The following is a 72,089-nucleotide window of genomic DNA, read 5'->3' as shown; positions in this document are numbered from 1 at the left end:
GAAATGCACAGAGACCTTATTAAAAACTCTAAAATAAGCTAAGGGGACCAGAGATCTTCAAACAAGGAGCAGTCCTTTCTGCCTGGTGTCCCATGGGAAGACAACGTCCTACATGCTTTGTTCCAAAGAGACATCAGCTGCCTTTTACACTGCCCCTTGCTAAACAAGCATTCTTGAAAAGATAACACACGGGACAAATGCAATCAGTGCACTGCTGCCAAAGATGTAGATGCACTAGGGACCCGAAGAGAATTGTCTCCCAAAGGCCTTTGATGTACTTGCCACTTCCAGCACAGCTGGTCTGATCTCTTTGGGAACACTCTGAAGGTATCATTACCATATATATTTCCCAAGGTATCTGAGTGTTATTCTCAGCAGAGACCCAGTTTCTGTTAATGGATTAGAGAAGGAAAAATTGAGTGAAAACAGGAGTTTTGGTAAAGAAGTCAAGATTTTTATGGAGGCGTGTGTTTCTGCTCCCTACTTCATACACTTCATTCTGTCTGCACATATCAAATATTATTGCTAGTGTGCACATCCTGTTATTAGGAGTGTGCACCGTGATTTTGCTGCATATCATATTTACCCATCCATCTTATGACTGCTCAATACTGAAACTCATGGTGTAGAGTTCTGGTGAACTGGACAGAAATGACTGTTACCCGAGTCCATGCTATATAGGCAGATGGCTCTTCTCCAGTCCCTTTCAGCACGTGGTCTTAAACATCCTTTCCTGGATTCTTATTCCTTTTCTATACATTAATAAAAGAAACTGCAAGTCCTCTATCATTTGTCATGGAAACTTCATTCATATCTCCACTCGACATCACAATGACCTATGCTGCTGTGTTGGGTAGTTGTTTTAGCAGCACAGTCGATTCTATGTGTTGGAAGAGCATCCCAGCATCAGAAGGCCTCACTTACCCAACTTTATATTACATCCCTTAGGATCATTGCTTTCAGCATCTGTGTTGTATGACTCCCTTGATGACTGCTTGGATGAGGAGCTAGGTTCTGCATGGCTCTACAAGGTAAGATTTTTTTCTCTCCTGGCAGTGCCCATATTCTCTTGATGGGGAAGCTTATGATTTAATCATTGATGTTTTGTTGTTTGTTCAGGAAATGCAGTAAAATTAAGACCTGATGTCCTTTAAGGCAGAAGCTGGGCATCATATCCAAGCATAGGGCAAGAACTAGGCTTTCACACAGAGGAAGAAATGAATTCCGTAGTAAGAACTGTCAGAGAAAGCTGCTCATGTAAGTTGGAGGATATCATTGCATATACCTCCATTCCCCTTTCATGGGTAACTCCTTTCATTAGTTACTTTCTGAAACAGGGAAATAAACCTTTCTATGCTTGTGATTGTTACCTATAGTCCTCATCCTTTTTCCTTTCCTAATGTCAATGGAAGCTACAAGGGAATTAAACTTATCCTTTGATTGGTGGTGAATCTCTTTCAGATTTTTGTGTCTGTCTCCAAGATACAAATGACCCAAGAATAAGCCATTTTTTAAATAGCCTTCATGATGAACATGCTTTTACTGCTTTTATAATGCTAGCTCATTCTTTTTGCTTAGTCCCAGTTCGAAATCTTTGATAGTTGGGGACATTTGTTTTCTCTATCACTCATAAATTCTCTTTGTATCTGCTTAGTAGGCCCCTTATCTTCTTACAGAAACACATTCTTTAACAGATCACCTTACACACAAATGATTTTCTTAGATGTCTGCATAATCTGACTAAAACAATGACCCAAAGACTGTATCATTTTATTTTAACTTAAGAGACGTGCATCTGTGTGTGTTTGTGAGTGATTTTTTTATCTGTTATTCTATCAGCTGTTTTACCTAATACCTGAGTTACATTCTTTTACAATATGCTTAGGCCATCAAAATGAATGCTCCGTGAAGGGCTTTCAGTTATCAGTAAAAAAAATATTCTAGAGCTATTTGCAATGTAACAAAACAAACACAAGCATTCTATGGCATACAGTGGTCTGAATAAAGTGTTCCCACAGACATTGGCGTTTGAGCACTTGGTCTGTGGTAGGTACCACTGTATGGGAGACCTGAGAAGCGTGCCCTGCAGGAGGCAGCACATCCTTGAAGAAGAGATTGAAGGCTCCTAAGCCAGGCAACATTCTCAACATTCTCAGCTCTCCCTTTCTCTGCTTTGTGTTTATGGCAAAGGATAGGAGCTTTCAGCATCCTGCTCCAGCTACCAGGCCTGCTTGTTGTCACCATGACAGACTCTCTATGTCTGGAATGTCAAGCCCAAATATACTGTCCTCTCTGTTTTCCTGGTTATAGTGTCTTATTGCAGCAACAGAAAAGTGACTAACACATTTTCCAAAGACCACTTGCCATAATTACGATTTTGATACATTTCAAGTCTCATGATACTTAGGCATAAAACCGATTATTTTAGCCCTGTGTATATCAAACTTAATTACAAAGCACTTGCCTTTGAAAGCATGAAAGAAAAAGGAAGGAAGGAAGAAAGAAGCAGAAAACCAAAACAAACAAGCAGATGCTGGTCCTCAGCAGGATCTACTGATATGAAAACATCACATTGACATAAATGTCACATTGAGTAAATGCTTCCAGCAGGCATCATAGTTATTCCCTTTATATGGGGATAAGTAAGTTTAGTTCAAATGTAGAATTTGCATGATTTTACCTTACTAGAATCTTCACAGATTATTTTCCTAATCTTCATAAAAAGTCAATAGCCTTTTCTTTGTGTCCATCATAAGTACACTGTCAGAAAGGCATGTATCAGGTGGCCTCAAACACATTGTTTTTAAAGAAATCTAATTATTAGGGCAGCCAATGCTCCTGCACTGTCCAATATGAATAGATCAATCACTCATCAGTTTTTCCAATTCAGTCTTGATTCTGGCACCTTCTTGGGTGGCCATTGATGTAAAAAGAATCAATTGAATTATGAATCTTTATAAAGGCTAGTTAATTTAGGAAAGAAAAGGTCACTGCAGTCTAGTTGCTAAGTTTAGCAATTGGTTCTACTACAAAAAAACAATATCTGAACTGATAAGAAACCAGTACAAGTGTGAATATGTGTGTTCTTTAAATATTGTTATTGAGACAAACATATGCAAGTTCTGAGAATATAAACCTGCAGTGATGGGCAAATGACATCAGCTTTTATTGAGAGGCAAATAGAAGAAAGGCAGGGAGGATCTGCCAGAACTCCTTAGGCTTGATCATTTTCTAAACATTGCATGCTAAAAATGTTATCACAAAAGTTGAGGTTTACTGCAGTGAGCAGGCATGCAGGAAAATTGATGGTAGGGACACACAAGACCACAACCCATGGGAACCAAGAGCAGGCTCCTACCGTGGTTGAGATGTGCTGCACCAGAGAACATAAGACCCTGTAGAAACCAAGCACTTATACTGGGCTCCAGTTCCACTAACCTGCAGCTCCCAATGGACTGATCCGAGATACTCATATAGGCTTCCCCTAAGCCGGCAAATCAAACGCTGACAAACCCAAACCAAAGAAATCAAACAAACAACAACAACAGACCAAAAAGCATCATCAGAATAAATGTTCACAGCAGACTCTTCTATAGTACCAAGGCTTTGGGTACTTAAAATCATTTATCAGGCATAAAATAATCTACCACTCAGAAACTATCACCCAAGAGCACACCAAAGGCCACATCTCTTCGTGGAATTTCCAGTGTTGGAGCAACCCAGACTTTCTAAATTTATTGTTTCCTGCCCTAGCAACCTGGGGAAAGAATACTTGAAAAAGGATGATTTAAGTGAAAATACAGATTAAAGAATTTAGTTGAACCTGTATGTTACTATATCTTCTAATATTAAGGGCAGGTCTCCTGTCCAGAATTATTGTGTTTTTGTGTGTACATATATGTGTGTCTGTACATGTGTGTATTCATGCACATACATATATATGCATTGCATATATTTATGATTATTCAGATATCAGGGACTTTTAATTTGTATATATATACATATTTACATATGTATATATATATGAATGCATAATATTACAGTAAAATAAAATCTGAAAATAAATACTTCTATTTATCAACTCAGGTAGATGTTTTCTTTGTTCACAAATAGTCCCTGCTGGGTAGAAGAGGAAGTCTGAAGGAAATAACAGGATTTAAAAGATTCAGGAGCCCTCTTCCCCCAAGGATACATAACACTAAAGAATCCTGAATTAGCAGGTAAAGTCATATGCGAGTCTGAAGGAAGTTCCTATATGTTGCCTGCAGGCTGGCTTTGAATCTTACATGCTCTAGCTGAACAACCCTGATAGACTTTTTGTTGACCCAAATAAATGTTTGTTCATGTTCCTCCAGGAAGAGGATGGCAATAGTAGAGAGGTTGGAAACCCAGCTGAGGCATTCCTTGTTTACATGTAATAAAACTTTAGAGAAGTATACACTGCCACATTTCCTCACTTCCACCGTCTCTCCTCCATGCTATCATATCTTGTCTTCAGTCCTTAGAGCTTTGGGAAGGACAGAGTATCTGTCCTTAGAAAGCTGGCACACTTCACCTAATATGAGCTTTAGGACCTGTGCTGGAAGCCAGCTTGATTGACTTCCTCATTTGGCCTTCTCAGCTAAACATTTCCAAAGCCAGAAGATTGTCAGAAATGTAGGATACAAAAAAAAATGTTACATCACAGAGAAAAACTATTTTTTCTTAATGGAAAAAATGGTATCCTTATTGGCAGTAAGGGATGTATCCGTGTCATTAAATTTCAAATTAACACCATATGCTGATGAAAATGACAATTGGTAGATCTGTAAACTGGAGACCCTTCTAGAATAGAGATGCAGTCTTTCTTCAAGTCACATGGCTTGCTAATGAGCAATGAGGGAACAGAAATCCTACATCCTTCCTCTTTGAGGAACAGACACGCGACTTTAAACTGTGTTCCCAGACCACAAGTTCCCTTCTTCACAAGCTCAGAGAAAGTGGAACCAGAGAACTCTGGGAACAGTCACAGACACTGACCTGATCATAAAGTCAGTGGATACAGACAAGCTCAGGCAGAGGCTGCAGGGTCTTGGCGGAAACCTACCTGCCTGGGGTAGCTTAGAGATTATTCAACTGCACGGGGAAATTGCAGTTCTTCCATGGCTCCCAGAAACCGCTGCTGAGATATACGATCTTCTAGCACATCTGGACAAATGTGTGTGAGATGAGGGTATTATCCAGAGTGCGGCGGGCCCGGCATGTCACACATATTGCTGCCTGAATCCTACCTGGAAATTCAACCCTTTGGGAAAGATGGGCGGAAAGAAGGTTTGAGACTGGCTCTTCTGGAATGAAAAAGTTTGAATTCCCGAGACATAACCATCTGTTCATCTACAAGCCAGGGCAACTTCAAAGAACTCTCTGGGCACCTACACCAGGGTTCATATGCCCATTTCAGCAAGGAATACTTTTTTTCTTTTTGATGGAAATTTCAGTATTTGGTTTTATGTTATTCTCTTTAACCTATTCATTATTTTTAATCTTCAACTTTTCATTGTTTGTTTGATTTTGTTTTTATTATGACTTAGTCTTGCTTGGTTAGGTTTATGACCCCATTTCAGAATCAATTTTACTGTCCTCATTTTCATTTATCTTCAATCCACTTATATGCCTTTGACTTCTTCTCTTCCTGTTTCCTCATTTCTTCTCCTTTTTACTTCCCAATTAAATTTTTCTTTACCGAAAAATGTTTAAATTACATTTTCCCAATACTATCCAAACTGCTATTAAAAGAAAATTCTTATTGATCACTTAAATAAAGCATGCAACCATTTCACTCTGTTTGCTAGCCACTCAAGTTGGCATATGATTGCTCCTATTTCCACTGAATGTTGCTCCCTCCAAACCAGTAGCCAAGATCAGAGAGAAATCAAAGTTAAGATTTCTGACTAAAATGACTCACAAAATAAATACCTGAAAATAGTCAAAAAAGGAAATAAAATTAACAGAGGTCCTTTCCAACATTTGCAAATTGCAACATGAAAAACAAAGAGGAAAGGCATGTGATGCATATGAATCCTGCTCTTCTTAAAAATTCAAACCAAAGATAAATAAGTGAAATGTTAGAGAAAATGATTCAATATCTTACATCAAAGATATTAAATTATGCCTAAAATATCTTCCAATCTTAAAGACAATTTAAATATTGAATAAAAGTTTTGATAGCTTAATAGACAAGAAACTGACCAGCAGAGAGGAAACATTTCAACATGGAAATGGATATTCTCAAAAAGCACTGAATGAAAATGTGAGAAATCAGTCTGTCAATTAAATAGAATAAGAAAACATTGTTATAGGGGAATCAAACAAAGAGAACATTGCAGGTGGAATGGGAGGTATAGGATATCACATTTTGGGAATAATAAAGGAAGTAATTATCAAGACCATAACCTCTAAGAATTTGAGACCATGAAACAGAGATGAAACCAAAGAATTCACATGACTGAAAAAGGTGCTGTGATGAAAATAAAGGCATATGAAAATAAACAGATAATTCTCCCATCCTGGGGAAAGATATGAACTCACAAGTTCAGGATTAGAATTTTAATAAGATTGTATCTAGAATTGTCGATTGATTTATTACTCCAGGTAGATATGATCTAAAATACGTCTCCAAGATTCATCTCCATTAAAGTGTTAAAGCTACAGAACAAAGAAACATTGTGAAAGCAGAAATGAAACATCTAATTAATCTTCAGAAATAAATCTGTCAGAATTACATCAGACCTTTCAGCTATAATCCTGAAGGGTGCAAAAAGCATGGGATGTCATGTTTCAACACACCAAGCTCAATAATAGCCAGTCAAATTTCTTCTACCATTTGTGCTTGATGGAGAAAAAATTCTTAATATTAGCACAATATAAAGCAATTAATGGCCACTAACTTAGTATTTAAGAGAATACTTAAAGGAATACTACACAAGGAGAAAGAAGATAGGTAGGCCCAACATACTGAGAAAGAAAATGAGTGAACCAGGGGATACAGTCTAATGTGTGAGAATTAACACTAAGACATGCCAAAATCAAGAAATGAACAAACATGTAAGGTGAAGAAAAACATAGGGGACAATGTATCATATGGCCATCAATCTCACAGTTGAGTGAAATCCAAAGGAAAGGATATTATAAACTAAGCAAGTAGAAGCACAGAAAAGGCATTCTATAAATAAAAATGACAACTTAAGCCAAAATTTGTCAAAAAAGGTCTACATATTAATAAAGAATGTAGTCAATCAAGAAGATGCAAATATGTGTATGTGTTTGTGTGTGAATTTACTGTATATAACTTCGCAAAACAATAATACTGAACATGAAGAGAAAGATACTTTCCAGATATAAAATATGTGGATCTCTTTACTCTCAACAATTAGTTTTATGGTCCAGAAAAAAATCTACAGCAAAATTTTAAAGTTAAACCGAGTCGTTGATCTAGTGGACATAATGGACCTTTAAAGATTATCTGCTCTGTAATTTCTGAGTCCTTATTAGGTTGTATGAAGACATCACTGACAAGCAGAGTATAGACATAACACAATTCATAGAAGTTAAACAAGTCACTCTTGTCTAGTTTATGATGGGTGTTTAAAGAAATCAAGGCATAAATGAGAAAATTCTCAGGTTAAATTGTAAAGAAAACACACTTTCCAGATTCTTGGGCATACATGAAGGAAGGAAAATCCTTAGATGTAATTCTATCTATAGAAGATGTGTGAAAAATCTCAAGTGTACAAAGCCAAGAATCCCCTGAGATACAATAAGTAGACCCAAATAAGTAGATGAAATAAATAGTTAAGATCAAATCAGAAATTAATGAAATAAAAACTAAAATAACAAGAAAAAAATGAAACTATCCGTTTATTTTGTGAAATGGTAAATTAGATTGACAAATACTGAAATAACCAAGAGAATGCTAGAGAAGATTGATGCTGATAACAGTAGGAAAAATCAGGATGTCATAACCAGCTATCAAGGAAACAAATATATATTAAAGGAAATATTAAGATGAAAACTTAACATGTCCATTTTAAGGTTTTATTATGCAATTTTGTTTAAAATTAACTAGCAAAATAGATATAAGTCTTTGACTGCAAGGCTGGCAGACACAGAAGAAATAAGGTAAATACTATTTGGTGTGGAAACATATATTTTGAAATATTGGAAACTGGAAACCGATATTTATCTTTGTTAGTTGTGCTACAACCTGCTATGGTATTCTTAGGTAGAAGAGACGGTGTGTGTGGGGGGGGGTGGGCTTAAACCTGGCAAAATCAGAGAACATTGTCAAAAGTGAAGGCTCTTTATGTATGAAAGTAATCACTAAGACATTTCACCTAGTCACAAAAGCAACCTTGAATTGTATCTGAATTGTTTCATCATGCCAGAGAAACTCAAAGAGTTTAAACAAATGAAAGTGAGCATTGATTAATTAATCCATCTGGCCATCTCCTCTCTGAGGCTCTAAACATTGAGCAGCAGTTTCCTCATTACAGACATTTCTAATTGCATTTATTACTCTAATTAAGCCTCCTTTGTGTTTTAATTAAGTGCACAAAGGTTGGGGCGCAGCCACCATCTCCCCCAAATAGGAAATGTGTACCTCTAAACTGAAAACAACTAGAGAAACATAATAGCTCTTTGAACATGATAGAATGAGTAAAGTTCGAAAGCAAGACTCAAGGAAGAGCTTTTAAGAAATAAATTTCACACCCACACAAGTAATGAAAGCATCTAAATATAAACATCAATCCAGAAATATTTACCAAAGTTTATTATGTACAAAGAGCTAAAATGAAGAAAGTTAGGATAATGTAGATGCCTAGTCCAGCCTGAAGCTCAACATTTCGAGGAAGGAATGTTAATTTTGTTATCATATTTATGTCCTGAAATGCATTCCAGAAACATATGAGGCAACTTATAAGCTAATGTGATCAAACAAAACAAATGAAGATACGAGGATCTCTGGGGGCACACTGAGCTAATTTACAAATATTTAAGCCCGCTAGAGCCAAAAGAGAGTGTATACAAAAAGCATGAAAGAGCTGGAGTCAACCATTTCCTGTATACATGTTTTATGAGTGATTAATTGAATTGTCTCCTTATGGTCATACAGAGCACATTTATCAGGATTTCAGAAGTTACTGGTGTCTGTGAATTGAGCAAGTTATAATATGGGAAAAGAAGAAACTTTTTTTTTTAGATATTTTATTTTCCAGTTTAAATTTAGATAAGAAACGAGGTTGCTTCACAAGTCAGTTCCAGGTCCCTCTCCCATTCCCGCCCCTCCTCCCGTGCCCTCCCCCCCAACTCCCCCCCCCCCGTTATCCCCTCATTCCCCCAGGGAGGGTGAGGCCCTCCATGGGGGTGTCCATAGTCTGTCATTTCATATAGGGCAGGGCCTAGACCCTTCCCCGAGAGTTCAGGGTGAGAGTGCACCTCACATTGTTCTATGGGAGTCCAAAGTCCGTGTGTATACTTGGGATGGGTACTGATCTGCTGCCCAAGGCTCAATAGATTCCCTAGGCCTCCTCACTGACACCCAGATTCAGGGGGTCTTGATCAGTCCCATGCTGGATTCCCAGGCTGATGCCTGGGATTCAAGAGTTAATCTTTGTCTGGTCAGCTGTTTCTGGGGGTTAAACCAGCCCAGTCTTAATCCCTTTGATCATCAGTCCTCCCTCTCTGTTACTGGCTTTCTTGAGTTCAGCTCAGTACTTAACTAAGGGAGTCTGCCTGTTCTTCGATCAGCCACTAAATGAAGTTTCTGTTTCCCAGACTCTCTGGCCATAGGATTGTAGGCTGGCACTCCCCAGATCTATGTCTAAAATCCATATATGAGAGAGTACATGCCATGTTTCTCTTTTTGTGACTGGGTTACCTCACTCAGGATGGTTTCTTCTAGTGTCATCCATTTGCCTGCAAATCTCATGATTCCGTTATTTTTTTTTCTGCTGAATAGTACTCCATTGTGTAGATGTACCACATTTTCTCTATCCACTCTTCGGGTGAGGGACATCTAGGTTGCTTCCAAGTTCTGGCTATTACAAATAAAGCTGCTATGAACATAGTGGAACAGACATCTTTGTTGTATGAAAGGGCATCTTTTGGATATACGCCTAAGAGTGGAGTTGCTGGGTCTTGTGGTAGGTTTATTCTCATTTTTCTGAGGAATCTCCATACTGATTTCCAAAGTGGCTGAACCAGTTGGCACTCCCACCAGCAATGGAGGAGTGTCCCCCTTTCACCACATCCTCTCCAGCATAAATTGTCATTGGTGTTTTTGATTTTAGCCATTCTGACAGGAGTGAGATGGTATCTCAGAGTTGTTTTGATTTGCATCCCGGCTAAGGATGTTGAGCACTTTCTCAAGTGCCTCTCAGCCATTTTAGACTCCTCTATTGAAAACTCTCTATTTAGTTATGCAGCCCACTTTTTAATAGGGTCCTTTGGTGTTTTGGAGACTTGCTTCTTGATTTCTTTGTAAATTTTGAAGATCAACCCTCTGTCAGATGTGGGATTAGTGAATATTTTTCCCATTCTGTGGGCTGCCTTTTTGTCTTGCTGACTGTGTCCTTTGCCTTACAGAAGCTTCTCAGTTTCAGTAGGTCCCATTTATTAATTGTTGATCTCACTGTCTGTGCTACTGGTGCTATGTTCAGGAAGCTGTCTCCTGTACCAATGCGTTCAAGGGTACCACCCACTTTCTCTTCTAAGAGGTTCAGTGTGGCTAGATTTATGTTGAGGTCTTTGATCCATTTGGACTTAAGTTTTGTGCATGGCGATAAACATGGATCGATCCGCATTCTTCTACATGCCAGTCTCCAATTATGCCAGCACCATTTGTTGAAGATGCTTTCTTTATTCCATTGTATATTTTTAACTTCTTTGTCAAAGACCAGATGTTCGTACGTGTGTGGGTTAATACCCGGGTTTTCAATTCGATTCCATTGGTCTACCTGTCTATTTTTGTGCCAATACCAAGCTGTTTTCAGGACTATAGCTCTGTAATAGAGCTTGAGGTCAGGGATGGTGATGCCTCCGGACGTTGCCTTGTTGAACAGGGTTGTTTTGGCTATCCTGGGTCTTTTGTTTTTCCATACAAAATTGATTATTGCTCTTTCAAGGTCTGTGAAAAATTGTGCTGGGATTTTAATGGGGATTCTATTGAATCTGTAGATTGCTTTTGGCAGGATTGCCATTTTTACTACATTGATCCTACCTATCCAAGAGCATGGGAGATCTTTCCATTTTCTGAGGGCTTCTTTAATTTCTTTCTTTAAAGATTCAAAGTTCTTACGATACAGGACTTTCACTTGTTTGGTTAGCGTTACCCCAAGGTATTTTATGTTGTTTGTGGCAATTGTAAAGGGTGATATTTCTCTGATTTCTCTTTCAGCCCTTTTATCATCTGTATATAGTACGGCTACTGATTTTCTTGAGTTGATCTTGTAGCCTGCCACTTTGCTGAAGGTGTTAATCAGCTGTAAGAGTTCCCTGGTAGAGTTCTTTGGGTCATTGATGTAAACTATCATATCGTCTGCAAACAGTGAAAGTTTGACCTCTTCCTTCCCAATTTGTATCCCCTTGATCCCCCTTTGCTGTCGTATGGCAATAGCTAGAACTTCAAGCACCATGTTGAAAAGGTATGGAGAGAGTGGACAGCCTTGTTTTGTTCCTGATTTTAGAGGAATTGCGTTGAGTTTCTGTCCATTTAGTTTGATGTTGGCTGTTGGTTTACTGTATATAGCCTTTATTATGTTTAAGTATGTCCCTGTTATCCCAGATCTCTCCAAGACCTTTATCATGAAGGGGTGTTGGATTTTGTCAAAGACTTTTTCAGCATCTAGTGAGATGATCATGTGATTTTTGTTTTTCAGCTTGTTTATATGGTGGATTACGTTGATGGATTTTCGTATGTTGAACCATCCCTGCATTCCTGGGATGAAACCTACTTGATAGTGTTGAATGATTGTTTTGATGTGTTCTTGGATCCGATTTGCCAGTATTTTATTGAGTATTTTTGCATCAGTGTTCATGAGGGATATTGGTCTGAAGTTCTCTTTCTTAGTTGTATCTTTGTGTGGCTTGGGGATCAAGGTTATTGAGGCCTCATAGAAAGAGTTTGGCAAAGACCCTTCTGCTTCTATTGTGTGGGACACTTTGAGAAGAATTGGTATAAGCTGTTCTTTGAATTTCTGGTAGAATTCTGCACTGAGGCCATCTGGACCTGGACTTTTTTTTTGGTTGGGAGACTTTTGATGACAGCTTCTATTTCCATAGGGGTTATAGGTCTATTTAAATTGCTTATTTGTTCTTGATTTAGTTTTGGCAAATGATAGCTGTCCAGGAAGTCATCCATTTCTTTTAAATTTTCGAATTTTGTGGAGTACAGGTTTTCAAAGTATGACCTAATGATTCTCTGGATTTCCTCAGAGTCTGTTGTTATGTCCCCCTTTTCATTTCTGATTTTGTTAATTTGCATGTTCACTCTCTGCTGTTTGGTAAGTTTGGACAAAGGTTTGTCTATCTTGTTGATTTTCTCAAAGAACCAACTCTTCGTTGCATTGATTCTTTGTATTGTTTTCCTGGTTTCTACTTTATTGATTTCAGCCCTCTATTTGATTATTTCCTTGCGTCTACTCCTCCTGGGGGAGTTTGCTTCTTTGTGTTCTAGAGCTTTCAGCTGTGATGTTAATTCTCTGGTATAACTGTTCTCCTGTTTCTTCATGTGAGCACTTAGTGCTATGAACTTCCCCCTGTAGCACTGCTTTCAAAGTGTCCCGTAGGTTTGGGTATGTTGTGTCTTCATTCTCATTGAATTCGAGCAAGTCTTTAATTTCTTTTTTTATTTCCTCTTTGACCCAGGGATGGTGCAGTTGAGCATTATTCAATTTCCATGAGTTGTAGGTTTTCTGCAATTTGTGTTGTTGTTGAATTCTAATTTTAAAGTATGGTGGTCTGATAAGATGCATGGAGTTATTCCAATTTTTTTTGTAGCTGCTGAGGTTTGATATATTGCCAAGTATGTGGTCTTCTGGAAATTGGAGACAGAGAGCATCCAGCTGAACTAAGACATGATTACACAGAATCACAGATGCCACTTTGGTTCCTCAGATTTTCACAACAATCCTCTTAAATTATCTATGAAATAGGAATGAGGTAACCTTCCTCCTAGAAACGCAAATGCTAGCATACACCCAGCTACAAACACAAACTCAGTGTCTTAATTTTAGCAAACTACCACACGAGTGATGCATTTGTGATTGTAGGTGAGCTGAAGGGAGGTTTTGAGGATGTAGGACAATTTGAAAGTGTTTGGTTACAAGCCTCTGGGCTCCTCTTATTCCTCTTTCTAGAGAACAGATTCCTTTTTTATTGTATTTTATCATGATATCTACTCCTTGAGGTTAACTCCTGCTTAGGAAGTCCACAATAGATCAGCTGTGTCTTGAATACACAGTACATGAATTGCCCCAAAAAGGTGTTGCAGGAAACCACTTGTGTCATACATTGAAGTCAAATTTCCTTATCATCTTTACCAAATAAAGTAGATAATTGTATTCTGACTCTATATCTGATGTCTGTAAACGGTTTTAGAGTGCATTGAGTTGTGGATCATTCCACTTCTTTAATTACTTGTATTTGGGGCAGTTTTGAGCTGTTGCAAATTTCTTCTGGGTTTTCGGAGAGGCCTGCACTTCCCTCACTGCCTGAGTCCTCCAAGGACTGTCTAGTTCCTGAATCTCTGGTGCTTTGAAGATCATCATTACATATATGAATTCTAAAAGTTTTATGTATTTATTCCGACTTTAGGTAGCTAACTTAAGGCATCAATATTGAATCAATTTCTACAAATACCTGGCAAGAATTCTCCTATACTTCTTTCCAAATCTTGTAGTATATAACATACAGACATTAGGACATACAGGATGCTAAGCGTTTTGTATAATCTTCTTTTTAAACATTTCTTTCATTTTTGATATTATAATTACATCATTTCTTCCCTATTCCTCCCTCCAAACCCTACTCTATATCCCTGCCCACTCGTTTTCAATTTCATATTCTTTCTTTTCAGTAATTGTTGGTATATGCACATACGTATATGCACATGCGTATACATTTCTAAACATAACCTGCTCAGGTTGTATAATGTTACCTGTATGTATTTTATTCAGAGACGGTCACTTGGTATTGGACAGTCAGTTGGTATGCTGTTCACTTGGGGAGACTATTTTTCCTACTTTCAGCATTCTTAGTTACCTGTCATTCTTTGTTTAGGGTTGAGGCCTCCAGGGATTTCCCTGTCTGTATTCACATGGCTATGTTCTTGGCCAGCTCATATTTGTACAGGCGTGCTGTTTAGACTTTATGGGAGTGGCTTTTGACATTCCCAAGAAACACATCTCACACAGTTTTTCACATTTCTCTGGATCTTATCATTTTCTATGCCATCGTCCACAACGAATTCTGACCATTAAGTGTCTGAGTTGTTTTTCAGACAGATCCATTGGCAGTAGGTCCCATAATTCTGCACTTTGATTGGCTGTGCTTTTCTGTAATGGTCTCCATCAGTTGAAAAGAGCCATTTCTTCACATATGGTTATCATTTCAGTAATAGTACAATTGGAGCATAGATCCGTGTTGGGAATAGTGTTAGTAAAACTGATCTTTGGTAGATGCTTGAAAGGAAGTATTGAGGTTAGGATCAATTCTTAGTTCTGAATTTGTGGGTATCAGTACTTATGTACCTTGTGTTATTCCTCTCAAAATAATATTCATAATTATTAGTTCCTCAACCTCACAGCCAACAGGAGTTTTCTATAATTATAATATTCTCTTGGGGTAACTGTGCAAGAACAGACTATTTTTGTGAATAACAAAATGAACCATATTTAGGAAACTGAAGGGAATCTTAATATGTTCACTTACATTTTATAATCATTGGGCACTGATAATCTGATATATATTAGAATTTAAACACTTATAGTACATATTGATGAAATGAACTGGGTGTTTAAGAGCTCAGGTGGAGAATGCCAAATCAACATATTAGTCAATTTTATGGGAACAAACACTTTGTGGACCAAGACCACATTCCTAAGACAAATACTATGATGAGGAGTGCCTCAGACAGTGAGCAATGAATTACAAACTATTCCAGAATGAACTGAGATGAGTGAATATATTGTTATTGGAATTATACCATGTTGATGCAATAGTGAAAAGAGTGCACATTTTTTATGGATGTAAGTTTTCAAATTATTTGGACAGATATTGGAGTAAATTTGTGATAGTGTGAAGAAAACAGTTCTTAGCTTCATAAGAAGCCAGGTAGTTGTTCAACACTCTGGCACTACTGGACAGACCCATAACAAAAAATGTGATTTTCCACTGCTTTCAATACTCTTGGAGTTCAGAGATAATGATTTGGATTGTGAATAATCTAAAAATCACATGGTTATATCAAGCTGCTGTTCAAGCTCACAGCTCCTTGGTGATGTATATTTAACAATGATTAGTAAGTAGATTTATGCACTGTCTTCTTGACCATGTATACATGTTCATTGTTGAGCTCTCTGCTGCTCTTGGCCATTCTTAGCTTTTGAGTAAGATACTGACTACAGATAAAAAAACAACAAAATGAATGTTTGAGAGTTACTGAGACAAGTCATAGTGTTTTTTACAAATAATTTTGGGAGACAATAAAGTGGGTACTGTCCACTGAAAACATTTTTAAGCATCATTCATAAACACAAAATATTTTCCTTTAAGATGTTTAAAAGTAATTTAGATATGTTTTGCATTTTTCCTAGTATATAGCTCCACTTTCATTCTCTTCATAGTGTATTTTAAATAGTATAAGATTTTAATATTAATAGGATCCAATTTAACAATATATTTATTTGTTATGTATTTGGTATTGCTTATAAAATTAATCACCAAATCTAATGGCAAATAGATTTTTCTGCAATATTTTCTAGAAAACTTATGATTTTGTACCTTGAATTTAAGTCTTGGTTGATTCTAAGCATATATTTGGGGGGAAATTCAAGGTCAAAGTTGATATTCTCTTTGTATATAAAATAATCATTGTACTTCTGCTTGTGAAAATGAGAGTTCCTTCCTCACTGAATTGTCTTTGCCCCTTTTCCATAGAATAGTTTATTTCACCTCTGGGCCCCATTTGATCCATTTCTGAACACTCAACACTGTTCCAGTCATCTGTCACCAGAGTCATCGTGCCTTGATTGTTTCAACTTTATGATAATCTTGATGTCAGTTCATGAATGTACAATATGAAATAATGAGTGAATCAACTCTCCATCCTGTATCTCAATGAGGTCATTCATAGTCATCAGGCTTTGAATTCCTCTCTGAGAAATTGTGTATCATAAATAATTACATGAAAATAATAAATATTTAAGACAGCATACTTCAGTGAAATGACAGCATTTTACCCTTGTTGAGCAAGGTTTCTAGACTGTGTATTTATTTTCTGGCTTTTTCTTAAAGAATTTGGAAAGGGGGTACATTGGAAGTTTTGAAGAAAGAAAAGGAAGGGGTATGATAAAATTATAATCTCAAAATTTAAATAAGTAATTAAAAAAGAACATCTTGACTAGCCCAAAGAGAAAGTACAATGCTTATGTTTACAACAGGACTCAGAATTAAGAAGAATTAAGTCTTCAGGGTGTTTAGAAAAGAGGGCATTGACCACATAGACCTGGCAGCCAAAAAACCTTTTGTTCTACCCTTTCCTTTAGGATTTTAAAAATTGTTATACTGGATATTTTTATGTCAACTTCACAAAGCTATAGTGATCTAAGAGGAGGAAATCTCAATTTAAAAAGTATCTCCATAAGATTGTTTTGTAGGCAAGTCTGTAGGTAGCTTTCTTGATCACTGATTGATGAAAGAGGGGCCAGCCCATTGTGGGTGGTGTCATCACTGGCCCAGTTGCCTTGAGTTCTATAAGAAAGCTGACTGAGCGAGCAAACCATGAGGAGCAAGCCATTAAAATAGCATCCCGCCAAGGTCTCTTCATCAGTTCTTGCCTTGGGTTCCTGCCCTGTTTGAGTTCCAGTCCCCAATTCCTTTGATGATGAACACAGTTGCAAAAATGTAAGCCAAATAAAGGCTTTCTTCTCCATCTTGTTTTTTGTCATGGCATTTCATATCGTGATATTAACCTAAACTAAGAAAATTGTCTTTGGTAATTTTCACTAACAAGTCCTCTGCTACTCCCACCCGAATATCATAAATGAAAATTTAAACATAACCTAACTTCCTATAATGTCTGGAGTTGTAGCTGAGGATAGCCTTAACTTAGTAACTTTTTGCATCAACCTCCTGAGTTCTAGGATTACAGGAATGGGCCAGACCCCTTTCAGGTATATCTGGGTGTTGAGCCTGGGGCTTCATGAATGCTCGTGACTATTCAATCATTTGAGCCACCCCTCCTGCTTAGATGTGGTTGCTGCATTCTGATAAAAGCACTTCACCAGATCCATTCTAAGAGAAACATTCTACAGCCAGAATATTCTAATGTCGTGACCATTCAGGTCATCCAATCCCTGAACACTCCATGATTTCATTACTAATAATGACAAGTTCTACTAAAAATCTGAACCTTGGATGGTTTTTTTGCCCCCTCCCTCTGATTGGATATATTTTGAAAATTATATTTGTCTTTGGTTTTACAAAAGAGGTTTCTATCTTAAAGTGTCTTCTAGGACAAGAAAATACTTGATTTTGTTATATTCCTCATCTCTTCTATAGTTTTGTTACAAAATGCACTCTCATCTTTAGCTACATTGGACTATCTTATAATGTAAAAGGCCCTACTTTCAATTCAACTTTAATAAATTCCACCAATCCATTACTCTTAAGACTATAGCTTCTCAGATCACATTGGCTTTTGGAGTGGTCCGTATTCCATAAATAGACTCAAATGAAATATAATAATACACGGACAATACTTCACACGGTTTGAATCCCTAATACTATACATAGATATACCACCTAACCTTCTCCAATGTGTACCCATCAATGCCCCTCTAACATGCGACCATAATCATATCTATTAAAAAATTATAATCACATTTAGCTATCCAGATTGCATATCATTCAAAGCGGTTGTGACTCTGACTTCAATCCCTAGGACTCACATGGGTGAAGGAAAACACTGATGCCCTGAGGTTGTCCTCTAACTTTACATGTGTGCTGTGGAGGGCACGTGTGAGTGTGCCCATATGCACACAACATTTAAGTTAAATTTACCATAAGGGTTTCATATACAAATAAATGAAAAGTGGAATGGAGAAATGTAGTTGGAGTAGAAGATTTTTTATTTTATTATTTTAATTTTAAATAGCTTGCTTCACATGTCAATCCCAGTTCCCTCTCCCTCTCCTCCTCCCTCGCCCCCTCACCGTCCTCCCCAGCCTCTCACCCTATCCTCACTTCCTTCCACATAGGGGATATCCAGAGTTTGTCATCTCACTCAGGGCATGGTCCAGGCACCCCCCCAAGAGTCCAGGCTGTGAGAGCATCCCCCTTTTTGAAATCTTCATTTATTGAATCTGCTTTAGTGAGTGAAGTGAAATGGCCACAAACCCCTCCTGCTCTCTCAAGCCAGTCGTCTGGGCAGTGCTGAGCCCATGGTTTTGCTTCTGCCTCCTCCAGCAAACTACAGTCACATCTCTGAGGTTCTCCTTCGCTGAGCAGATGCTTCAAATGAGAAGACATTTAGAGCCTGTTGGTTATAATTTACATCGTATTAGTCTAAATAAAAACATGCATTATCAAAAGTAAAATTAAATGATCATCATGTTAATTAGATACTTTGCTGTTATCATGAAGTTTATTGTTACAATTGGATCATTGTAAATTAGAAAAACCCTAATTTGTACAGAAATCCTTTAATTCATTTTGACCATAATGGGTGTATTTTCAGAGAGATGTCATTTAAATAACAGTGCAACAGGGTTAGCTCCAGGTTTATAAATACTAAGGAATATATTCTTTTTTTCAAAGGACGTGGAGAAGAAATAAATAGGGATCTTAAGGTCATTCTTGTACTCCCACCTACCCCACTTACATAACTTTAAGGGCTAAGGCTGAGCTTTTTTTTATTCAAGGGCAAACACATAGGGCAAGGCCAAAATATGGTACCCGTCAAACCCCAGAGACTCATCAACAGGGTTACCCAAGACAGGAAGAAGATATGAACATGAATGAAGTCATGGAATTGGGGTTCTGACTATAATTTAGCTTCATACCCTGAGCAAAGATTTAATTAAGAAAAACACTATTGTGTTTTTTCTCTTTTACTACTACAAATCTGATGGGTCAGGATTTTATGAGCTTGTCTTTTATGGATGAATGCATTTGGCTTTTGGAATAAAATTTTAATTGAAATAGAATTGTGTCACTTTCACTCTCATGAAGATACACACACACACATGTGTGTGTGTGTGTGTGTGTGTGTGTGTGTGTGTGTGTGTGTGGTTTCAGGTTGACCACTAACAACTAATGAAGGGGTTTTTGCCAAAGGAAGATAAAATTCTCTTTTCTCTACTAATCATTAGTTGCCAGTAGTATGGTGTTTCCAGCTAGAATGCCATGAAATTGTCTCCCTCATACAATAACATGTCCAACGATATTGTGATTGTTCTCTTCTTGTTTAGGTAGCCATTTCTAAGAAAGAATGTTTCACAGAAGTTTTTCTGGTGTTCTTGCTCTTACTATCTTTCCACCATGTAGTCACTGTGATGTAGATGTATCCATTGTGGCTGTCATCCACATGATCTATTGATCTCTAGATTCTGTCTAGTTGTGGCTTTCTGTGATGTTTTCCAATTGCTGCAAAGACAGACTTATTGAAGAAGTGTGTTACTACACTTATCTGTGGGTATATGAATACAAATTTCAATGTAATAAGGAATTGTGCTACTCTATCAAAAGGGGAGATTCTTTTCTTAGAATTAAGATCATTCTAAGAATTATCTTAACTAGCCCAAGAGAGCTGGGTTAGGTTTTCACTACCTTCCTGTTGAGTGGGTCTTAAGTCCAATTAGACAGCTGTTGGTTGCCACCACCATGTGAATGCTTCTTATCATACTTAATGCATATCTTGCCATCCATTATGGTGATTGTCACGGTTCATAGGGGTTGCTGATGGGTAAAAAGTATTTAATCACTTTCTTCTTCCCCTTCTTATACTGGACCTTCCCCTTTTAAAGTCGTTCATGTTATTCTTTCCTCTTTTAGTATCCCTTTATACAGTTTAATGGTGCATAGAATACTCTCATATTTATTTATTTATTTTTTACGCTTACTGATCAAGTACCATAAGGCAGACATTGTAAGGGAACCCAGACGTACCCTTTGTTTCTGTGAAACAGGGTGGTGATTTTTTAAGAACTATGCTGGTCTTCTCTCTTCCTTTAAAGTTTTTTTTCATTTTTTCCTACTTCCATAAAACTACCAAATGGAAGAATTTTGCTAGTAATCTGATGAATTAATTCTGTCTTCCTTGTCCTTAACCTTTACAATTTTGGTAGTATTTCCATATATCACACCAAAGAAATAAATGTCCAATTACATGTCAGTGATAAATTACACTGTATTGTGATTCCTTTTTTTTTCTGGAAATACACTCACATTTAGTCTTTGACGTCTGTGCTTTCACGAATCCTACAGCCTGACTTCACACTGGGATGTTGGCATGTATCTTTTCTCTGTTTCATTCTAAAATATATGTTCTTCTCCTTCTTGTTTTATCAGTTGTTTTGTTCACTGAGTCCTTTATGCTCCTGAAGTCTTCTTGCAAGATTCATATTGACATATATTCCTTATGTGCAATTCTTTTTAACCCTATTGGTCTAGTGAATCCTTATTGGTAGCATCCCCAGAAATTACTGCTCTTGCAAACAGATAAATATGCTGTAGATGAAAGAATAGAGATAAAAGTCAATGTAAGTTCATTTTTAATCCTGGATTTACAGAAAGGATGACATCATCAGCAAGATGAAGATTTATAATAGCAGAATATGTGTGTGTGTTTAGAGGTCTCAGGAGTTAATGTTGAAAATGAAGAAAAATGTCAAGTTGTAAAAGCTCTGCCATTCTTCTTAGAAAATATAAAAATATGCCAATGGCTTTATTCCTTTGTCACCACCTCTATGAGTTCAACTATTATCTGAGTGTTTCAGGCTAGAACTACGGACCCTGAAGAAGGAGTTGTAAAGTGTCTGGATTTTTTGGAACAAGCTCTGTAAACGCTTCTTCCCTCTGGTTTGCAAGAGAAGGTAACTCTTACTCTAACTCACTATCATGCACTCCTTTCTTGTTTTCAGATCGGTCGTGAAAATATCTAGAATTCAATCAGTATCACTTGAACAGGTATAGCATAACCCACACGAGATATTCTGCCACCTACTTTTCTTTAAATAACCCACTAAATAAGTTAAACAATAAATAATAGCCCAGAGAAGGAACAATGAGTGCTTTATACAAACAGGGTAAAATTGGCATTTGGGGGGGGGATGTAAAAGGAAGTTGGGAGTTTATAAAGTAGAAGTTCAAAGATTCCATGCATCATGGGGATGAATACTCACTGCTTAAAGCTCTGAGGATGTGGATAAGGTGTGCCAAGCTTTTTCTTTCTGGACCACCAACCAGCTCCCATATTATGACATGGAGAGTTATTATTAGTTTTGAATGCTTGGCCTAGCTTAGGCTTCTTTATAGATAGTTCTTTTAGTTTGTTAACTTGCTTCTCTATGTAGTCAGGCTTACTACATTCTTTCTGTATGTCTTACATTCATTACTTCTGTCTGTCTGACCGGTGGCTGTCTGGCTTCTAGTTCCAGGTCTCTCCCTCATTTCTCCTTGTCCTTTCCTCATTTCTTTTGGGATTTCTCTGCCTGCCAATCCCATGTATCCTGTCTCTGCCTAGGTAGTAACCACTCAGATCTTTATTAGACCAATCAGGTGCCTTAAGCAGGCAAGGTAAAACAAATGTAATACATCTTTACATAATTACAAATGAATATATACAAAAGTAACACACCTTTACACTGTTAAAGTAATATTCTACAGCATAAAGAAAGGTAACACATCTTTATCCAGTTAAAATGATATTGGTGGGGGGCATGGGAGGATGAGAGGGAGAGGGAGAGGGAACAATAGTAAGGTGTTTCTGATCCCCTTTCAATGTCCATGTGCTGGGGAGAGCTCAAAAAAGGTTCATTCCTACTTGTGCTCTGCTTAGTTACATAAAAAACTCTTGCATATCTCCAAATTCTCGCTCCTGAATTTATTGGGAAATTGGAAAAGCTCCGGAAGGCCCTCTAGTGCTCTGCAAGTTTCTTTGCTTTATCAACACGTCAGAGACTTTCTTCATCCATGAACACACTAACTTAGGGCACAGTGCACTGAGTGATGAATGTTGGACAGGGATCCCCGGATTGCTTATATAAAATCATCTTAAGAGTTGCATATGCTAGCAAGAATGGAAATATACAGTTTAATTGAGGAAGCATCCTGCAGAGTCACTAGGGCACGAACACAAAGAAATTATGCATGTCTTGAAAGACCAAGGGAGCACCTAACTTTCCCTTGACTACAGACATACATATTTCTGTCTAGAGATGTCAGAAGTAAGACATGTCAGTAAGAGCTGAGATGGGAGATGATTTGAGTAGAGTAAACATGAGGATCTGGACTTTAAAAAACTCTGCTGGAGTGCCAACTGGTTCAGCCACTTTGGAAATCAGTATGAAGATTCCTCAGAAAAATGGGAATAAAACTACCACAAGACCCAGAAACTCCACTTTTAGGCATATATCCAAAAGATTCCCATTCATACAACAAGGATGTCTGTTCTACTATGTTCATAGCAGCATTATTTGTAATAGCCAGAACTTGGAAGCAACCTAGATGCCCCTCAACCGAAGAGTAGATAGAGAAAATGTGGTACATTTACACAATGGAGTACTATTCAGCAGTAAAAAACAATGGAATCCTGAGATTTGCAGGCAAATGGATGACACTAGAAGAAACTATCCTGAGTGAGGTAACGCAGTCACAAAAAGAGAAACATGACATGTACTCTCTCATATATGGATTTTAGACATAGATCTGGGGAGTGCCAACCTGCAATCCCATGGCCAGAGAGTCTGGGAAACAGAACCCTCATTCAGTGGCTGATGGAAGAAGAGGCAGACTCCCATGGTTAAGTACTGAGCTGAACTCAAGAAAGCCAGTAACAGAGAGGGAGGACTGATGACCAAAGGGATTAAGACTGGGCTGGTTTAACCCTCAGAAACAGCTGACCTGACAAAGGTTAACTCTTGAATCCCAGGCATCAGCCCGGGAATCCAGCTTGCAACTGATCAAGATCCCCTGAATGTGGGTGTCAATGAGGAGGCCTAGGTAATCTATTGATCCTTGGGCAGTAGATCAGTACACATGGATTTGGACTCCCATCCAACAATGTGAGATGCACTCTCACCCTGAACTCTTGGAGGAGGGTCTAGGCCCTGCCCTGCATGAAATGAGAGACTATAGACACCCCCATGGAGGTCCTCACCCTCCCTGGGGAATGAGGGCACAAAGGGGGGTTGGGAGAGGGCATGGGAGAAGGGGAGGGAAAGGGAGAGGGACCTGGAACTGACTTCTGAAGCAACCTTGTTTCTAATCTACATTTAAACTGAAAAAATAAATAAATTTTAAAAAACTCTGCTGTGTGAAAGCTTCCACTCAAAATCTCTCAGTGGAAGGCAGTCAGTCTAGTATGATATCTAGATGGCCAGCTTTTGTCTTACTGGTTAGAACATCACTTGACCCTTACTGAGAAAACCAATTCTAAGCATGTTTTTTTTTGCTGTTTCATCTTGCTCAACCAGAAAAAGAAATGGGCAAGAGAAAGTACCCATCTTATCCTTGAAAGTATGTTGGATCAAAAGCAAATTTGATATCAGAGCAGTTATACTTATTTTACCAAATTCAAATGCACAATGCATTTGTCCTTTAGAATTTATTTTCCTATAATAAAAAGAGCCATCAATTAGAATAATGTAGGAGGAAGTCTGTATGCTGCCATTAACCATGTGACTTACTAGAGGCGCATACAGATGAGGTAATAAAAGGGCTGTTTACCACACTGCTAACCACACCCACTTTAGGCATGACTAAAGACGTATAAGGCCGGATGTAAAGACGTATAAGTACATAGGCAGTGAACTATGTCACTAGCCAGGCCCACTTTTGGACATGGCTAGGGGGCGTTATGGGGAAGGCATAAAAGACAGCACACAGGAAGTCTCGGTCTCTTTTCCCGGAGTTCGGCTTCCGGTTCGGCAGCGGGGGGGGATGGGGGGAGGAAACTACTTGGCTCATCTGGGTTACTTGTTTGGTATCTTGTGAGTAATTTCTACAATAAATACTTAGTTTTACTTTCAATAAGTGTGTCGCTTATCGTTACAGCGTCCTTTGGAGCCTCAGAATAATTTAGAATAAGAATTTCTGAAACAAGGAACATAGCCTCAAATCTGAAATTATAACCTTTCTTAACTTGTTTTAGAATAAATACAGGAAACAAGCAAAACTTTTGGAGATAATGTGCCCTGAGCTCATGTGCATATTTGTATTCTTGCGCAGAAAAGAGAATATCTATAATTCAAGGAGAGTAATAGAATTTTCTGAGGATAATTTAGTTTGGTGACCACAAGAAAAATAAAAATAAGAAGGTTTTATACATGGTTATGCAAGCATTTCTCTGAGAGATTATGTGTGCATGTGCACATGTACATTGCATATATGTGTGCATTATATCTGTTTCCATGTGTGCTTGTATGAATTTGTTCATGTGTTTGCTGTGGAATAATCCTTTTGCACACTGTGAATATGTGTTGCTGTGATTGGTTTAATAATGAAACTGAGCGATCAATATCAGAAGAGGATATAGTTAGGCAGGAAAGCCAAATTTAGAATGGTGGAAAGGAGAGGGCAGAGTCAGGAGATGCCAGCCAGCCACTGAAGAAGCAGGATGTGTTGAAAATAAGGAAACAAGCCATGAGCAATGTGGCAGAGCCTAGATAAGAAATATGGGTTAGTTTTAAAAGAAAGAGCTATTTAGTAACAAGCATGAGCTATTGACCAAGCATTTACGATTAATATTAAGTCTCAGAGTGATTATTTGAAAGCTGCTATGGCACAGCAAACTTTGCCAACATGAATTTATGTGCCTGGTATTTGCACATATATGTTTGTATGAGCATGTGTGCTGTGTAATTATGTTCATGTATTATGCGAGTTTGTTATATGTTTTTGCGTATGTTTCTGTGTGCTTATGTTTATTTGTGGCAAATTATGAGAGTGGAAAAAAGACTGCACTCAGCTCTTTCTGAATTTGTGGTAATTTTTTAAAAAACAAGAATAGAGAAACTATTTCTAAGACACAAGTATTAGAGTTATGGTATACTCTGAACTTTCTGATCAGAAAATTAGAAGTGAGGACTTGAACAAATATCCAAGGTGTGTCTATTAGGAGATGTGCTGTTGAAGCATTGGAGGTACACTTGAGATCTTGCATTAATCACCACACTTTCTATGTTCAGTTGCTCACTTCTGAAATAGCTTTTGCTTTCCTGACTATTACAGAGCTATTTTTGAAGCTTACACGAGATCTCATGCAAAGCCATTTGGAACCTGGTGACCTATCTTTAACATTTTTATTCACTAAAATTCCATTTACAATAGTGTTGCAAGCCTGTTCTAGAAAGGTCAAGGTGTTAGAGCAGTGTCAATGCATTTCAGGAGAAACAGCACTATTGTGGAAGACTAAGAGGGTTTCTGATTATTCAAGTCGTCACATCTAAACTTTGCCTGATTTAGACTATGTGATCTGTATGTATGTTCTTGACAAATCAATAGCATGTGTTTTTTTTTTTTTGCTTTTTTGAGACAGGGTTTCTTTCAATAGCATGTCTCATCAGGGAAATCTTTTAGTGTGCTTCATATGCAATATTTTTGGATCCTCATTGCTTCAGAGGGAGATAGAAGACTGGCAGAAGCTAGTACCCATTGAGAACTCTCCAAGTGTCCAAATGAAATCACTCTGCAGGGAGTGCCTTGACAAATTGTCACAATGGTTGTAGAAGAAAGTGGGCTGGGTCTGAGGAACCCCAGGGCTTCTCTATATTCCGTCTTCATGTTGGATTGGTTGAAGATGCAGGAAGGCTCTCTATTCAGGATGCTGACCCTGTTCTACCAAAGTCTGTTTAGCTGATGTGAAATGATGTCCAAGGCATAACACTTTGATTCTTTATTCCTATGTAATCTTTTCCTTCAATGACAGTTAAAAGAATTGACAAAAAGTACAAATTATAAAACAGGAAAAGCAAATTTAGGTGATTTCTAAGACAGAGTCATTTTACTCCAATGTGTATGTGGGCATATCAGAACAAAGCTTCAGCTCTGGCTAGATCTCACACAATGTCTTCACTGAGATAATTCTAAAACGAAAACAGTAAATAGCAGTATTTTGCTATTTGAATGGAGGTGAACACATACACACACTCATAATTCTATGCCTATTCCCTTCTCTTGGGTAGGGAGGATGTGGACAAGTTTGTGTGAGCCGAAAATTTATAGTTTAGACAATGGATGGGTCATACTTCAATGTGAAGTGTTCTTGAAGGTAGCTCTTCAAATCTCATTTCTCAATTAAATGGGGATAGGAGAATTATGGACATTAATCCTCTTTGAGCAGAGACAGGGATTAAAACAAAAACATGTTTCACCTAGTCAGTAACCCTAGGAATCCAGGAGACCTGAGCTGCTCAGGTCAAATTTACATTGAGAGCTCACTGAAGTATTTAAGCTCTCTTTGATTAGATGTTATAATGATGAGCGAAGTACAATGAGTGAAACCTTACTGAGGGCTTGAAAACACCTCCAACTTATTTCATTAATTAATTAATTTGAATTTGGGAAAATATTTTCTCTAGAAAAAAGTCACATGGGGACTAATGTTCAATTTGTTATTTGGTGTTCTTCAGATGCTAATGCTATGTGTTAGTTTAGAGACCCTGTTCTCTCACAGATTCTCTGCCTTATGATGTGTGATCTAATTACAAAGGCAATTGATCTCTGACCAACACCTTGGTAAAATATAACGGAAGTTGCTTTTCAAGTGCCAAGGTTACAGTTAAAGATACAATGAGATTTGCTTGGGTTTGGAGATAGGCTAAACAAACCCTTGCTGAACCCAGCATTTGTGGCTTGCCTTTTTGCATCAATTCATTTCATTCACCCACTGTAACAGCAAGTAAAGGGTGATGGAGAAAAATACCTAATCATTAGAGGACTGGTAGGCAGTGCCTGAGGGAGAGAGAGAGAGAGAGAGAGAGAGAGAGAGAGAGAGAGAGAGAGAGAGAGAGAGAGAGAGAGAGAGAGAGAGAGAGAGAGAGAGAGCTGGCAAACTCGTACCAACATGATTTGTTTTGGAAAATGACAGATCTTATGCAAGGGTCAATGTGAAAAGAATGTCTTGGATGTTTCTAGATTTAAAATGTGAGGACATCCACAAGCCATAAGACTGCTGTCTGATGTACTCTAAAATGTATTCGGCGATAGATATGAGTGTGGATCCTCCATGACGATTGTGTAAGGAGGAAAATGAGAAGTCAGCAGGTCATGTTGTCACTCACTGTTGTTCAGGAGAAGGGAAATGTGAATCCCATCATTATGGAAGTGGATACCTGCGTTTAGAGCTAACTGCAAACTCATTCGACTTAGAAAAGTGAAGTCTGCCAATGTTTGCCTAAGGGTTGATGGTTTTTGTCAATTCCTTTTGCAGTACCTTCTTTGGTTGGGGGTCTTTAAAATGACTCAACACTGAAGGGAAGAGACACTCAGCAGATAGGGCAGGGAAGTAACTGGAGATGGGGCAGGGAGGTTAACTGGACTGGGCTGACACAGGATACTTTTGGTGTAAGTCCAATTAGTGACTCGGTGAATGAGGTACCTGGAACTTGCACTGACCTAACGTGAACTTCATTGAGCCACCTAGTCAGGGTAATCCATACAATCATTGGATATTGATGTCTCTAACTGGATCTTGCATCATGAAGAGTAGTAAAGCAGTGGCAAACAGATTATGTGCTTTTTCCTAGGGCTGAGTGCATGTCTAGAATAGGTTACAAAACATTCTCCGTTACAATCCAAAGAAATAGATGGATAGATATATAAAGTAAAAAGTAGTGCAAGTGGAGTTTTTATTCATAAACATTTCACAGCATATGACTTCTCGTCAACACTCTCCCTGCAGCAATTAGCTAAACATCCATAAATGATCCCAGGCACTTCAGTGAAGAATGCTACACTGCCAAAGTACACAGCTGACTGAAGCAGCTGAAAAGCCAAGGGTAGGGTTTGCCACTGCACTGAAAGAGAAAGGCACTGTATTTGATACTGCTTTGAACACATAGAGTCGTTTCTGATCATAGAATTCAAGCATACTCACACACACCCACACAGTAGTCTCCTGTCTTCTTCCTGTCCAAGACCTCATGATATCTTGTATTCCAGCAGCGAGGAGAATCTCTACAACAAGGCAAAGGGCACTACTGATGTCTTTAATCAGTGATCTAATCAGTAATGTAGTCATGTCACAGGAATGCAACCAACTACCTGAAAGGAAAGGAAACAGATGATTTCTGTAGCTGTGAGTGGATTGGAGAGAACAGCCCATGTTATTCAAGAACTGGCATGGGGTGTGGAAAGATACGCTTCAGAACATCAAGTAAGCTGCTTTTGTTTGAAGAGACAATGAGTGCTTACTTAAGATTGTTCCACTTCATCCTCCTTCTGACAGAAGAGTGAGATCTGAGTTCCTAGATCCCACTTAACTGATTCCTAAGGACAGCATAGTCTGAGAGAAAATTGATCAGGATTTGCCTTTAAGAGAATATGAATTATCATGACTTGGTAAAATCTTTGTAGAACTTAGAAAAGACACAACCCTTCTCAATTTGTTCTGGGGTATACTAAATACCTCATGTATGAATTTCCAAGTCGTGTTGGGTCCTATAGAAAAGATACACATATTGACAAGTATGCAGGGGCCATATTAAGAAGTTGTCAGCACTGATATTATGTATATAAAAATAAAAGTAAGTGAACTGAGGAAGTTGTATTTTTATATTTATGAGTACACATATTTATATGCTTTTGTTTATATAACTGTTTGTATGTTTGGGTTATAATAACAGTTAAAGAAAAAGAGGCATGAATTTAAGAGAAAATGGGTGCCTTCAGAGAGGTTGGAGAGAGGAAAGTGAATGTGAGAATATTATATAATTCTATTGATTTCAAGAAATAAAATAAGCAGTATTTTTTGAAAAATGTGATCAAACTAAAATATAGGATTAGCATGATGGCTACAGGAAAGCAGTGCAGGGTAATGTCCTTGCTTAAATATTAAATAAGTGGCATTAGATGGTAACTCAAAATTAATGGGTCGAATACTTAATTGCTGCTAACGCTCTATAGTACTGCTAAAATCAAAGTAACATTTACTTATTTCCTGAAAAGAGTGATACTGAAATGATTTCAATCAGTTATAATATGCATCCTGTTACTGACTAAGAAACTAACAATTCTTCTTTTGAAAACATCTTGGTAGCATGCTACTATTGTCCATTCTAATAGTATCTTAACTAAAAATATGTATATATTTTGGTAGCTATATCTATGCCTATATAACATATAAGGAATATTTGACCTAATTATACATTGAATAACTGGATCAATTAAAAATTACTCAAGTCAGAGTCTCACTGTGAAGCTCTGGCTGCCCTGGAATGCACAAATATCCACCTGTTTCTGCTTGCAAAATGCATGGTTTAAAAATCTTGCCTGAGTTTCAAATAAGCACTTGACAAAGCTAAATGTCATATTATAAGGAGCATATTCCACTCCACTTTCTCTGGAAGTTCTCTTTTTCTCTTCAAATTATCTGCCTCGTAGCCATTTTTCCCCTTGTCCATCTGTTCTCTTAAATATACCTTATACCCTGCCTCCTATTCCTAGGTTTAACAGCCATGCTGATCACTCACTGAAAGGGTAAATGTAATTGCACATAGGTTAGACTTGGCTATAGTATGAAGGATGGTAGCTATTGGTCCAATCAAACTTACCTATATTCAAATTCACCAACATAGATGTAGAAAAATGTTGACACAGATAACTCAAGAAATTACTAAACTTGGTTCTTTATGTGCAGACTCATGTCAGCCAAACAGAAGTCTTCTGAAATTTGACAGAGGTATGGCTATATAAATAATGCTGATTTTCTAGGAAACATGTATGCATGGGTAACACAGAGCAATATAATACAATATGAAAATGCTAATATTTCTGATTATGCCAACAAAAGCTTCACAGTCTAAATGGAAAGCTCTGCTTAGCCAATGGAGAACAAGAGTTAGTTCACATGACACTTCCTCCCTTGGAATGTCACTCCACACTCTCTAGCTACTCAGCTTCATGGGAGCTGCTCTGTACTAAACACACAGTCTTCAGCAGAAGATGACCCTGTTGCTAGCGACTGGCTGTACATGCCTTGCCTTCCTTCATAAATGAATATTTCAGTAAGATTTTATTTAAATAAAAAATGATAAAATTATTTAAATACAAACATTTAATGAAGAACATTTAAAGGATTTGGTTCAAAAATGTCTCATGAAATCTTGGAACAAAAGCTAGTGCTGTACTGTAAATGAGGATTTTTCTTTATAGACATCAGATTTTTCTTATAGACATCAGATTGGAGAGATGTGATTGAATAGCCTATAGAAATAAAGAAGCTGAGGAATACCTGGGAAAAGTGATATGTCTGAGGCTCTCTTTCCAGGAGTTCTTGGAACTGAACCAGATTCTTCATAAGAAATGTGTGACTTCCTGTTGCCTTCTAAATGTCCAAAGCTTTTTAATTTACACTGAGAAGTGATTCTTCAGTTTGTCACAAAGACCTATAGTAGAAAAATGAATAGAATTTTCAGTTTTTGTCCTGGCACCTTACTCTTGGCTCTTGAGTTTTATTGTGGTTTTAGAAACAGGTGCCAGACTATTCTTGAGTTGCTCTTTCCAATGAATACAATATAAGCTTTTAGTGATTGTGACAACTCCATAAACAAACAGACTAATTTTCATATACCAAAGTGATCATCATTGTCTCAGTATGAACAATACCAGACAAGTGTTTCCATTTGTTTCTCCATTACCAAAACAACAGAAAATTATTCTATAATTAGAAAATCCAATAAAAGTGACAGAGAGCAAGAACATGACAGTGTTTGATTTATTTGTATTATGTCAGTCCTCCACTTATAAGTTTTGGTTTTGTATGTCTGTATATACAACAACCCATCTTACAAAATATGACTTTTAGTTAAAAAATTCCTGTACCATAATGTCTATCTTTCATATATTTCTGTCAACCTAGCTATCACCTCTCTGTCTATGTATACCTATTTATCTTATATTTTTCAAGCTACAGATCATCTATATGCTCTAAGTCTCTTCTTTTTACCTCAGCATATATATTCAAAAATTTAACATACTTTAAAATACATTAATGTACATATATATATGTATATTGAAACAAGTTGTTAACTCTAAAGAGTCACATTAAAATTTACTTAATAATTATCATAAATCCTGCTTCCCTATTGGCCAACAGTGTGTTATTGACATACCCACAGGACTAACCCATCAATCAAGCAAAGGAGCTTGGTGTATCCTTTAAGTCCTTGAGAGGTTTGTAGTATGTTTCCCTCTGGTTTCTGTTCCCCTGAATGAGGTCATTTGTTGACTCCTGAACAGATAACTCTAATTCAGGTTGTGATTGTAAGCATATCAAATTTTCTGCCATCCAGACATTCAACTTTTTAAAAAAGCACAATTTGGCATCCTACTGAGAAGGCCAAGAGCTCAGCAAACATTCTTTCCAAGAAGCTCAGTGAAAGCTCAACACGTGATTCCCTGTGTGAACGTTAGCAAATAGAAAGTTACCTTTAATTCATCCTTGCGTCCTTTGAATAACTGTTTTGTTATTTCAATAAAGGTCAGAAGGCTTAATGCACAGAGAAAGGTTTGCTCAGGTTTTTTTCAATGAACACAAATACAAACCCTGCTTCACTGGTGGCCTTGAGATACACAGTTTCCTTTCCCAAGAACCAGTAGCAATTTTTAATCACAGGATGGATCCCAGGACATTCTCAGGAAGGCAGTGGTATTTTGGAGATATACTTTGGGATTTGAGACACTCTCAGGTTGGGGGATGAAAACAGAAATGGAGTGTCCGTTAGTTGAAGTATGCACTGTTTTAGACATTTTGTCAAATTATTAATGTGACTGTTGTGTGTTTGTGTGTGTGCACACATACATGTGTGGACAGGTGTATGCAAATGTGTTAATGTGTGTTTGTGTGTGTGTGTGTGTGTGTGTGTGTGTGTGTCTACATATGTGCATGACACAGATGCCCATGGAGGTCAGAGCACAATTTTAGAGAATCACCTCTCTCCTTTCACAGTGTAATGTAGGTGTCAAACTCAGGTTGTCAGTCTTGTGAGTCAAACTTTGTATCCACTGAGCCATCTCAATAGCCCAGAGATGGTCTCTGATATAACTTACCAACTCTGATTAGAAATTTCACATGATATTTCACTATGACTATATATTTTTATATGTTACAGAATTTTATCATTTTCAGTTGTTACTTTTGAATACAACACCACCAATCTTAATAATTAGTGATGTGGTCAAACCCCTCCCTCCATGAGAATAGATTAATGATTCAAGAAGACACATAGGGCTTGCCCAAATCTGCCCAGGTCTGCACACAGTTGAGCAAAAATCCTTTGATTATGTATCTCATAAAATGTTCTGGAGTACATATTGTATGTAGGTTTTTATGCTTTTTATTTTGAAATTAAAATATAACTGCACTGTTTTCTTCCTTCCCTTTCCTCCCTTCAATTGTTCCTATGCACCTCCATGCCCACTTTCAAATTCATGGCATGTGCTACATCAATTGTTTTCAAATATATTAGATATACTAATTTAGTGTAAATCTGAGGATATTTAAACTTTAGTCTATTCCTCTGTAAAGATAATTAATATCAATAAATTAACTTTTTTCATGTAACTGATTTAATGCTGTAATTTCAGAAATTCTAGTAGCTTAATACAAAACCTTTCATGACATATGGAAAACTGATGATTAGTCTTAACTGTGTTAGAATGTGTATGGTGATGAGAAGCTCTGCAAAGTGAATTTGCCTGTGAAGCTTATACTATAGAATCTCTGTGGGTTTTGCCTCTCTAGGGCTTCAAGCACACATCAAAGACTTCCCATTTTTATTTTTTAATGATTATTTCTAACAAAGTGAAGCCTGGCTTATGCCTAGATCTTCCACATTGAGATTCCCCTATGAGATGATCTCACCCTTCCTGCTACACAATTCCATCCCTGTGTGATCTGCATGAAACCTAGCTCAAACCACAAGTATCTTGCCATGATGCACAGCTTGGAATCTAGAAACTAACACGTGCCTACTCTGGAACTCAGGTAGGCATTTTAAAATAATTTTTACCCAAGATATTCCCTAAGAAACATCATGTGCTACTCCCTTCTGATGACAATGGAAATGCCTTAGCAAAAACTATAAAAGACTAGACATAGTCAGTATTAAAAGGAATCTGATACAATTGTTTTCCAGGAAAATAAATTAACATTTAGTAATTTGTCTATCTTTGATGACTATGGATATCTGAATTTAAATACATTATTTACATAATTGCATATTTACATGTAGGTCTACTTTAAAATACCCCGAGTATATTATGAAACAGTTTTATTTTTGAGATTACAATATAATTATAGTATTTACACCTTCCTTTTTTCCCTTCAAACTTCCCATATACATTTACTCACTCTCTTTGAATTTATAATCATTTTTATCACTTGTTGTTAGAAACATTTATTTGTGTCCACATATGTATGTAAAAACAAACACATACAAACAAGCATACAAACATACACATTTTATGATACATAATTACATAAATACAACCCAATCAGTCAGTTCAGTGTACTTGCATATTCATTATCAAGACTGACCGTTTGTGACCATTTGATATTGGATAACCAATTAAAAGTCCCAGTCACACTTCTCAGTTCATTTTAAAATATTGTTAATTGAGTCAAGGTACTCCATGGAATAGATAATTAAATAATTTAAACATGATTTGGATTATGCTCAAAATTTAAATAAGAATCTCATTTAATAGAATTAGCTCTATGGAGAAATAGCCAGAGAATATCAAAGAATTAATTGTGAGGAACAATAGTAGATACCATTATGAGTAAGTATTGGGTAGGGAAGAGAGATATTATAAGCAGGAAAGGTTGCCAAAACATAAGATGACAAGAGGAAATAAAAGAATGAAAACAAAATAATCCAACTTAAAAATTCACAGAGTCCATTGATCATACACACATAATTTTAATGTTCTTCTATTCATCAAGACTAAAGGACATCATCTTAAGACTGGCTTTCAACTTATATAGCAAACCATATGTGGAACATTGTGTGCTAGGAACAGTCTTCCAATCAAGGTTTTTTAAGTACTGTTGTATTGCTTTCTGTTTAAATTCTACCCCAAAAGTTTGCCTTCTCTGTCATTTGCCACACTTAAGTGTCATGTTCAGTTTATTATCCATATTCTTTTAGCATATTTCCTTGACCACATCTCAACATTCAAAATATGCATCTTCTGTGTTTCCAGTGGAACCTATAGTTTTCTGTTTTTGAAATTTAAGGCCCTTAAATATAATTTATTAGCATGTCTCTTTTGAGAAGCAAATCAGAATTATTCCAACGCCAGCAAATATAAAATAACAAGCTACCATACTTATCCTACCTATTATACAGTAAATATTCCTGGTCTAAGCAGAAATAGATAGAACGTGTTGTTTGGTTCATCTTTGAGGACCTTAGTTCACTCAGCAAAGTCTATATTTTAAGACAGAAACTAGGACAGAACACCCTCACACTGTGACATATTCCTTATTCAGTTGGATTTGTGATGGGAGATTTTAATCTGTATGTTTCTCTTATTGGTTGATGAATAAAACACTGCGTGGCTAGTGGCCAGGCAGGAAAGACAGGCGGGGCTACTAGAGGAGGAGTATTCTGGGAAGTATAAGCAGAGAGGAGTAGTCATGTGAGTCCAGGAAGATAAGACCATGTAGAAATATATAGGTTAGCAGTTATGGGTTAATAATGAAGACAGATCTAGCCAATAAGAAGCCCAAGGCACCAGTCAACATTTTCATAATTAATAAAGTGTCTGCGTGTTTATTTGGGGCTCACATGGCTGTGGGACCAGGCTGGCAGGAAAGAGTGCTCGTGAAAGATTTTCACTACAGATAACCAAAAGCCAGACTATATTTCCACATACTTTACCATGAAAATGTTGGCATTCAGGCATTCCTCATAGCCCACACAGTTTCTGTTGCTTGTGTTCTCTGCTGTCCATTTGACAGTGGGCTTGTCCAACCATCTACCTGAGTTACACTGTTGCTTTTTGAGTTTTTACCTACCAGTCTCCTCATGTATTTATCCTTATGTCCCATTATAAATCCACCCATATTCCAGGACTTGCTTCCATGTCTCTAAACAGCTACTGCTAAAGTTGGCTTCTGACATCAGAGCCTAGCTTTCAGGGATATAGCACACAGCATGTCACCATCACCTCAGGATGGTTTGGGATGTTTTTTGGAACCTGTTATCGTCTTCTAGAGAAGGGTGTGTTTTCATATCAGTGAGACTAGAGAAACCAGCAATCTTCCCCCCTGTAGAGGTTCCACTGAGGTGAAGCAGTGATGGAAAGCTTGAAACGGCCATTTTGCTTCTCCTGTGTACTCTATTCCACCCACAATGAGTGACAACCTCCAAGAAGAGTATAGGTTGGATGAACCATAAAAAGAAAAGCTGGTATATGCTGTCCTGGATTATAGGTGATTAAATGTATGCCAATGACATTTTAAAAACAATTATAGAGGAAAACAACCCAAATCCATTTGCTATAGATTTATTTCCAAATGAGTGAATACCAGTAATTTTATTTTGTTTAATATAGGAGTTTGTAAAACCATGCTGACATTTTCATCCACATATACAATTTATAAATATTTGCTACATATACATTTAAACAAACACATTTTATGAGATATTAACAACTTAAAATAAAATATCTTTTTGCACATGTGTGAGGAAACCCTTGTTTGTATCCTACAAATAAACTTTCCTGAAAATTAGATGGTAGAATTAGCTACTAGTTAACCATGGGTGTCTAGGTGTCTGTACAGATAGAAAGTGATATGGTTGGGTAGAGAGGAAATAAATGGCAGGAAGAGATGAACTCACATTTTCTTGGCTGAATAGTTAGCATGGCAAGAGGTGGCTGTAGGTTGTGCCCTTGTCTTTCTGATCTTTCATTATTTCTGACTTCTGAAGTCGCCCCAGAATATGTGGATGATGTCACTATCACAAGATGGATCCTTTCTGGATCATGTATAGACAATGATGAAAAGTTCATCTCTAGTTTCACAAAACTTAACTTTCATAAGTCTCTTTCCTTTGGAATAATTCTGTATTCTCATATTTTTTCTTTTATTATAGACTTACTTAAATAATTGATATGTATTTTTTCTTTCACTGTGCTATCAGAGTGTGTTATTTGGTTCCTAATTTCAGATCCCATAACACTAATTATCTGTGAAAAAATAAAACTACACATACTCAGAAATAGAACTAGAACTGACTGGTAGATGGATCAAGTGTTCTCTTAATATCCTCAAGTGATAGTAACCATTAACTAGTGACAAATGAATAAATTATTTCTTACCTGGAGACTCAATTTTCCCCTTGTAATGACATTGTGACCAATATAATTATTCAAAATGACCTTAGATATTTTCAGTAAGCTCTCTTATTACCAAAATCTCTTTTCTTGGAAAGAAAGTTATGTATCACACTAAGAGATAAAATGAGGATTCACATCCAATCAATTTATATTGAAAACATCAACTATTCACTAAATATTACCAGACCTCTTTCAACACATAAAAGTCATCAAGTAGACAGAAGGTGATTATTGGGTTCAAGTCCTATCACTCTTTTGACAATGCAGCTGATGAAATATGTTTCTATAGATTAGCCAAATAAGTTACAGCTGTCTACCCCAAGTTAGCTCAAATCTCAGAACAAAATATGAGAAACTTGATTTTATGTGATATTTATCTATTTTAAGTCAGTCAGATAGTTGTGCTCTATAAGGTTAACTTATGTGTTTTGACAATATTCACCCACCCATCTCCTTTAAGATATACCCTGTTCTCTATTCATCTAAATTTGTATTCTAGATTTTTTTTAAAATTCAATTTACCTTGTGTTGCCTAATTATTCTTGACTGTGCTCCTCAACTAGAGCAATGTACATATCAAAGTATACACATAAAAAACAAAACAAAACAAAACTTTCTCTCCTCCAAGCACTTAATAGTTTCCATTCACAGTATGACTAGTGGAGAGGTGACCAACTCCACTCTTCATGTTGTAAGTTGATATGCCTTGGACTTACCCAGGTTTTCTATGTGCTACCATAATCACTATGAATTTACAATACCAGTGGCCCTATTGTTCCCATAAGATGTCTTCTTGTAGTCATAGGCCCACAGCTAACTCTTACACTGTTTCTGTACATGTTGCACAATCATCAGGAGCTTTGCCTGGGGTAGGGTGTATTTCATATAGGGATGAACATTCTGTAGTCTTACATTCCTGTATTTTGGGCAATTTTGAGTCTCTGTGTTCACACCATCTACTGCAAATAGAAGGTTTTCAAATAAGGACTGACATATGTATTGAACTATGGATATAGCAACATTTCATTAGAGGGTCATTTAATTCTATGCCCATTTAGCAGCATAATTGTAGTAAGTTTTTTCCAAGTACTCATAAGTTCTTGACCAGTTGATGTTGTCAGTTATGGGCTGCATCTTGTGAAGTAAGTTTTAAATCTAAATAGATAGTAGTTGGTTACTTCCATAATGTGCCTGTCTCTACCATACATTTGGACATATTATATCTTGCAGGTTTCACAGCTGGGTAAGAGGGATATTTTCTCCTCCAGTAGTTTGTACAGAATCTTACAGAACTATATAATCTACTCAATAGAAATGTACTTGCTTTATTTCATGTTCTAATATGCAATAATGTAGGATATTCTGTAATAGTGTTCTATCATCATGTTCTGAAAGGTGAGTAATAGCATTGGCAAAAGCCTGTAATGTTTGGGAAGATCTATGGGATATAATGGTTAAGAACTATAAAAGAAATAAGCTATTTCTGAGACTTGGCTTTTTATATTCCATCTATGGACCTTTGGGATTTGTTATCGACTTTGTTGTCATTTGACACTCTCTCTCTCTCTCTCTCTCTCTCTCTCTCTCTCTCTCTCTCTTTCTCTCTCTGTCTCTGTCTCTTTCTCTCTCATATTAAATATAATTCAACCTGTATTGTCACTCTCAGATCTAAAACCTCACTCCAGAATGTCTGCCCATATGACCAACTGCTTTTCTTCTTTCCTTCCTTCCTTCCTTCCTTCCTTCCTTCCTTCCTTCCATCCATTCTTCCTTACCTTCATTTTTTAAATATGTTTATGTCTGCCCATATGCCCAACTGCTTTCCTTCCTTCCTTCCTTCCTTCCATCCTTCCTTCCATCCTTCCATCCATTCTTCTTTACCTTCATTCCTTCTTTAATATGTGCCCATATGCCCAACTGCCTTCCATCCTTTCTTCCATTCTTCCATCCATTCTTCCTTACTTTCATTCCTTCTTTAATATGTTCTTTTCTACTTGCTTCTCCTTATTTATCTCATATAGAAACAATCACCCCTTGATAATCAAAATGATGTGTGAAGAGATCTGCATCATAGCAATTCTGCTAGGTAACAATCCATGATATTTCTCTTTTTTGTCACATTATTCCTCATTGTCTATTGACGATTACTAGTTGATGTGCAAAGCCACTCCCTCTGGTCATAAATGTGAACTCCAAGATAATGTATTATAAAACCAGAAGCTACACAGTATATTCCAAGATCACCCTGCTCATAGCTAACCTTGTACACATTTCCTAAACTGCTACTGAGCTTATTTCCATTCAGTCTTTAATATGAGAACCAAATGAAATTGTTTTACAGATTCCTTTCCTGTCTTACAGCTGTTCCAGCAATGTGGGGTTATATCCCTAATGTGTAAGGGTCTGAAATAGTAACAATTACAGAACTTTTTAAGAAAGTAAGACAATATTATATGTAAATATCAGCCTTAAAAGCTAATGTTCATTTAATTCATTAAAAGAAAATAAAAAAGGAGTAAAACCCAGAAAAATTCATAAAAATTGCTGTATTTTGATGTAAAGTACATGAATATTTTATCACATTCATATAGCATTTTAATCTTAAAATAAAAATTTCTCAGCCAGATATAGTAGCTTATTTCTATTATTCTCAACTTTTGGAGGCTTAGGCAGAGGGAATAGCCCAAGTTTGAAGTCAGCCTGGTTTATATAGTGAATTTTGAAGCAACATCCATTTTCAAAAACAAGCACAGACACAAAAGCAAAACCACAACAACAAAATTAACTTTGCTGTGAAAAAGAATACAAATTTTAACAGGTATCATTCACACAATTACTAATACTTCATACACAACAGTGAGTTACACCCATATTCTTTCAAACTGTCCTTTCTTAATGAGCCTTGTCCCTAAGATGCACTAGTATTTTCTGTGTAACTGAACAATTTTCAAGACTGTCTTACAGGGGAAATCATGGGCTATTGTAGACACTGACACTGATGACTGTACTCAGAAAAACGCTGTTGCATTCCTTGTACTGTCTGTCTGTATCTGTGGTTGAGACCTTTAGAGTGTTGAGTAATCCCATCACAGAGTTGTACCTGTACCCTGACCTCTTCATGATGTGTCCACTAAAATTTTGATTGCAGACTGTAAGAGTTTTAAAATTTACTTCAACTCTGGTAGCAAAATCCTTCCTTTCCTATAGTGATGGAACTGATTTTTTTGAAATGTTAATGGCTTCTAAAAGTGATTTTTCAGTTTATAAAATTGATTTTCTATCAGTTTGGGTAAAATTTGTAGATTGCTTTTAAATGTGGTGAAAATTCCATGAAATTTCTTTACTTGGTGTATTTTTCTGTGAATTAACTCTGACAACATACATTTTGCCCTTTGGTTTCTATATCTCATTCCTTGGGAACATCAGGACACATTAGTGTGTGTTCAACCTTCGATGGTGAACCTTCAGATCACAGACCGCGATCAGCACAGAGATGGACATCAGCAAGTCTGGAAGCCAAACCTTATAGGAGGTTAGAACTTCACTACATATGGAATAAACTATAGGCTGTATTCAATTTTTCAAGCCTAATGCCATCACAGCAACCATTCTAGTGCCATCATAAATGGTAGGAAAATGACTAGTAAAAGCCAAGTTGGAAAATGGGTTTCCTGTGGGCCAGAGCAGTTGCTTAGCAGTTCCAAGATCTTGCTGCTCATGAATTAACCAGTCTCTGTTGACCTCTGTAGGTACTGGTACACATGTACTTCTCACACATACATGAAGGCAAATACTTACACATGCTAAGAAGCTAACAATCTAAAAGACCCTTGTCACTGTTGTATTTTCACTTCTGAGAGGCATGTACAACTCAAAGATGCTCTTTGGATCTATGCTTGGTAGTATGTAGACATTCTATGTGATCTTGCACTGTTCAACGCAGAAATTAACAAACAAGTCAATGGTATTCATGGAAGGAAAAAACTGTAAATACCAATGTGTAGTAGAATTATCAAAATAAACAAAGTTTTGTTCTGCCTGTCTTCTGTGGGCATCATCAGTGGGTCAAAGAGTTTCCTAATAGTAGCAATGTTATTTATTAAAGCAAACTGTTTGGCAAGATGATTAGTGATTACCTTGCTAGCATTGTTACAAGGAAGCAGTTATAGACTACATAACCCTAATCTCACAACCCAGATGTTCAACAGCAGTGTCAGTTTCTTCATTCCCTTTACCATTTGTCAGGGTTATAGATTTTCCTGTGTTTCCACACAATTACTCATTTATATACCTCTGTGACTAGAATTCATTTTTTTAAACAAGGACACCACATTCATTGCATTAAGATCTAGTTTAAAGATTTTCTTCTCAATAGTATCATTTCTGTCAAGACCCTATCTCCAAGCACATCTGTATTCTGTGATTCTGAGGATATGACCTGATATGTGAACTGTGGAGAAGAATGTATTATTTAGTCTACAAAATCACATGTTAGAAAATTTATGAGTCACTACATTACATGCATTTGGTATTTTAAAGTTCTGAACACTTATGATAATTTATAAATAATTACAGGACAAGAAAATGTCCATTGGAAAGTTAATTTTAAAATTTGTGTTATAAAATTATTTAGATTCCCAATTTTATAAGTAAAGCAATTCTCACCATATCTTTTTACAGAAACCTAAATTTCTAAACCTATGTTTTAATGCATTGATATATATATATATATGTATATGTGTGTGTGTTTGTGTGTGTGTGTGTGTGTGTGTGTGTGTGTGTGTTTGAGATTGAGTTCCACTCTCTATCTCTGGCTGCTCTGGGACTCTTTCTGTAAACCCTTGAACTCAAAAGAATTTACCTGATTCTGCTTCTTTAACACTTGGATTAAAGATTTTTCCCATGATGGTGTGCCTGTCAGTACCTAACATCTTTAACAAAGTTCACTGCCGGGAGAAAGCTTAAGACTCTTCTGTGACACCCAGTAGGAACTCAGTTGGGACCAATTCTCTCATTGGCTACCAGCTTCTTGTGCTACTCTGCCAGGCCTAACCACTTCCCTTCAGTTCCTGCTGTTCCTGCTGGTATGATGATCCTGTTTATATCCTTCAAACAGATATTAAAGTTGAGAAGTGCTTAGTTCAAATATTACTACAATTTTATAGAAATATTTATTTGTAAGATATACTGTCTTTAATGCACATCCTGCCTTCCTTGAGACAGTCTTATGAGGTCATGTGACTACCTACAAAAGAGGCAATATTGAGAATTTCTGAATCAAATTGCCTGGAGCTATGACTCTCAACTGTTCATGCTGAACACAATCACCTTGAGGGCTTATTAAGACTCAGCTTCTTCAGTGCTCTCCAGAGAGTCTGAATCAGGAGATAATTTACATTTCTAATCAGGTCCCTGGAGACCCTGTTGCTGTCCTTTCATGGATTTCATTTGGAGCAGCAGTGGCCCCGAAATGTGGGATGTGCCCAGTTCTTTTGCATTCTAATTTCAAACCTGTGGACATAGATACATTTTTGCCTGCTCATATTTACTTACTGAAATTTACTGACAAAGGAATGATGGCTAAAGGGGGGAGAAACAACCTGGTCTCAAGCAAAATGTTCCCAAGATGATAGGCATGTTTCTGGGAGAGTATTATGTGAAGAAGAAAGCCTTTCTACTCTCCATTACAGGGCAATTATTTTAAAATAAATGTGTGTGTGTGTGTGTGTGTGTGTGTGTGTGTGTGTGTGTGTATCAGATCCCCAGTTACATTCAATACAGCTCTTAGCTTTCACTGACAAAGCTTTAAAAATGATGTGCTTCCTTCACTCAGGCAACAACCTGGAGCAGGAGTCTCAGCTTTCGAGATGTGTCACAGCTGGTTTTGGAAACAGCTTTCAAGCTTTGGCACAGCCAGACATTAACTTAGCATTAAGCAGGAGCTTCGACACTGGAGACAACAAACTTGGATGAATTAAATGCACATTTTTAATATCTCTGAAAATACTAGCCTCGAGGGGTGAGACTGATCATTTTTAAATGAGAGAGAACACAGAGGGAAGAAAATTGGCTACACATGAGGGAAGGTAGTGTGTTGACAAATCCTAGATGTCCTGTTTGTGGCCACAGAACCTTTTCTTTCCAGACCATGGAGTATTTCTATTGACCCTTCATTTGAGAGGTTTCCATATATGTGCATCATTGAAACATAAAAACCATCATCTTCCATATGGCATACTATGTTCTACTATTTATTATTGTTTAAGAGATCCATACTAGCAAGCATCAGGTCAGTTTCTGGATCCCAAACACTGATAAACAAAAATAAAACATCATGGAAGAAGCATTTGGTATATAATAATCAAAACATATTATCTTCTAGTTACAATTTGTCTGGAAATTTTCCACAATTATTTCTCAGCTACTGATTCATCCCAGTCTTACCATAATCAGTGTGTTCATTTGAGATTATCAGTAATACCCCCTTACTGCACTATGGCCTCCAAGGATTTAGATGAGAGGAAGATTCATACACTTAAAGCAAGCAAACAAACAAAACTATAGATGATTCATCTTCGAGACAGAAGCATGCTGAAACTGAAAAAAGCCAGGACCCTTGCATAGGTTATACAAATTGTCAATGCAAAAACAAAACAAAAAAAACAAAACTCAAATTACAAACACTACCAATTGAAATAAAAATATTTCCTCAGTAAATAAACAAATTATAAGAAAGTAAAAAAACAAAAAATATTGCCAATTAGGGAGAGGGGAGACTCTACTGACAATTGGAAGACTCTATTGTCAATCAGAATCCGGGGAGAAGCAATCTTTTAAGACAAAGCTTTATTCATAAATAAGCCTTCTATTGTTTCAATTCTATGATGACTACAGCTTCATAAGAAAAAAAATGAAACTAGCAGAAGTTATCAAATGAGGTTTTAAATCCACACCCCCTGAATCTGGGTGTCAGTGAGGAGGCCTCGATAATTTATGGGGCCCCTGGTAGTGGATCAGTATTTGTCCCTAGCATACAAATGGACTTTGGGACCCCATTCCACACAGAGGGATGTTCTTTCAGCCTAGGGACACCACATGGGGCAGGGGAGGAGGGGAGGGAAAGGGAACTGGGAATGACTTGGAAAAGAAGCTTGTTTCTAATTTGAATGAAGGAAAATGGAAAAAGAAAGTCACCAAAATTGTGATGTGAAGAAAGGGAGCACAGGCTCAGGAGCTGTGAAAGGGATCTGGAAGATCAGACTAAGATCATTAAGATCATGACTCAAGGCAAATATATGGAGCAAAACACTGTCAGCAAAATTAACAACGTGTTGTGTGTGTGTGTGTGTGTGTGTGTGTGTGTGTGTGTGTGTGTTTCTAACTGGAGACTAGAACAAAAGTAACAACCAACAATAATGGAGTATGGGAACCATCCAGTAGTCTATGGTGCAGGTTTGAAAGATGCCTGAGATAATTCCTTAAATTCTCCTCCATTTCCAGAGTAGATAATCATGTAAATACCAACTTATTTCATTTGCTCTCTTCCTCTCTTTCATTTTCATGAGGGACAGGAAGTGTGAATTTAGAAATCAAAGTGTGCTAATGAAGCCACAAGTCGTAATTGCAAGAATTCATTATAACGGTGGGCTAAACAAATGACTCAAGCGGGTTAAAATGTGTGTTGAGATACAATATTTTTCCAACTTAATAATATCTTCAAATTTAGAAAAATTATTTGAAGTGTTAAATCATCCAGTTATCTGAGCATCCAGTTATTTGATGTTGGATCAATGCAACTGTGAGTTTGGTTTTTAAATGTAATGCTTATACAGTACCCAATCCGGTCTCTTTCTGTTATTCCTCAGCTATTCATGATCAGTATGAATTCACTCTTAACTTCTTGGGTTATAGACATAAACTATATGGCTTTATTTCCAGTAAGCTTTGAAAATGATGAGGGAATGCAAGTATTTTAATAAATATGTGCACCAAGAGCCTGAAAATTTAAAAAGTGATTCATTCATGTATTTATTCTTTGACAGTGACATGCCCTGTTATATTGACGTTCAGTGATTTTGAGACCCATTATCCTTTCATCCCTCACTGCTCCTGAAAGAAGTTGTTTTGCAGTGCATGTATGAGGTGCACTCGACATATATATTGAAAGTTAGCCCCAGTGCAATAGTGTCAAACTGCTCTTTGGAATTGCTTAGATCACTACAGTATGCTTTCTATGAATAGAACTAGTTATTCAATAAAAAGAGACAAATGTCATTTGTTCCACGCACCTACTCATTGGCATCACTCCAAGAATTTACCACCTATGAAGCAGGGAGAAAATTATCAAACACTCATGAGGTAGGTCATGACTTGATCTTGCTCCTCTCAGGCTCTAAAATCAGGAGAAATAAATGGATACTGCTCATAAATTGCCAATTCTAAGCTATTTTGTTACAGCATCCTCACTGGATTAAGATGGAGGTTTTCATTCCTGAATACAGAAAAAAATCAAATGTATCTAGACACACTAAGGAGACTTGCATACCAAATAAGACATTTTGTATAATTTGTAACTAACAGTGGTTCAAGGTGACACGGGATGCATTCATACAAACATGAGTTGATAGAAATCCAAAGAAATAAGATGCATCTTTAAAATCTATTTAAACTTGTAATTGAAAATGTTTGCCATTAGGAGAATTTTTCAAAGAGCTTAATGGTTGATGTGGTACAGGGTCTCCCTTCACATGTAAAGCATTTTCTAACGAATTTAAACAGTTTGCTAGGATCTTATCAACTGCCTCTCATGTAGAGTACATAAACACATTTGTTATCACTAAAATATTTTAACATTGCTAGAAATAAAGGAAGGTTTAGAGGCATGGCTTATACGGGTAGGTTATGTGAGGAAGAGTTCATTGTACAAGTCTGCTTCTTCGTGGCTTATCTAGCTAAAAAAGTTACTTGTAACTATATTTAAAAGGTTATTTTGTGGTAGATCCAGCCTCCCATATTAGACCAGTCTACCCTGGAGTTATCTGCCTGAGGTATAGACTGATTGTTGCAATGTCCTGGAAAAGCAGTCTCAGCCTAGAGTCAGGAAGCAAGGTGGCACACACTTGACAGAAAGACTAGAGCTGCTTTCACAGACAGCAGGCATGCCTGGACACAGACGGTCCTTCTCAGAACACAGGCAGAGAGTGAGTCAGGCAGAGGGATGCAGGAGATGCACAGACAGGGAGCATGCCTGGCCACAGAGGGTCATTTGGAGGCTCCATTCTACAGAATGGAATGATATTCTTATGAACAACCTAGGTTCCATCTCCAGAATGCTGGCATGTTAGAAGCACCCGGTCAGGGGAAGACTGAGGAAAGAGGTAAGTAATTAACATGGTTTTGCTCCATTACTAGCAGGCCCCATGTAGTCTGATCAATGAATTTGGGGGCATAGGTGATGGCTAATTTTATGGATGAGGAAACCGTCTCAGGGAAGCTAGAGAGACACAGAACTGTCACCGAGGTGCTATTAAAGTTGATAAAGCTGAAGCATGAAGCCTCTAAAATACCAGGAATAACCGTAAGCAAACCCAAGCTCTGGGGCTGTCTCTCGGGACATGAATGAGTGTTGCTAAATGGCTAGACACAGTCTACGAGGATGTGTGGAGCAGTTTTGTAGGGGAAAAAGGTTGGACAGGCAGGATGAGGATGGCCAGGCTATTATACTGCTTTTTAGAGTTTTTAAAACACTGTGTCACTTAGCACAATCATACTATGACCTATCACCAAGAAAATAAAATGATGGAAGTCTAATCCCTCTAGGTCAGAGTGTCATTCTGCGGCTGGAATATCAAGTAATAGCAACGTGGTTTTGAATGCAAATATCATTTTGACTGAAGAAGCTCTGGGACACTTGGCCTCTGCAAACAGACATTCATTCTGCATACCTACAATTCTCTAAAATCCCCCTTCACTCCTTTCTTCTTCCCTTCCTTCATTGTGTCTCTACTTCCCAGGATTCCATGCCAACCCTACAAACACTTTTCTCTTGCCTATGGAGATGGGAAAGGAAAGGAAATTGATGTGGTGGCGGGCCTAACATGACATTTGAAAAGTGACTTTTTGATTTTCAATTAACCTTGCACAAAGAGGAAATATTGAAATCCATCCCTTTGTTCTTGGCTGGGTCTGCAGACAGGCTGTATGGTGCTGCTGGCTAGAGGGACTTGGGGTGGGGCGGTGGCAAAGGAAGAGGCCACAAGCAGAATAAAAAATGCACACACCAGAGCTCTGTTTCTATTTGCACAGGTACCTGTAGTAATTACTCTCAGAAGGGAAACAGGTAGGAGAGAAAACACTCGAGTCGTTTGTTTGACTTAATTGTATGCTTTTATGAGCCGTCTGGCTGGAAGGATTAAAGTTACTTTTAATAACACTTCCTTTCAGGAAGAATTTGATTTGAAGTTTCCCAGCAGGGCCTCGCGGTCCAGAGCAGGGTTTGTTGCCCTACCTATGTCCCCTCCTCCTTTCCCTTAGAGACAACCCTCTCCCCTTCCCTTCTTTGAAAATGCCCATTGTTCTGTTTGCAGGAGTGATGCTGGCACTGTAATGGAACGCATCATGTTAACTCCCTAGTGAACACTTTGCAGATTTCCCATGCAATCTTCGTGAAAGCAAATATCCTATCTTACCCCCACTTCTCTTCCGAGAGGAAACCTTAAAAATTATATATGAAAAATATACTAGCTTGACACTTGGGACCTCTTGGGGCTGAGTGTGAAGCCTGCATGGCGACAATAACAGTTTCTATAGACACATACAGACACATTATGGAGCACTGTTACCCAGTTGGAGACTTTCCCTCGGCTTTCTTCTTTGTGTCCGTTCTTGCAGGGTTTGCTCCTGTCTCCCTAGCTGCTATCTCTATCTTTCTTCTCACAGCCTTTGTCTGTGTTGCTTCCCTCTTTGCGTCTTCAGTCTGCTAGGTCTCAGCCAGGGTGACGTCAGGGAAGTCCGACGAGGCTGACTGAGGCAGGGGACTGTCCTAAATGGACCTCTGATGCCCAGTTTGATCCAAAGAGGGTGTTGGGGGGACCGCCCAGCCTGAGTGATAACACTCAGGAGCAAGAGCACAGAGGAAGCCGCTTTTGGTCCCTAGATGGCAGCAGGATGCCGAAGCTGGGGCAGGTTTTGACAACACGTTCAGGTCTATTTTCTTGAACAGATTGCCAGTGGATACGGGCGGCCAAACAGCCTGGTGCGTCCCCGGAGTGTAGGTCAGGCAGAAGAGCCAGGCGCAGGGCTACAGCTGGCGGGGCCTCCCAGGTCAGCTCTGGACAGACTTGCTAGGAAAGAGGCAAGTGCGGCCTCCAGGAGACTATATTGGTAAAAGCAGCTACTGTGGGTGACAAAGTCCTCTAGGCTTGAGAACACAGGACAGCAACCTGTGAGAAAACATCTGGGGGCAGGGGAGGTGGGGAGGGGCGGACCTGGGGCTGTGTGGGGAGATGCAAACTTATTCTGAGCATCCCCCCAAAAAAGACACACTGTCTCACCCATCCCTGAATGCAGATATATCTTCCCCAAAGCCAGGTTGTATTGGACAAATCAGAATCATTAGGACCTTGGACTGGAACAAAGGAGTAAGGGAGCAAGTTATAGCAACATCCCTGGATGCAGGTTCAGCCCAGGGTAGCACTTTCCACCCCATACTGCACTCCCTGTTCTTAGGCTGGTTTTTTTGTTGTTGTTTGTTTGTTTGTTTGTTTTGTATCCAGAGACACCTTATTTGAAAGCAAAATGAGTGGGAAGGTCTATTCGGGCTTAAAAGCTATCAGCCTTTACCTATGACTCTGAAATCTTTCTCCCTAGAAATTTATTTCTATCCAATAGCTAGCCCCCAAAGGAGAAGGATTACACAGGGAAAGCAGAGACGATTGTTGTCTGTGTATGCAGTATTAGAAAATCTCACTGTTAGTGTGGCATCTGACCCACAGCGTGAGTCAGAGAATTCTCAACATCACTGACTCCGAGGAAAAATCCACTTTCTAAATCCCTCCTCTTAAGGTACACTTAGGGGTGTCTTTGCCTGCGGTACATCATGGGAGCCTCTCTCCACAGGCACCAGGACAGAGGTTACTGACTTTTATCCTTTCTGTTGCATGTGGTTGTGTGTCTTTTAGTGTCTCCTGATTCCAAATTTCAGGAAACGGACCACAACTGGATATAATCTCTCCTGATCTAAGCAATTACACTCTGTGATGTCAGTAAACTCACACCGAAGAAAGGGCAAACTCACTGCCTGTAGTGGTACTTACTGTTACTCATGGGACTGCAAAATGAATCAGTGGTACAGGGGAAGAGAAAGGTAGAATGCAATGAGAAGAAATTAAACAGAAGTTTAGTCAGTGTCTCCCATCATTCCTAAAAGATATGCCAGGTCCTGGACCACAGGTAAAGTCACTGTCTATTTTCAACCACCTCCTTATAATGTTTAAGTCATGAGACATTAACCTTTCCCCTACTGTCAGTCATTCCATCAATCTCGTATTATAGTATTGAACTATTATATAATCACTTCTTTGGCGTGATAACTCCCGTATGCAAATACTTCAACTTCCCCAAGTCATCAACTTTGACAATGCATCCTGAGAGTCAGCTTCTCATCCCACCCTCCATGTCAACCTTGCCACCCTGAATCTCAGGGTTGCAAGAACTCTGAGCCTTCTCTTCTGCTGAAAGTGTAAACATAACTGAGGGGGAGTAGGCAGAATGGAAAGTAACTCTCCCTAGAGGCAAGGAACAAGACACTATCGCCACTCGCCCAGACTTGCCTGCTCTCACCAGTAAATTCTCTGCATTCATCTTAACTGGTGCCTTAATGCTGCCCATTGTTTGTTTACTTCTTGTCATTGCTACATCATTTGTTTCCTTTCATACTCTCTGTACTAAGTGGGCCTTCTCAGAGTTCCCACCACTAATTTTTTGATCTTTACAGTAGACATTCTGTTCCATTCAAGGGTTTAGTAGAAGAATTAGATAGGATAGGGACAATGGAAATGAAGTCCTGGACTCCATTGTAAATATCATTCTTTCTGGGTCCTTCTCTTACTTCCTTTCTCTTGGTCTTAATAGGTAGAGAACCTTGACATAATGCACGGTACACTATTTTAGTAATTCTCCTCATGTGCCAAAAGACTAAATTACATCTTTTCAATTACAGTGTTGCCCTTTAATCAATTAACTCTCATTCTCTAGGTACTTGTTGATTGTAAACTATTTGAGAGCAGCATAGACACAAACTGTCACTTACATATGTAGGAGCACACACACATACATGCGCACAAGCACAAATAAGTATGTATGCATGCATGTGCATGCATATACATCCTGTTATCATGTTATGTCCTTTGCTACCTTTCCTGCATGCCTAAGTAATGCATAATGGCTTTCCTATTTCTTTTCCATGATTCTTCTACAATCTTCATGACTCAAAGCTTGAAAACAGGGATGCCTATATTCAGTTCTAACATCATTAGATTTCTTTGATATGTAACAGGACCTCAGCCTTTTCTTTCACTGCCTAGCAAGGAGCATGGATATAGAAGTTACATATGTGTTTTTCAGTATATTTGCAATTTCTGCTTAACACATTCCTCAAAACCCAAAACATTATCTATTAATCTTATATTTAGAGGCAAATGCAGACTCGAACAAACAGTGTTCAAAAACTTGTTTTGTATATATCTCTCACATGGCTTTCAACACTGTTGCCTGCTAGGCAATAACATATATTCTCTAAAAATAGTCTGTGCCATATGACCTCACTACTTGTTTTGGGTATTTATATCATGTTGAGTACTGGCACTAAGACTCACCACTTTACCTGGTTAATTGTCTGTGACAGAAATTGGTGCAAAATTGCTCCTGAAAGATTTGTGTTATGGTCAAGGAATATTTAGGATTTGAAGTGATTGCTGTTGATAATGGAAAGATGGAAGCAGAATGGACATCTTGAAGGTCATAAGTAATACAAACTCTTAGTGAGCTGATAGTGAGAAGCAGAAGTAATGAACCTGCACTTGATCAGATTCAAAATAATAATCGACACCATATTTTTTTAACTTTCTCAAAATGTGCCCTGGATGTGAGGCATCTCTATGAAGCTGATGTTCCCCAGTCTACATTATCAGCTTTACTCTTCTTTTCATGTAATCTAATGAGCATTGCAAAGATAAGTGTCAAGAAGTCAAGTCTAACCTAGTGAGAAATATAGAAAGAAAGACAAAGAAAGAACACTGGTGAATTTCTGAAATGTCAGGCAAGACTGTGGCTTAGAAACTGATTTATATAATTTTATATAAATATCATATTATTTACTAATGGAAAAGGAACTATAAATTATGAGAAGTAGCTTTTTTGGTTAAAAAGCAATTTTAGAGCATCGAATTAAGAATCACAATAAATTGCTGTTTAGCATCAAGTAGTTTTTTTACACTTTGTTATAACCGTCCTCACTATTACTATAATCATCACTACCATCATCACCATCATCATCACCACCACCATCTACATGTACTACGTATTACTCAAGGAACTTTACATGTCTAAAATTTCAGGAACCCCTAGATATGATTATTATAATAATCAAAACCTGTTATGTAAAGTTATAAAATTCCAGCCAATTCACTGTAACAGTCACTCTTTGAAAGCAACTAAATATAGCATATGTTCTCATGTATTATCAAGACTATTTCAAAAAAGATGCCCTTGCTTCAGAGACATTTTGCTGTAGCTTTTTGCTTTTTCTTTTAAGCTTCCCAAAGTCATCTGTCTGTATTTTAGCTCACAAAATTAGTGTTGTCATCTATTTTGCCAAACTTTTGTGTCAGCAGTGATGGTTTGCGTGAAGGTAATAGTATACCTATAAGAAGGGAACCTTAAACACACCTTTTTCTTCCATCATATTAATAATACAATATCACAGCCTGAGCAAGATTATTCTGGTTCCTGGTCCAAAAGCATCAAAGACATTAGATAACAGTGGCCATATTTAGCAAAGGCCCAAGGTGAGATAGGACATGAGGCTTATGAGTGTATTAGTATCTCTTTCTAATTCTCAAAATTTTCAAAAACTGTGACTTCCACCTGAAAGATTTTCTTTATATGTTTTGTTTCTCTGTTATTTGAGCATCTCATACAAGAATGTATGACATTTGGGTCATACTCACCTCTCAACTCTTACCCTTCCAATACACCTACTATCCCCTGCTTTTTCCATCAAGTCCCCATAATACTTGTCTTATTTATGTTTGTTGTTGTTGTTGTGAAAAGACGTCATTACCACTGCAACCCTTTAAAGGAGAACATTTATTTTGTGCTGGTTTAGTTTTAGATGTTTATTCTAATGTCCTCATGGTGAGAAACACAACTGTGGCCAGGCAAACATGGTGCTAGGGAAAGGAGCAGAGAGTTCTACGTCTTTATCAGCATGTGCAAAGAAGTAAGCTGAAACATATTTCCTTCAACAATGGCACATCTACTCCAACAAGGCCTCACCCCCTAATAGTGACACCCCCAATGATTCTATGGGAGCCAATTACATTCAAACCACCTCAAAAGTTCCTGTTGTCTCTAACAGTTTCAAACCTGTTTAAAAGTCCAAAGTTCGAAGTTACTTTGGGGAATCATAGCAATTTCTTAATTGAAAAAAAATGAAAATCTTGTCACAGGATATATATTACCATTCCAAAATGGAGAAAAGGGAGAATAATGAGAAAATACTGGACAAATACAGGACCAAAAAATAGGTGGGCAAAGTACAAATTCTGCAACTCCATGTCTGTTGTTAAAGTGCCCTTCGAGTCTCTAACACATTTCACTTTATTTACTGCAACACACTTCTTTTTCCTGGACTGGTTCCACTTCCTACCAGGAGCTATCATTGGCATTTTACCTTTGCTGTAGCATCTCTAACATTTTGGGGTCTCAAAGGCACTCCATGCTTCACCTTCACAGCTTCATACAATGTCATCTCTAGTCCTTTACACAGAGACAACCCTGCCACACATCTGGCCTCAGTAGCTGTCCTTATTCACAGAGGAAGATCTCTGTTTTTTCTTCTATCCTTGACTGTAAATACAGAACCATATGATCAAAATTGCCAAGTTCTATTGCTTGTTGGGCCTGGAACAGGAACCCTTCATTCAAGTACATTTCACCAGCTTTGTGTTTTGAATGGTTTCCTTCACCGTCTTAAGTTTGGCTATTCTGGACATTACTCTGCAAACGAGGCTGTCCCAGAGATAACTAACCTCTGCCTTCTGATTGCTGAGATTAAAGGTGTGTACTACCACAAATCCAACTCCAAACTTTTCTTAAATTCCTTTACAGGGGTTGGAAATTTATCTGGGTAGTATCTTGCCCTGAGATCGCTATAACCTTTATTACATTTCTTAATCTCTTAATGTCCTTGAATATAAGACTTTATTCCATTTCACTTATTGGTACTCTTTTTCACAGCAACATTGCTACATTTAACTAGTGTGACTTAAATAGGCATGGGTGTCAAGCTACCCACTAGAGCATGAGTATCTCCCCAGTAGCTAGCTACTTTATGAAAGACAATGACTTTCCTAGATCATGTAGGCTTGATGGGACCTCATTTGTCCATCATTCAGCTTTGACTAAGTGTTTATCATCTTAGTTCTACACAGCATCTAAGAAGGCAGCCACAGTTTTTGTGAATTTCAAGCTTTACAGCCATGTCATACCAATAAGATAGGGTTTCACAGCTCTCCTTTGTATGGTTCCACCCTTACATTCTTTGCTCATATTTGATCCTGATCTTTTGCCAGAAGTCCAACCTCTAACACTACAGACAAACTGAAATCTAATCTTTGTGATACTTCACAATGAAACTTAAATTTAATTATAACTTTTGGAGGTAAAAAAGCAAATGAAAAGCCACATCCAAAGAATTCCAAGGCTTACTATTCTCAGGAAGAATCTTTGGAATTTATCCATGCTGCAAATCATTTTGACACAAAGACCTATCAGTTTCCTTCTTCCAATTTGTGACCCAGAAGATAAACCTCTGGCAAACTGAAATTGTTAGAAAAATAATAGAACATCTGTTGATGTACAAGAAACTGTGAAGTGGTTAAGATTTTAGAGAAATTATTATTTTTTGAGGGACAAATGTGTGAACATTGAAGAGGAATGGAGTAGGAAGAAGAGAAGGAATGAAAGAGGAAAGGAAGGTTATCACACTCACATGCACAAATGCAAACGCATACAAATGCACACACACATACTCTCCCTCTCTCTCTCTCTCTCTCTCTCTCTCTCTCACAACACACACACACAGATATATATATATATATATATACATATATATATATATAAGGAGGGCGGAGAGATTGTATAAAGTAATTTGATAGTCTCATCAAGACTTGGGATGCAAGAGTTATTGTCAGAAAGTCCTGCTCTATAGAGTGGCACCCTGTGCACCTCTACAAACAGACAAACAAAAACACATTTTCCTTAAATATTTAGAGGTGAAAATTAAAATTATAGTGAATAAATTTTCATAATCTCATGAAATTGTGGAAGGGGATTATTTTCCTGGAGAATCAATTGTACTTAACAGGGATGAAAAGATAGTTTAATTAATAAAAATTGTCACAAGTTGAAGTGTATACTTTCTTTCAACTTGATATCATATTTCTCTTCTATATTTATTATTATTTATGATTTTGTGTTTATGTGTCTATATGTGCACATATATGTGGATACCAATGGAGTTCAGAAGGTGCTATCTATTCTCTGGAGCTTGAGTTAAAGGTGGTTATGAACAGTATAATTGTAATAGTGGGAACTGTATTTATGTAAAAGTATCAAGTCTCTTAATTGATGAACCTCATAGATATTCTCTCCATGACCAAGATATCCTGTTCAATCAATGGGTAATGATCTAGTATAGAATATATCATTGTATATAAGGTATTTAAATCACCGGACTCAGCAAATCAGCCTTCTTTGTGGTTCTGAAAGCCCCATTGCCTGTGGCCATCCCTGTGTTGTAAAGCTGCTTCTTGCCATCACAGTGGTTGTTCCCACAGTCATTTTGAAACTGGGCAAGGCTTGAGAAAATTATCATCAGATTTATCAGTTTCAGTTCTTGTTCTGGTAATTGTGGTGGTCACATCTGACTCACAAACTACTTCCTGTAGGTCACTCAGACAGGTATCAAGCACACACACATACAAAAATCACTTTTTCATCATGAAAACTATTCTGTGTTGAATGGTTGAATGAAGATCACATCTTTGAAACATCTCCCTCCCTGAACTTTTACAATCTTATTGCCTGTGGTACAGATCCTGTTACCTTTATAAAGACATTAATATTAATAATATAAATTTGCCCTGTTGCTGGGCAATGTAGATCTTGGTAGTGTAGCATTTCCAAGACAGTATAAAGATCTTTGAAAAATACATCTAGTGAATTTTCTTGAATTTTGTTCCAAAGATCACTTGATTAGACTGAAAAACAATGTGGAGCAACTATGAAATGGCAGGTAGAATAAAATGTTATTTTAATGATTTTGAAAACTGCAGACACAAAACTAACTTAACTTCATTTTACTTAAATACTCAAGATTACAATCTTTTGAAAATTTTATGGGAACATTTTTAATATGTATAAGACTATAAAAGAGAAAATTGCTTTGGTGCTTTTTAAGAAAAATATAAATGAAAAATTATGTGTATTTTAACATAAAAGAGAAATGGGTTTTTTTAAAAAATGTTAGAACAACCATATCTAGAAAATAGCACTCAGTTGTTAATTTTCAACATAAAGGATGTCTAGACTTGTTCATCTGTGTTCAATACTACCAGTATGCTAAGAAACAAGGCTGGTTGCCAAAATTGTAGATGATATGCACTTGTGAGGACAGTAAGGGATTTCTGTTCATTTCAAGTCAACACAATTTTATTGGCTGATAACCTTACCTGGCTAGACATTAAGGGACTCCAAAGTTGAATTGCGTGCTTTCTGACTTAATGGTAACATTGCTATCTGTTATATAATCATTCACACAGTCAAAATTTTCAAACCACGTGATTAGAAGTCTCAAAGGCATGCTTTCTTATGCCGCCTTATCCATCATTCTCTTCCTCCGTCTGGACTGTTTCTTCAAACATTGTCCTGACTCAGGGGATTTACACCTAGTATTTTCCATCCACAAATTCTTCATTCTGTCCTCTAAGATGTGATCCATGGAGCATGCAACACAACATATAGAAGTGCTTCCAGGATGACACAGAATGTTATCACATTTTATTGTTCATTTTTAAATCCAAACCATCAACTTCAATAATTTGTAATAGTGCAGGGATTGTCTCAGGTCTGTTTAATGTGAAACTCTGAATGAATAAATAATTCAGAGATACACTGTTTTATCCAGTATCCCTTCCACCTAGAATGAATACCTATACATATATATATATACATATATATTAATGTACAATATCGATGTGAACACTACAATTAAATGAACATTTTACTGATACGAAGTGGTAATACTGGGACTGTGGCATGGAATTGTGCCATTCTGAGGATTAAGAAAATTAGCATCATCATAACCTAAAACGTGATATCAATATTTATCTAATTTTATTATATATGTACAGATACACACATATATAGTGTACATGTATAGATACATATATATATATGTGTGTGTGCGTGTGTGTGTGTGTATATTTTAGGTTAGTGAATATAGTCTTGGGTTAGATGTACCTTGGGCTGTCTTTAACTCCAGGCCATCACCCTCCTTAGCTGTACATCTGATAGAATTACAAGCATATTCCACCATGTGAATTTCTGACTGGTAGAGTTTATGAATGGACATTGATAAATGCACCTGTGCAGACAGAAGAGCAACCAGATGGTAAAGTGCAGGGCATGTGGGATGTGTCGTTCTTGAAAGAATTGAATGTTTAAACTGAAGGAGAAAAGGAAACAGGCCTAATATTTTCCCACAAAGAGAAAACATTAATCTAACACTTTTTAAAAGTTTCAAGTAGGGGATCTCATACCTTAGTTAAAATTATTGGGCAACATAATTGAGCTAAATATGTGAAGATATTATGAATATGAAGTGAACAGATCACCAGGCAAAAACCTTTTGTCACTCTTGGTATTTTTTTTCAGTAACTCTTAATTAAAATAGTTGGACTGAGGGGGACCCTCTGCCTCTATTAACATCTTGGTCTCACCATAAACACTCAGAAAACCTTAAAGATATCTCTGGTTAGCTTACCAGTCTTCAGGGCCAACTTCATTCTTTTACTGCTGCAGTACTCCAAAATTAAAGAGAATTAGATCTGATTCTTGCTAAAGATAGAATTTGTCCCATCTTCTAAGTACAATGCTATGTCCCAATTGGGTCTTCTCCCCTTAATTACTCCTTGCTTCCTTATTAGCCTCATAGTTACACTTTCAGCTGGTGTGTGTGTGTGTGTGTGTGTGTGTGTGTGTGTGTGTGTGTGTGTCAGGGCTTCTCTGTGTAACAGCCTTGTCGGCACTGGAATTTGCTTTGTAGACCAGGCTGGCCTTGAACTCATAGAGAACCTGCTTTTGTTTCTAGAGTGCTGAGATCAAAAGCCTGTGCCATCACACCCAGCAACTTTTAAGTGTTTTTTTCTGAGATCCTTCTGGATCAAATCACTGCTGTCACTAGGTGTATATTATGACAGTTGCTACTCTGGCCAGGTCCTGATTGCACAGCACATTCTGTCACTGTAAGATATTGTCCGATGAACTGTTTTCAAAAGTTTCTTCAGGAGTTCCTGACATCAGTCATAGAAGTCACAGAAGGTGATCAGGTCAATACTCTTCTGCTACATAAAGTCAACCTGACCTATGACCAATTAGATCCTGGACCAGAGCCTGCCCTTCTAACACACACAGAAAAGCAGCTAACGAGTGCATGTGTCAACTCCCCTCCCTGGTTATTTACTATGTTCTCAGGATATAGAATGAGGGCTAATAACTTTAATAGCCTCATGTGGGCTGAGAATCACTGGATAGGAAAGCTGACTTCACTGATAACATATTTGGAATTTTAGAGTGTGGAAGCTACTGATGAGATGAATACACCAACCTCAGTTGATACATACCAGTTTGAAACACCTGGGGAACTGAGTTGCCTGTGTACTCTTCCATCACAAGGGTTCTCCTCCCCACCCTATCAAATACTCATGCTCTCAGAGTCATGGCTTTCAGTTCCCATTCCCAAGGGTAGGGTACTGCTCTTCATTGTTCTCATTGTTTGCTTTGGCAAAAAGAATGAATAAGATATGAGGACATAGACCTAAACTCAGTTTATGTAGTTCAACAATGGAACCCACAATGGGGCTTGCACTACTTATGAAGGCAATGGCTGCAAACCTCCAATAGGGTGATGTCACAAGAAGTTGCCGTTTAGTTCATTTAGCAATCCTGGTGAGTACACTCTAGGTGTGATTGTCTGAAAAGACTATTAGGATTGATTTTCGCCAGCAATTTGTCAATGGATAGCTGCACCTTTCTAATTCAGATTGTGTTTGAATATATAGGCTATGGTGAGACTAACTTTTAATCTGTTCATTTTTATTGTCTTTTTAGACTTGGTGCTTTTATTGTCTTTGCAAAAGTGATTCTCAGATAGCACAGAAACTTTAAAAATTTAAGTATTTTAAACATGAATCTAAAGAGGTGGGATTATGGGTGGAGAGAGGAAATGCATGCAAATATGAAATGTGGAGTAAATTGGAAAGAATTGAGTGTCTTAAGAAATTACAGAAATTACAGGGCAAGAGCAGCCATCAATTTTGAGAAAACTCTCCTCCTTGTGGGGCAAAAGACAATGGGATTTCTTCTGGATAAGGAGCTCTGTGCCTATTTATAAGTTTTATCTCTTTTTTGGTTCCTAATGGAAACTCATAAGTATATGAGTCTCTACCTCCATTTCTTTTAAACTAGTTTAATTTTTCTCACCGGGGCATACACCCTGTGTGGGAAGGCAGTATCAAAGAAGGATGGCTCTGAGGATTCCTCAGCAAAATGAAAAAAATGGATCCATAACCTTCTCAATTTTAGTAATTCTATTTTGACACAATTTCAAAAGCTCTATCAGAATAACGCCATTGACTACAACTTCAGAAATCAATGTTTTCACATTCAAATATAGGTGTAGACAATGACCATCAGGAAAGAACGAGAAAAGAGCATTGACTGCAGTCCAGTTATCCTCTTTTATGAGAAGGAGCTGTCTAACAATCCCTTCTCTTTGATATTTTCAAGTTTAGCAAGAGGGAACTGGATTTCCGAACTGTTACATTTTTCCTTGAGTCACCACCATTGAGGATTACTTTCAGGATTAAGCAAAGACCTGATCTGTCTGCTCTTCCAAAATGGTGTTCAAATATAGTGCCATTTTGAAAGTTATTTAAATAGGCAGTTTTTTAATATGAAGCTCACTTGCAACAGAAAACTCAACTAGCCTTTCCCTGTGTATTGAACAGAACCTTCATTTTGAGACTTGGCCTCACACTTTAGCTCAGGGTGAACTGGAATTTACTATGGAGGGAAGGGCCACTTTGTGACCTCAAATTCACAGGAACCCTACTGCCTCCCACTCCTGAGTGCACAGATTACATAAGAAGTAATTTAGTCTGCTGCTTTCTTTTATAAAATACTTTTAATTTGTTGGCCTATAAGAACCACAAACAAGGTATTACCTATAACCTAGTAGCAAAATTACCTAATTTCCAACACATGAAAGGTAATGATCAGTTTCTTCTTTGGCTCAATTTTACTTTTCTTTAGTCCATTTATTTGTATCAGAAGTAGATTACTACACTGAGACAGATTGCCTGTCCACACAGCACTAATTCTTCAAGGTCTGCAGATGATGGGATTGGTGACTCACTCATCAATTGACAAATAAGCTAATTGCTCCAACATTGTGTTGCCTGTCATTACAGAGGCAGCACAGAATCTCTCTGAAGGTCATTCCTCTACAAGGCTTTGACAGGCACTGCGCATACACCAGTTAAGGGAGCATGTGATAACTCTGCTTTTAAGCAACTGGGACACATTGACGAGCATCTGCTGAGAATAATGCAATACTCCCAAACTTCAATAAGCAATCATACACATTAGAAAACAAGAAAAACCAGTGGTGGTGAAACGCACCTTTAATCTCAGCACTTAGGAGACAGAGGCACATGGATCTCTATCAGTTTGAGGCTAACATGATCTACAGAGTGAGATCCAGGTCATGCAAAGGGGAAACCTGTCTAGAAAGAAAGAAAGAAAGAAAAAAGAAAGAAAGAAAACAAACATATTTTCAAAAAGCAAATAAGAGGGGAAAGTTTGGCAGATAAATTTTCAATTATAATACAGCCTTAAGTGAGAACTAGATTTGCATGTTCTAGAACAGGAAGAGAGTTTGGTGAGATTTTTGCATTGGAAACAGGCTTTTAGGAGGAGCCTGGTTATCCAAATCTTCATTGACTAGTCTAGATGTGTTGATGTTAGTAATATCACATAAAATCACATTTAGATGTTAGTTAGATATTTACAGGAGGACTGAGTCTGATTTTCATTTTTTTAAACAGACTAGTTGGTCTTCTGTATAAACGAACAGAACAAGATGGAGCAGGGATAGCAAACTGCATCAGATCGCAGCAGAAATGTAGTGGAGCCTTGAAAGGACAGGGGTAGGATGACCATGCAATTCCAGAATATGATGCTATAGTTAAGTCAGCAGGTGCTCCTGGGAAATTTCATGTCACAGGAGAGAGAAAGAGGGAATGAAGGAATTCTTTTTGTTCGTCTTGAGCTGAGGAAATGGCTGACTGCTGGAAGAATTGACTATGGGAGATGGACAAGCCAAGAAAAAAGGAGACTGTGAAGGAAGGATGAGGAAAGTAATGAAGAATTCTGTTTTGAGCTTGATAAATATGAGATGCATATTAGACATCCCTTAGAGATACTCTCCTGGAGATGGGAGAAGAGGTCAAGGCTAGAGATACAGTTTGGGAGTCATTATCATATAGATGAATTTGAGGCCATGGGAATAGATGAGATTACCTATGGAGAGGCGATAAAAGATCCCAGGAATGAGCCCTGGGGCACTTAAAAATTTGAGAGTGGTATTTTTTCCTTAAATAAATGTCTTTCTATTTAACTGGTGTATTTAATTTCAGGAGTTCTCTTTTCTATGAAGTTATAGTAAGCCAAGTCCAAGCAATCATTATTTTTCCCTTTTAATATTCTCTAATCCTCAAACCCTGAGGGCCACATATAAAGTTATAAGTAGCTAATAAGAGAAAATACACAGTAACACAATTTGTTTCAGAGGGACTTCACAATGGCTGCTTTGCAATTATGCTATTTATTTCCATCTTTGGAGAAGAATTGTCCCTAGTCCCGTGTAATAACACAGCATCCTGTGCACTTTGCCTTAGATATTCAAGAGTATAAGCACTGCCACGAGAGTGACTAGGACTACCTTCACCACTGAGCAGTTCCAGCTTTAAGCTTTGCATTTGGAACACACTATGGCACCTTTTCCATTCAAGGAACACTCAGTCCTCCAGTTCTTTGGCAATGTTATGAAGCAGTGTCAGTCCTAAGTTTGGAAATAGCCGAACCCTTCACAATCCAACATGTAATCATTAAAAGGAGGTGCCTATGGGTTATTTACCATCCAAAAGAAAGCTCTGGTATATGGTTCATCAGAGACTCTCTGATGGCGTCTTTAGAATTACTTTGCTCCATATTACATATGGGAAATAAACCACCCAGTAGCTGTGTATACACAGACATTTCATTTGCAGTCTTAAATAATAAATTTTCCATTTCTTTATCCTTTCTGCACACATCACATTTGTGATTGTTTACAACTTCTTCTACAGAGGTACAGATCTGGTTTTCATGTCCAACTTGTCTGGTTAACTCACAGGTGTGCTTTATCATTAGGATAACAGAATTGGGTATAATTTTGTAAAAATTTTGAGGTTCTTTGAAAAATATAACAAGCATGATTGTTCTAGATAGTGTACAAATTAAGCCCTATTTATTCAATTTATTCATACTCAGATCCGAATCATGTAAATATATGCCTTAAAACCCCTCCACCCATCTCACATTGTCACAGATGTTTTCATATCTGCCTGCCTTAGTTTTTCCTTCTGACATTTTAAACTCAAACACCAAATCCTTCTGACTGTAAAGTAATCACCAAATCTATCTTCCTGTTACTTGGGAAGGACATGGATATCCCCGACTCTCTCATGCATACTTCCAGGGTTGCCTTGGTTCCCACAGTGGTCTTAGGTCTATTATCAGTAGACAGTGATCACAGCCTCAGTCTAATGGCTGTGACTCAAAAATCTCCTGAATCCCATCCTCTGTGACATCATCACTACCCTCACAGTCTGTCATTTTATACAGATGTGCAATCTTGAAGTTGAACAAAGTTCTTTAATAGGTTCCAAACAGCCAAGTCCTACACAGAGCACAATGATTCTTGTCATGTCCTTTAGGTCACACACTTGGATTCACTTTGGGCAAAAGGAGAAAGTCCTGATTACAGAGCTAGCTCAGAAGTTGAGCGCACTTACTGCTCTTGTGGAAAACACAGATTTTATTCCTAGCATCCACATATTATCTCATACCTGTCTGCCACTTCAGATTTATGGAATCCAATACCCTCTTCTGGTCTCCTTAGGTACCAGCATCACATATAAAATTAAACTAAGGGAAATAAGAATGCCCATAATGATATATTCTGAGCATAAGAATGAATGCTGCACATGATTCTCTATTTAGAAAAATAATTTATCCGAATAGAAAGTTTTCATTTTATTTTTCATATAATTTTAACATTTTAAATATGGTTTCATCATCTCTTTGAAGATTAACTGAATTAAAACAAGAAATTTCTTTACATCCTTGTTTCTTTTATTTTTCCAAGTAGAGGTGGTAACCAGGAGTAATTTCATCGCAAGCAACTTTCTACCTCTCCTGCCAGTTGTCAATGCTTTCTCAGAAAAGAGGTTAATAAAGGAAAGAGGAGACTTTGATGATGGCAGCTCTTAAGCAGTCTGATCTGTGACTCTACTAACCTTAAAGTAAATGAAGCTAGATCCAGTGGCTGCATGATCAGGGGCTGTTATGGGGTAATTTAGTCCAATTGAATATTACCGTAATGGGGAAGAAATGAGTTCTGAGCACACTGAACTTGCCACTTCTCCTAGAGAATTAAGATATGCAATATCCATGTTCCCCAGTGAGTGGAGCTGAAATGAGCCTGGGCCTGCTTTGCGAAGGTGAAGGTCAGGTCTGTTGACCCAGCCTTCAGGAATAGATATCCACATAGGAACCACCCTCTCCTTTTAAACTTCTTTGAAGATTGTGTTTCTATTAAGTTTTGAACAAAGAGTTTTGCTTTACACATGTGTTATATTTGAATATTTTATAAGGATCTTTTTCACCAGTTAGCTTGTGAGTCTTAGGATTTTCTGAAATTTTACAGCAATGAACAGACAGTGCTACTGACGTCTGCCCGTATACAAATGAACTGAGTCACTGGGATTCTCCTTTAAATATTTGTTGACATTGCTTCTATGCAGTCAAGGTTAAGAGTTTAATATTTGAATGGAAATATACTATCTACAGCCAACATATCTGAAAAGACTGTGGAAGAAAAATATAGTGTATAGTCAATTATTCACATGCCCTAATGTGTCATGTTATTTCTTATTTTCAGTCATTGCTAAAGTTACCACAAATACTGGAAAGTGGATGTCAGTCTTTGGAACAAGAAAATCTTGAGATGTTGTCAGAGGACACTCTCATGCCAGGAAAAGCCAACAACAAAAAGTGAATGGCAACAAATTTCAGAGTAACAGGGTAAGATGTGGCAGGGTTAGGAAAGCAACAATTGGCTAAAGAGTAAGAGCTCAGTCCAGAAGAGCATAAGACTTAAGTGTGGCAGAAGTGACACAACATGCTCAAAATACAAAGAACGAGACACATTGTTATATACATGACTTTTTGAATGTTATAGGGAAAGAGTGGCATCTTAAAACACAGGGTGACCTAGCATATGGATTTCAGTCTGTTTCTGAATTAACAACTGCTTCTGAACTTGTATGTAATGTCTCAAATGTCTGGATCACCAGTGGGTGGCTAGAAGCCATCCTAACATGTTTGTTAGGAGCAATCAATTGTCAACTTGTGTAACCAGTTTTCTCTTTCACAACTGAATAACTTAATTCAAGCATTTAGGATATATAATATGTCAATGTAAAGCTACCTACCACAGAACACTCACTCCTACTGCTCCCCAGTTCCCACAGTTTATCACTGGCTCTATACAGGCAATTGACAGCATCCCTACCTGTCTTTGTACACATCAGCCATTCTTCTATTCACCATACCATGACCTAAACTTTACAGTCCCTTACTGTATATCAACTCTTTCTTCCACTAAAATCATAGATACAAAATATGGCTGTAGGGAAGTGATTTATATCTTTTTTGTTTTATATATTTTTGTTTGTTTATTTGCAAGACCGGATATTTATTGAGTCAAACCTGGAATCTTGCACGTTCTAGACAAATGCTCTGCCACTGAGCAATATCCCTAGTTCTTTGTAACAGTTATTTAAATTACCTTTTACCTTATTTAATTCATTGACTTCTTTCAAAAATCACACGAGATTCTTAATGTCTATGTTTGTATTCTACCAAGTGACTATGGCTGATTTTATGGGCACGATTTACTTGCTCTGGGATGTATTTATCTTTTCCCCTCATTTGCTATCATACTCCCTGCAAAATGTAAGGCATAACATGAGAGCACTGGCTTTTTATAGACTCTGGTTCTTTGTACTCACTGCTTCTAAAACAGAAGTTATCTCTATGCCCTTCATTCATAGTCCTTAAAAAAGTCTTTTCCATTATGCAAAAATATATATCTGGATTTCACTTAAAGTTATAAGCTTACAATTAAAATTTCACTTGCTTGTTAAGTTGCTTTAGTGAAATCACTTGCTGCCAAAATTAGGGTAGCTGTAAATGAGGTTTGAGACTCATTTTATTCACAGACCAAGCAAAACCCAAATTTATGTGCACAATTGGTGACCAACGTCTGCAGGCCAAACACAATCTAGTGTTCAGGGACACATAACACCTTGAAGCCTGTGACCCTCTTCAGTGAGGGTCCTCTAACCAACCTTCTCTTAGCTCTATCTTCTTTAGCTTCCTGGAGATTCCACTGAATTCCTCATCAGGGTCATCACTGCAATTTGTCCAGGTTAAAGTCCACACCTGTGAGTATGTCACCTTTTATATTAGACAGAGGGGAAATTAAGCTACAGAAAACATAGAAGTTGAAAAGCAACACTAAATGGAGTGCTTATTTAAACATATTCTAAAATATGTTTGTCTACTTGACCTGACTACTGGCTTAAATGCAATAAGAAGGCATTTTAACACCATTAGTATCTGGATGTCTGCCAGAGAAAGCTCCTTGCTTTATACCCCCTTAGGCAGTACTGATGAAACTACCTAAAATGGGGTTTAATAGCACTTAATTCATTTTAAATGCTAAAGCAACCAGTAAAGTATATCAGATGATTAAAAAATACTCTAGAGGTTAAACAAAGTATTCAAGCAGGGACTTCCTTGCTTATAAATAAAATGTGTCATATTTTTATTTTGAAGGCCTGGTGAAATTTCATATTCTACCAGATTTCTGGTGGGTCTTACCTTAATCCAGCAACTGGGATATGGCTGCCTTATCTACTATGTTTTGCCCAAAATTATAGTTCCCTTTTGATTGTTGGCAAGGACGATACTGGCGGAATAGATGAAAGATAGGTACAAGCATGCAAACGTTCTTCGAAGCAACATATTTAAGCCATATTAATTTAAGACACAAACTGCCCAGAGACAGCATGCTAACTATTTCTAAGCATTTTGTTGAGAGTTGGTATTTAAGTAAACATTACAAATTATAGTTGTCTAGTAAATAACATGGGCCAAAGCCCTCAAGAAATTTATTATTCATAATATACATCATTATGTCAGCTCGATCACGGAAACTTTTTTCTTAAAGAATTTTACAGAAGTTTTAGTTGGATCACTGAAGTGGAACAGTAAATGCTTTGCAAGGCCTGAGAAAAGCCATAGTTTAACAGTCTTTCTGGCTCAGCCCTTCCTAGATTACAAGCCCATGGTAGGATAGCCACTGCTTATTATGGCACAAGCAATGATTGGGCTAGTTTCAGTATCTGCTTCAGTATCTCCAGAAAGGGACATGCCCGCCAAACCCATTCTGAAGGTAGGTACAATAAGTTCACTAGACCCAAGATAAATTATAAGTGGGTGTTTTATTGGGGAACAACTTACACAGACAATAACAAAGCACCACTGCAGCGTTTCTGTTCCAGAGGATGCAGTCTCTGCCCTCCCAATCTGATCTGCAACCTGAGAGAGAGAGAGAGAGAGACAGAGAGAGAGAGAGACAGAGAGAGAGAGAGACTAAAGTATGCTTCCCTGCCTTCCAGTACTGTGCACACCTGAAGCCACACCCAAAGGGGTGTGGTTACTAACACAAATACACTGGCATGGCTAGATGCCAGTATAGTGTTCTTATTGGGTTACACTGATGATCCTATGGAAAGTGCTTATTTCCCAGGACTTAGGGTTAGTCATTGGGGAAAACATTCAAGCTGAAAGTGTTTGATCTTTCAGCCCTTTATGTCTATGCTTGTAATAATTAATCTGTGTTAATTAAAATTTTAATAAGGAAAGATTTAATATAATCTGGACTAACACTTGGATGTATTTCTCTAGTTCTTTACATATACAATGCCACTTCTGCTTGTATTCCAGCTTTAGTATGTGGGGATATTGGGCTTCTAGCCATGAAATTGTTCACAGGCAGAATGAATAATCATAGAGTTAGAACCAAGACATAGATACACATCACTGCGCTAAGTCCTAGAGAACACACATAGTAGTGTACCTACATTACAAAGTAAGAAATTATACATCCTTATTGAAGAAAGAAAATTACCAGAAGGAGAACACACATAGATCTGCCTTCATGCCAGTCAGTAGCTTTGGGAGAAGACAGACCTTCAACTGTGTCTTGGCATGAGTGAAAAGGAAGAAATGCTGTAACACAGGGAAAGCTTATTAAATGTCATACATAGAGAGAACTGCTCTCTACCAGGAACACAAAGCCACACTTGACTGCTTCTAAGGTAGGTTACATTTATCTTTGTTTCTCTTTTCCATTCAGTTTCTGAATACTACCCTTATACCTTCTGCTCTCTGCCTGCCTGCCTATCTGTTCACCCACCCACCTGCCTGCCTGCCTTCTCAAAACACCCTCCAAGGACTGGGTATTTCAGTGCAGACACAAAAATTCCCCCCATTTATTCCATGATAACCCTTTCAGACTCTTCTTTTAGTCTATCTCCATCTCATTACAGCTCTCTGACAATCACCCAGACTACTCTCTTCCAAGGGACCCATAGACAAACTTAAAATAATAGGTACAGAGTAAGGAGAATAAAAACAGATCAAATGATCAGAAAATATATTTAGCAAAATAAGAGATGAACATCTCCATTATTGATAGAAATAAATACCTATTAATGTACAAGAGACATACAGAGCCTGGTGGTGGTGGCTTACACAAACACACAATAGTCAAAAAACTAAATGGAAAGAACATGAATTAATAAATTACCCAGAGACTGATATTTGAGTTCAAATTTCAACCTGAAGTCAGAGAAGCTTAGTAGCAGGCCACTAGCTCTTATGGGCTGATCCTGCTGCCTCTCCTCAACGTGACTGGAGAATCCTGAGACAGAAGAACTTCCTGTCCTCCTTGATACTGAGCTTTCCTATCTTCATTGAGGCTGGAGAAGCAATGGCTCATGTTCAGTGCAGCTGAAAAAATGAATGCCTCCTACTGAATAAAGGCATCCAGAGACTGATTTGTGTTTCAAGATTCAAGCTGAAGTTCAGAGAAACAAAGCAACCATCCACTATCTTTCATCTGTAGTTCAAGCTGAAAGGGCTGTTCCACAAGCTCTTCACCAAGCCTCAAACTGCAGTGTCTCCTCAGTGTGGCTGGAGACTGAATGTTTCCGATTGAATACTGAATGCTCTGATTCAATACCCCTCTAGTGCTGAGATTAAAGGCATGTGATCTGTTAGACTGATTCAATCTGGTGTATCCCTTGATAGGTGGTCTTGGGCTCACAGAGATCCATCTACCTCTTAATCCTGAGTCCTAGGATTTAAGGTGTGTACCACCAGCTTCTGACTGCTGGGATTAAAGGTGAGTTCCTGGCTTCTATGACTTATGACTGACTTTGCCTTCTGAATCTTCATGCAAGCTTTAGTAAATATTAAATGATATATCACTACAATGTATGAATGAAAACTATAGACAAGAAGGTGCAATTAAGCCTTCATAATTAATGAACAGATCCAGTCCAGCAGGCTCTGCTTCCATGAGTATCCTCTTAGTTAAAGGACACCCCAATTCCACTGACCTGTGACCTTTTCACATGTGTAATTCTGTAGAGATGATTCTGGAGCTTAATTACTTGACCAGCTAAGAGTATAGAGACACGTGCCCGGTGCTCAGCTCTGCACCTGCTTCCTTCACCGTCCTGGTACATAACTCTTGTTCCCTGACTGCTCCTATGTCTCCTCAGAATGACACATATCTTCCTTCTCTACAATAAAAGAAAAAAGTGTTCCATATATAATTGTCAAATTCAGAGAGGGAGTGATCACTCCAAATTATTGAGAAGCTTGTTTGGGGACATCACTTTTTCTGGTTGGAAACGATGTGGAGGGAGTGAGAGGGCATTGGCAGGACATGTCTTCTTTTTCCTTGTGAGAGAGAAGAAATAGAGAGAAAGACACAGAGCACACACACACACACACACACACACACACACAGCGGGGGTGACAGACACAGAGAGGCAGGCACAGAGGGACAGAAACAAGCAGAGTAAGAAGTGAGACAGACTCACATAAAGCTACATACATTTTCCACTTACCATGCCAAAGAAATTATTTTATTATTTTTTCTAAACTTTCCATAACTACCAATGGCTTCTGTACTATAAACTAGGTCATGCACATCTATGACATATTAAAAGGCATTACCTTACAATCATTTCTTTAGTGCTATTTTTCATTATGTCAAAAAATCACTGAATTATCGTCAAACATATCCAACCTTCTGTGTCAATATACCAAAAGATACTTCCCTAGTAATAAAGAAAAAATAGTTAGTTTGCTTGGGAACCAGAGATGCTCAAAGAGAGGGTTTCTGCCCCCCTCAATGACCTGTGAATTTTCTTTCCATGTCCTACAGTGACTGAATCATGTCATTGCTTAACTTTAACTTTTTTCAATATTTTTGATCAATACTTCTTTGTCAGTTTTTCTGTCAGGACAGGTATGAGAAAGAAATCCACAGTATTTCAGAGGATGCACATGTACTTTGGTGTCCTCTATAGACTTAATGCAGTTATAAGCTATAGGGGGATTACAATTGATTAGTTGAATATATTTTTTGTGGAATTAACAGGGGTGTACATTAGATGGCTAATCAGATAGTGACTATATCATAAACTGTATGTTTCTATGAGAAAAGAAAGATTATGTCCTGATTTAATCAGATGTAATATCAGGGAACATTTGGGTGGTGGGTTTTAACAAAGGTATAAGCAGACTATGTCCATGGAAATAGGAAGAACTCTTGAAGGAAACTATTGTAAGGGTAATGTAACTAAGTACAAAAGAAAAGCTTCCAGAGGACATGAAGGGATGCTGAAGAGGATGCACAGACTGTAATAGGACATCTCAGCAAAGCAGGAAAGTTCAAACTGTCCATCTGCATTGGCAGTCTGTCAGTCATTATTCTGTGTCTTGCAGAAAGTCTGATAGACTCTTCCATGAAGCAGGAACCCTGAAGGACTGTCCAAATTTAGTAGTCACTTCTCTGTCAGTTCTGCATTATACAGCAGCAGTCAAACAGTCTAGGCAAGAGCAGTTTCTTGCCCAAATGGCTAATCTTGCCATGTCGAAAACAAACTCCATATCAAGTTTCTTCGATGCTCATCTTCCTCTCACACATAATTGATGTGCTAGGAGCAGACATTTCTCATTGTCAAGAAAAACCCCAAACCATTTTAAATGACATTTTCTGAAGGTCTTTGAAAGTTTTGAAGACTAGGTATGTCAAATATATCTCTGTATATAGAGAAAACCTAACTAACCTAAATATAAGTTCTGACTATTATAGGTAACTATCTGTAATCTGTATTTTATTATGTATTATGTTTTAAAAGATCAGTATAAACACAATACTTATGTAAGAGGAGAAATATACATATCACAAAATTGATCTTAAATTTGTATTAATAAATGAAAAACCATACCAATACAAAGTTTTCATTTCCATGCCATAAAACCCCTTTTACCTTTAAAAAGAGATTGGTTGTGATCATTAACCAATTATAAGCAACCCCATTTAAGTGAAAACAAAAATTTATAAACAGTATTTGGGAAATTGGCCATTGTTCATTCCAAATTGCTTCCTGATGATAGGGGGCGCTGTCCATACCATGGGGATCATGACAAAACCTAGAAACCTGGCCAAGTCTTGTTTTCGTATTCCATAAGGCTGCATAATCTCAGCTGTTTTAGATGTTGGATCACTTGGAGCACTGCTTCAGGAGGTCTTGCTTCATTAAAATACAGAAGCCTGAAAGGAATCCACAGCTTTCCATTTTCTGTGGAAACAAGAGCAGAAATTCCTTTCCCAAGTAGCCTGTCCTTATATTCAAATTTAGAAGTCAAAGCATATGTAAAGTACATAAGTTGGATTAATTTAGGAGCATTTATAATCAAGTGTGTTTTAGCAGTTTTTATTCCTTTTTTAGTAATTGAGCAATTCAAAGACAACACAATAGCATACAGTATCCAGACTCTGTATTTTCCATATTTATGTGGCTTTTTTATTTATCTATTCATTATTATTTTTTTTAGTTTTACTTTTTCCTTTTTTTGAGACAGGGTTTTTCTGTATACTTTGGCTGCCCTTGTATTCTCTGTACACAAGGCTGGCCTTAAAATCACAGAGATACACTTGCCTCTGTCTCCCGAGTGCTGGGATTAAAGACATGTGCCACCACACCCAGATACTCTACTTTTTTTTCAGTATCCTGTTTCTTTTACTCTCCCAAGTCTACCTATATTTTTAAACACAACATAAACCTTTTTGAGGTTTTGCTTCATCTGAATCTGACTTTACAGTAAAACTATGTTTTTCTGGTCACGTGTCTTACACAGGCTGAAGAACATTGCTCAAGTACAAACAGTTTCTGGCTTCCCAAATTGGCGGGCATAAGTTTGCCACCAGCATTGGCAGCTGTGTTCACCGCCTTAGCCTATACCACCATCAAGCAACCTGCTGCCGACTTGGAGATGTAGTCACTTCAACTGCCAGCTGCTTGTATATACCATTCTTGTTTGGTTCTGGGGCCTCTTAAAAGAGCCCTATCATTTTCCATTTATGCTGAGTCAGGAAGATTCCCTTAAGCAAGCCACTTGAGTCTCTGCTTGTCTCTAGCAAAACAGAGCCTACCCAAGAAAAATGCTGCTAAAAAGCCTTGCTTGTCTCTGTTCTTTTGTTTATAAAATCCCTTTTAAGCTTTTGTCATTCCATGTGGAAATTCATGTCCCACTTCTGCCATCACATGTAATGTGTAGTCTTCTGCCAGCCTGGCTCCAGAGCCACATCAGTACCAAATGAACACACAGGAGGCTATATTAATTATGAAGTCGTTGGCCGTTGGCTATGGTTTCTAATTGGCTAGCTCTGACTTAATTATTTACCCATAATCACTAATATATGTTTCTAAAAGTTCTTATCTTAC

This window comes from Mesocricetus auratus, unplaced genomic scaffold (assembly GCF_017639785.1).
Source record: "Mesocricetus auratus isolate SY011 unplaced genomic scaffold, BCM_Maur_2.0 Super-Scaffold_100015, whole genome shotgun sequence".
Classification (NCBI taxonomy): Eukaryota; Metazoa; Chordata; class Mammalia; order Rodentia; family Cricetidae; genus Mesocricetus; species Mesocricetus auratus.
This window is presented reverse-complemented; position numbering follows the sequence as displayed.